A 68,775-nucleotide genomic window follows, 5' to 3' on the forward strand; every position below is an offset into this window, starting at 1 on the left:
AACGTGCAGATGCATGCAGGTCACTAACATCTGCATATTATTTTGGGAGATTACGTCGATATTTTGGCGCTAAAAGAGGTACTGTGTCAGGTTAACGTGCAGATGGAATCACGTTTTCTTGCCCGTTTAGCCCCTCCACTGGCTGTGGTGGCGGTCATACATTTGTAACGGGAACCAGTTTGTTTATGGCCGCAAAGTGTACTCAAACTGCCCCAAAGTATGCAAAATTTATCTTTAAACTCTACGAAGTAATACTAAGGAACAGACCAAGCCCACTAACTATCTAAAGGTACAATAACTGGTCCTGTTTTATTCAACCCAGGTTCTGAGATTCCTAGATTATGATCAACACCTTGAAATAAGAAGAAAGTTTAAATTTTAACAATTAATTTATTTGTAATAAATTGTCAAATTGATAAGTCAGGTTTAAAGTTTAGAATTTATTGTAAGTCCAAAAATATGAATTTCACAAATATAATTTTAGAACAAATTTTGTAGATAGAACAAACTGAATTTTACAAAGGTAATTCCTAAATTGACTCACATACAAACTCACTCACATCTAATCTTTGACAACTCCGCCCACTTTCGTACTGACCAGCCAATTAAATTAAGGATAGAAAATTGCAAGAACAGGGGGAATTCGTATGACATTAATTTACAACACTGAAATTAGGTAGAGCTAAGCATAACAAATTCAAAGAACACGATCCTAAGATCTAACCATAAAGTTGATAACAAGTATGAGTAAATGACATTGATATATCGTGAGACAGGAAAGAGATGTCAAGAATTAGATATTGGTAACATGTGCAAATTGCATTCACTAAACATCAAATGAAAACAATTAACTTTCAACTACAGATGTCAAACAAGACCGAAAAGTAATAATCAATTATATAAAAATATATTCATAATTAATAATTTGTCATTTAGAAACCCTTATAACCCATAATCATAACATCCGCCCACAGAAAATAAAATTGTAAAACAATTTTTACACGGGGTTAATAAATGCAAATTAATGTTTTTTTAAAAAATGAGGATTACACAGAGAAAGAGAAAAAAATAAACAAGTGTCACATACAATCTACAACATGAGTAAAAACTCAAAACAATGTTCTCGTACTTGCGCTTTCCATTAAGCTGTACATTAGAAACATATTAAATTGTAATTGTAAAAATAGGTATAACCCGTAATGACACAAATGATTGAAAAGTAATACATGTATCCTTCTATCATGTAAGTACCATGGTTTACAAAACAATTAGCATACACGGAGACATTGATATACAGCAGCTAAAATAATTACTTAGATAAAGGATGGCTTCGAAACAGCCATAATCAAACAGTAATTAATAGCAAAGCTGGTAAACACTGCTCCATCACATAGTGGTCACTCGACTTAATTAGATTATCTCCTCAGCACCACGAGACGAGCTCCTGCAGTTAAATAACTAGAGCAAATTACTTTCTCGGACAAAATGCTGTGCTCAATTTTCATGTGAATCATAATTCACTGCAAATAGTTATGATCTCACCCAATCATAAAATAAAATGAAAAATCTATACAAGGCGCCGCAATGAAAAAAAAAATTAAAAATAAAATCAACTAACAAGAATTAAAAAAAAAAAAAGTTCGCGGGGTCCCTTTCCGTTCCAGTTGCACACAGCTTGTCGATGGTTTGGGCCATTGCAATTGTAACACACGTATCGGGTATTCCTAGTTGGGTGGGCTGCTCTGTGTCCCTGGCCTCTAGGCGGTCCATTCGTTCCACGAGCTGCAACAAAAGCTTCTCCATGTTGGTAGAGGTTGCGGAGGGTTCCTTGGGTGTAACGGCAGCGACCGAAACAGGAGCCGTAGACTGGCGATATCCATAAGCCTCTCCGAGTTTGGCCTGCTGGAATGCGGCTTGAAGGTTCTTTGGATTGGCTGCCCTGACAAAGAATGCCAGTTGTTGTGGGAGTCCATTGATGAATTTTGCAGTAAGGTCCCTCTCTGGTTTCTCCAATCTGGATCCTTTTTCCAGGACTTGGCTGTGGAAGCCTTCTATGGGGGCCCCAGGCTGGAGGGTCAAAGCGTCAAATATGGCGGATTCCGCAATGATTGCTGGATCGTATAGAGATCTGCTGAGGTATTGCGCATTGAAAGCCTCCTTTACCACAGTCCAGGAAAGTTTATCGCTCGCCTCTAATGTAGTAAACCACACAAGTGCTGGTCCCTTCAGGTGTAAATGGAATGCAGCTATCACTCTACTATTGTCCTTCAAATTCTGCAAAGTGCAGAACGATTCAAATTCCTCCAGAAACTTCTGGGCATTTTCGCTTGTGTACCCATGAAATTTAGTAAGTTCAATTTTAGCAGAAATTGCTACGGGTGATGTCACTGGTTGACTAACTGGTGGCATTTCGAGAATGGTTTGATTTGGGGAATTAAATCCAAAACATTCTGTTATAATCCATGACGTAATAATAAAAAAGTCCAAAGAAAAAAGATTTAGATTCTCCACCATGTAATAAATTGTCAAATTGATAAGTCAGGTTTAAAGTTTTAGAATTTATTATAAGTCCAAAAATATGAATTTCACAAATATAATTTTAGAACAAATTTTGCAGATAGAACAAACTGAATTTTACAAAGGTAATTCCGAAATTGACTCACATACAAACTCACTCACATCTAATCTTTGACAACTCCGCCCACTTTCGTACTGACCAGCCAATTAAATTAAGGATAGAAAATTGCAAGAACAGGGGGAATTCGTATGACATTAATTTACAACACTGAAATTAGGTAGAGCTAAGCATAACAAATTCAAAGAACACGATCCTAAGATCTAACCATAAAGTTGATAACAAGTATGAGTAAATGACATTGATATATCGTGAGACAGGAAAGAGATGTCAAGAATTAGATATTGGTAACATGTGCAAATTGCATTCACTAAACATCAAATGAAAACAATTAACTTTCAACTACAGATGTCAAACAAGACCGAAAAGTAATAATCAATTATATAAAAATATATTCATAATTAATAATTTGTCATTTAGAAACCCTTATAACCCATAATCATAACATATTATGATGAAATTCTTAATATTTTGTAGTTGACAACAAATAACAAATAAGTTTCCAAAATAATCTCAAAATATAAAGAAAAAAAATGAGGTAGAAAAATAAATTAATAATTGAATAAATAATAACAAAATAAACATAATATGATAACAAAATTATAATGGGAGAAAATGAGTGTGATGTCCTAAGAACCTACCAAAATAGATAGGAGTGAGCTTCCATACACCTAAGAGATTTTATGATTCCATACAACACCGTAAAAATTATAGTGAGACTCTATGCAAGTAGACTGAAAATTTCCTAAAGCCCTGTTTATTACACAAGGGACAAGGCAATTTATTTATTATAAATAACACTATAAAGGCCTAGGGATATCTAATTAATCCTTGAACCAATGTGACTCTAGCTAAGGACTTGGTTACATTTTACAGAATTTAGATCGTGTCCTAAACAAAAAAAAATGAGACTGCACGAGCAGTCCGGGATTTAACCCTAAGAGTGAAGAAGAGAAAGCTTGAACCTTTGAGTTCTTTAGCCTAGAGTGAGTTGAAAATGCCGCTGTTACCGTTTATATATAAATCTGACCAATAAAAATCATTCTAACTAAGTAGCTTTGAAATAGTAATGTGAATATCTAAAATGACTTCTGATATGTTCAAAGTTCTGTCAACCAATGAAAAGTCAGGATACAAAATAAGTTCGGAATGACAGCCAATATGGAGGTAAATTTAACTTGAGCACATGTGAAAACAAATAAAGTTACAAAGTTACAAATACGGGACTTTGAACATCAGGGATGACTATCGGAAAAAGTAATTAAACTTTAAGGTAATTTAAGGCACTAAATATGCTAATAAAGACAAATTAGATATTCAATAAAAACCAAAACCGTCACATTCTCCCCCCCCCTTAAAACAAAAATTACAATTTTTGTTACATAATAATAAGAGAAAAATAATAATTTATTAAAATTATAAATTTCAAAGTTCAATTCCCAAAGCCTCCCACGGGGCATTTCTCATCCCTGGGGTTATGATCTTCCGTCAGGGAGAACACTGGAGTGGATGTGGTCCTTCGCCTCTCCTCCTTTGCCCTCGCCTGTTCCCTCCTGTGTATCCGTGGCCGTTGCCTTTTGAACTCTCCTGGACTCACGAACTTCCTTCCTGACACTAGTTTCTTTAGAGGTATGATGGTGTTTTCTTCTGAGATGACGCCGGACTTCGGACATTTTAATGTCATTAAGTCCACAGAGGGGACAGTGATGTAATGTTACGAATCTGCGATGGTATCGGTGAAAATGACTCCAATAGCTCCCGAGTCGGTTAAACCAATGATCTCCAGAGGAACATCCTACAATAGGACAAACCATGACGTCAACCATTTTGGTTTCTGCTTTAACCTGGATGACCTTCTAGGTTGCAATGACAAATCATTGGTCGTATCATCCAAAGCAGTAGCTCCATTATCATCATCCGCATCATCACCTTCATCCTCATCACCTTGTTCATTTTCATTCTCAGTTTCTCCTGAAATTTCAGGTGATTCTTCATCAGCATTCTCTGATTCCTCGGAAGCGCTTCCATGTACCATTGGCTCATGATGTTCAGTATCTGCAATATTATGTTGAATATTGCTATCTGAATCAGATACCAAAATCTCATGCTCTGTACCATCACTGTACATCATCGTCTTTGTCTAACTGCTCTGAATGTTGAGTAATCTTACGCTTTATTGGAGTCTTTCTCTTTCTGGGTAATGGAGTGGGCCTATTAGAAATAAAACCAATTGGATATAGCAAATTTCTGTGTAGGGTTCGCTTCTTTCCTTCTCCATTTTCTTTCTTTACAGTGTAAACTGGAATCCTGGGATTGGGCTGTGATAGAATGATATAAGGTGTATCTTCCCATTTATCTGCTAACTTATGCTTACCTTCGAAGTGTACCATCCTTACCAATACTTTATCTCCCACTTCCAGCACTGTACCTCTTGCACTTCTATTGTAATGATCTTTCTGCTTTGCTCTAGACTTCTCTGCTTCTCTAAAAGCTAAATCGTATGCTTGCATCAGTCTTTTTCTAAACTCCTGGACATACTAAATTTGTGGCTTTCTTGTATCTTCCTTGACGAGACCAAAAGCTATGTCGATGGGTAAATTTGGCTGCCTACCAAACATAAGAAAGTATGGCGACTGACCAGTTGACTCATGTCTTGTACAATTATAAGAATGAACTAAAGCTGATACATAGGATTTCCAATTTGTTTTCTATTTTGGGTTCAAAGTTCCTAGCATGTTGATAAGCGTTCTATTAAATCTTTCTGTCATTCCGTTCCCCATTGGGTGATACGGAGTTGTTCTTGATTTCTGAGTTCCAATTAACCTGCAAAGTTCCTTAATTGCTTTCAAAATTAGCTCCCTGGTCCGAATGAATACGTTTAGGAATACCATAATGAGTAATGGACTGATTTAATAAAATTTCTGCTGTCGTTCTGGTTTCTGGTAGGATAAGCCTGAGCATAGCGCGTGAAGTGGTCTGTAACTACCAATATATTTTGTTGTCCTCCCCTGGATTGCTCAAGTGACAAAAAGTCAATACATATCAGCTCTAAGGGTTGTGTGGTAGTAATACTTACCAATGGTGCTCTGTCAGGTTGTGACTTCCTCTTGATACATCGATCGCAATTACTTACCCAGTTCTCTATGTCTGTAGATATACCAGGCCAATAAAATCGTTCTTTTATTAGAGATGTTGTTCGTTCTCTACCCGGATGACCCATTTCATCATGAAGTAACTTCAGTACTGTTGGTATTTGTACTGCTGGTAGAATAAGCTGTTTAAAATTCTGATCTTGCATGTTGACTTTTCTGTACAAAATTCCATCTTCTACACATAGCTTGTCAAACATTCTAAATAATGGACTGATGGGAAATTGTCCTCTCTTGGGCTTTTCTCCTGATTTAACTCTAATTCTTTCATCTTGATGTTGAAGTTTCTTCCAGTCAATATCCTGTGATACATTCATCCGCAAATCAGTCTGAACAAAATCTACTGCTTCTGGTATACCTAAACTTTCTATGTAGGCAATGTCCATCTTCTTACAAACAGACCTTACAGCTTCTTTGGACATTGGAATCCTGGATAAAGCATCGGCATCCTGATTATTGATTCCTGGTCTGTACTTAATGTCAAACTCGTATGTTCCCAGAGCAGCTAACCACCTGTGTCCTGTTGCATCTAAAGTTGCAGTTGACAGCACATAGGTTAGGGGATTATTGTCTGTAAGAACCGTGAAAGTATTCCCGTACAGGTAGTCATGAAATTTGTCTACTACCGCCCATTTCAGAGCCAAAAACTCTGGCTTATGAGCAGGATAATTTTGCTCTGATCTCGATAATCCTCGACTGGCAAATGCTATAACTTTCTTTAATCCATCATGCTCCTGGTAAAGTACTGCTCGAAGACCTTGGCCACTGGCATCTGTATGTAATTCGAAAGGCTTACTAAAATCTTGATAACTCAAAACTGGCGCAGTTGATAATTTCTGTTTCAATAAATCAAAAGCTCTTTGCTGTCTCTCGCCCCACTCCCATTCTTTTACAATTTTCTTTTTCTTCTTTTTGGATGTACTGGGAAATAACTCTGTCAATAGTTTAGAAATCTGGCTAAAATTCTGAATAAATCTTCTAAAATATCCTGCAAATCCTATAAACTTCCTAATCTCTTCTTGATTGGTAGGTGTAGGCCAGTCAACTACCTTTGATATCTTGTCTGGATCCTTCTCTACTCCTTCCACTGGAAACAACAAGTCCCACATACTTCACTTTCCTTTTGAATAAGGAGCATTACTTGGGTGACAATTTGAGATTGGCTGCACGGATACGGTCGAAAACTAATTTTAGTCGTTCCAAATGTTGTTGAAATGTAGAGGAAAATACAATGATATCGTCAATAAAAATACAGCAAATTTTCAAATGTAAATCTCCTAAAGTTTCTTGCATCAAACGTTGATAAGTTGCTGGTGCTCCTGTCAACCCAAAAGGCATTCGGTTAAATTCATACAGGCCTAAAGGTCCTACAGTGAAGGCCGTTCTTTCCTAATGTGGTTCAAAGATTTCCACCTGATGGTATCCGGATTTTAAATCTAGGACCGCAAAATATTTTTCCCTGCTAAACAATCCAGCATTTCCTCAATCCGAGGTAGGGCGTATGCGTCCTTTTTGGTCTTTTTATTTAACTGTCTAAAATCAATACATAGCTGTAAGGAGTTGTCTTTCTTCTTTACTAGTACTACATTTGATGACCACGGGGAATGGGATTTTCTTATGATTCCAGATCTCAACAGCAGCTTCAGATGTTCTCGTACTTCATTTATCATTGCTGGAGGAATTCGTCTGTATCTTTGCTTGAAGTTCTTATCATCTTCTAATTCAATCTTGTGATACACATTCCTTGCTACTTTTAATTCTACTCCATGGCGGGGCCCTTGCTGACTTGGACTTGTCAGTTTTCTAATATTGAAAATTCATGTTATCTTAAGTTGTATTTTCAATTTGTAGTTATATATTAAAACAAACACATTAAATTTGGTATTTCAATTAAATTAAATATTGATTTTGACTTTCCAGCGATGTGGATATAGATATCCCCATTCCTACCATATTGGATGTCTAAAGAGAAGACTGTGTTAATGTAAGGAAGGATATGGAAATAACGAACAGTATTCAATCTCAACGTCCATTAAACAAATATACAAAATAAGAGCAGAGCAAACATGGACCTCCGAAACATCAGAGGTGGGATCAGGTGCCATGGAGGAGTGAGCATCCCCTGCCGACCGGTCACACCCGCCGTGTGCTCTTTGTCATAATCAGGAAATAACGGAAAAAATCCGTAGTCAATTCAGTGTATAAATAATGGACTAACAATTGATATGAAAAACGTCAGTCAGCATTTCATTCAATGATAAATTGTATTTGCTGACAAGGTCATTGTATCGACCATATAATTTACGAGATGATGACTTTAAATGAGACTGTTGATATTCTTGTTTCATCAACTTGCTTGTCAATAATTTACCTCGTTTAAGAAATTGTTCATATGCAGAGCATGCTCTTGCGTATCGAATCAACTGAGATATAAATACTCCGTATGCAGGTGATAATATCCTTTTTTCAGAATACTTTCATTACCAGGTCTGGTACAATCACTAGATTTAGCTTCGTAGCTTGATTTACCTACATAGCTTTATTTACCTATCTGAGATAGCTTTATTTAGCTACCAAATTTATCTATTTCTATTAAAAAGCATTTTTCTCAGGTTGTGCAGACAATATCATTTTGATGCAGTGATCATTTTCAACTTTGAACTCATCTAAAAACAACTTATGAAACAAGATGTGTTTTTAAAACACTGATGCCCCCGTATGGCAACATAGCAAAGATTAAGCTTTTATTAACTGCAAATTTAATTAATTTGTACCAAAAGTAGGGTATTCTCACTGGAAAACAATTGTGAAATTGAAAGTAAGCTAATGTTAAAGGTTTTTAATAAGTACAAAAATCTCCCAAGGTCAAGGTCAATGTAATTACATGTAGTATCAAATGAAAGGTCATGCCACATAAAATACTTATGTAGAGCATGAAAGCCCTAGCCCTAACCGTTCAGAAGTTATGGTTTACGTTTAATTTCTTAAAAAGTAGGTCAAACTCCAAGGTCAAGGTCAAAGCATCAAAGTTATTGTTATCAAATGAAAGGTCTTGTCATAAGGATCAAATATGTAAAGTATAATGGAACTAGCCCTAAGTCTTTAAAAGTAATGGTCAAGTTTGCTTTTTTAAAGTAGGTCAATCTCAGAGGTCAAGGTCAAAGGGTCAAGGATCTTCATATCCAATGAAGGGTCTTCTCACAAGGATTAAATATATGAAGTATAAAAGCCATATCCCATACCGTTCATCTCTTACTGTTCAAAAGTTATGGCCAAGGTTAAAGTGTTTTCACAAGTATGGAAATCGTCAAGGTCAAAGGGTCAAGGTTGTTGGTATCCAGTGAAAGGGCTTTTAACAAACATTACATATGTGAAGTATAAATGTCCTGGTATATACTGTTCAAAAGATATGGCCAAAGTAAAAAGTTAAAATTTTCATGTAAAAGTGGTCAAATTCCAAGGTCAAAGGGTCAAAGTTGTTGGTATCCAATGAAAGGGTTTGTCACAAGAATCAAATATGTAAAGTATGAAAGCACTAGCCCCAACTCTTTAAAAGTTATGGTCAAGGTTTGCTTTTTTAAAGTAGGTCAAGCTCCAAGGTCAAAGGGTCAAGGGTCCTCATATCCAATGAAGGGTCTTCTCACAAGGATTACATATATGAAGTATGAAAGCCCCATCCCTTACCGTTCAAAAGTTATGGCCAAGGTTAAAGTGTTTTCACAAGTATGGAAATATACAAGGTCAAAGGGTCAATGTTTTTGGTATCCAGTGAAAGGTCTTTTAACAAACATTACATATGTGAAGTATAAATGTCCTGGTGTCTACTGTTCAAAAGATATGGCCAAAGTAAAATTTTAAAATTTTCATGTAAAAGTGGGTCAAACTCCAAGGTCAAGGTCAAATTTGGTGGTACCCAAAGAAAGGTCTTGTCACAAGGAATACACATATGAAATATGAAAGTCATAGCTCCACTAAATCAAAAGTTATGGGCAAGGTTAAAGTTTTTGCGGACAAACAGACAGAGAGACAGACAGACACGACAAAAACTATATACCCCCAAAACTTCGTTTACGGGGGCATAAAAACTTCGTTTACGGGGGCTTAAAAATCTCTCTTGAAAAAATGTCTTTCTGCGCAATTGCAATCAGAGTTCTGAAAGTTTTGGGGCTATGTATGACAGTTAGAACAGTTATCCTGGAATGAAATGACAAAGAAGTCCAGTTTCGGTTAACACGATAATAGGTCGGTAATTATTCAGCACAATGTGAAGTAATCATACTCAGTCATGCCTCATCACATCTCACCGCATGGTCAGATAACCAAACAATGGAATTACATGTTCTGCTCTAAATTGTCCAAATGCAGCAATGTATAATCTATCTCTGCTTTGAAATGTTTTAAAAGCCTCCCTAATGTAAATATCAATAGTCATTTAATCGCGACTTTTTGTCTCTTTTTGATAAAAGAAAACTTTTGAAAACTTTCACTTTCACTCTGCTACTGCATGATCAGAAGTTATGACGTCACAGGTTTGGTATTTAACCAGTGTGATAATGCTACGTTTTCGACCCCTTTTACTATGTTTTGGCTAAACATAACTCTGGGTCTCCCAAGTCTGTATATCAGATAGAAATTATAATACCAAATAAGTTTCTTTATAAAACTTTATTAAAATAAATTAATTTGTCAAGGATGAGTTATTGAGCGGTAATAAATTATGAAAGCAATAAATCAATATGAATGGGATTTTTATATCCCATATAAATTTTTTCCTAAATGTGGGAATACCCAAAAATATTTCTTTTCAATAATAAACTATTTAAATTAAATTTAAATAACCACAGGCATCAGTTCCCAATATTAATAAATTAATCTAATTAATTAATTACCCATCTACTCTGGGTTTCCATTTCCCAATAGCTTTTTCTGTCCTCGTCAATATGAGGCAATGAGCAGAGTGCTGCAGATGACAGCTGACAGCTGTTTATATCGTATTACTTTGCTAGTTAAATGACGTACGATCCGCTCCCCCTTCCCGCAATTAGACCTGCACCGGAAGTTTATAGTGCTAAGCGATCTCGATGCATTTAAAAACAATGTCAGATTCGCGGGAATTGGAGTTATGTCAGTTGGAGGATCATACTAGGGTTTACAATGTCGGAATAACATGAAAAGTAGGTTATTTACATAAGTTACGATTTAGGGAACTGCCTGTATGTGTGTCAATCTTTCGTATAAGATTATTTGTTATCTTACTTTCCACACTAATGGAGGAAACTCGGATTGACATGTCGATAGAAAAAATGACATTAAACTATAAAATATTAAATCATGAATCGTAACACTGCCCCCTTTCCTAATAGGCATTCGTCCTCGAATGGGAACTATGTCAAGCCATTGAAAGGAAAAGAAATCAGTGATGTCAAAGGAAAGTGTATTTTCATTAACTTGTCATGTTAATGATAAAAATTCATTACAAATTTTATAATGAAACATTTTAAACATATTATATAACAATTATAACAATTGACATCATATTCAAACAACAACAAATATAAATAAAAATTAACAATATATCACATCTTAGAATATATCAGTGTTTGTCTATCACATCTCGGAATATATCACAGTGTTTATCTGTCTCATTTTTGTTCCTCCTAGAGTGGCTCTGTCTGTCCCTTTTTCTCGACTGCTAACACTAATCCAGATAGACCATAGAATTTTCCTTCAACGTAAAGTTGACGCAACAACGTAAAGTCGGATGGTAGAATAGTAGGAAAAGCTTCTGGGGATCTTAAATAGTCAAGCACGAAATCAAAGAATCTGGGATTCCTGTCAATAAAATAAGTTTCTTTGCATGGCTTGATTGGTGAATTTGGATTGGTCATTGCTGCAAGTAATGATGATGGGTCGCTCAATAGTGTTCTTCTACTTGTTTCAAACTTTCTCCCCCCTACATTCAGTATTACATGGCCGTCTTGTTGCTCTTTGAGTATGTTCAGTTTAACTTCCATCTGGTCAGTCGGGTTATATCTCTGTGTTTCATTAGATTCCTGAACTTCGTAGCTTTCTTCTTCTGGGGCATTTATCGAAAGGACATCTTTGATGGAATTTTCAGATATCTTTGTAGATGCGGACGAGTCCGAATTTGAAGTTAAAGATGAGGATGAGGATGTCGATGATACAACTGACTTGGATTTGTAAGTTTTCTTTGCCTTTGGGTTAGAAGTAGCAGATGTGGTTGTCTTAGACTGAAGTTGGGGTTGTTCCACAGGTTTAGGACTTGGTACTGGACCAGGAGCGGGAATTCTCTGGTCATTGTCGCCTTAGTTGTCTACTTTTTGTTTCTTTGGGGGTGCTATTGTGTCCATAAAGATTGCTCTTTTTGCTCCTGGTGTCGGATTGAAGTTGGGAACAACTACTTTCATGTAAGCCTTTACGAGAGTTGATCACTTCCGCTGGAATTCAGCAAATTCTTTGCGCTCTTCTTCCCCATACTTCATGTTAGATTTTTTTTAGAATTTGTAGGTTGTACCCCTTGCACCCGTGTTTTTGGTCCTTGCGCCCCAACATATCGTGGCATTTGTCGCATTGGTAACCGAACCCGGAATGGGTGGCGGTCAAATGGCGTTCCGCATGGACCTGATTTGTAAATTCCCTTCCATTGCAAAGGATGCATTTGAAGCGCTGTATCTGTGGAAATAGGTATTTTTTTTAGTCCCATTGGAACCATGTCATAGTAATAATATGTGCAATAATAATATAGTAACAGTAAAATTATGTCAATCAAAATTTGAATAATATGTCAATCAAGTTTTGAACTATATGTCAATCTATATAATGTATATATACTGTATTAGACATGCATATATACATAACAGAATAGAATTTGTATGCTTGAAACCATTTGGGAATATTTATCCCATTGTAGATTTTCAATCTATTATGGTGAATTACCTCCGCTTCATGTCTAGGGTGCTTTTGAAATTTGTAGAGAATGTCATTTATTTTCTCTTTGATTCTGAATGGTCCTGCCCAATGTCTGGATAGCTTTCGTTCTAAACCCAGATTTTGGTTAGAATAGTATACCTATACTGCATCACCTATTTTATAGGGATTACGTTGGATTTTTGTATTATACTCTCTTATCATATCTTGGGAATTTAATTTGATATTCTCTCTTGCAAAATTGTAAATTTTGTTCATTTTCTCTGACAAATTTTGTATATAATCTGAAATGTTGCTTCTTTCAGAGTCAGGTCTCCCAAGTACTAGATCAATACGGAGTGCAACTTGTCGACCAAAGACCATCTCATTTGGGCTCACCCCTGTGGATTCATGTCCTGAGGACCTATAAGCCAACATAAGTAAAGGTACTAACTCATCCCAATTTTTCTGATTTTTATCAACAAAAGCTGACAACATGTTTTCAATTGTACGGTTAGCCCTTTCAATCATCCTGTCAGATTGGGGTCTGTAAGGTGAAGTTCGGGTCTTCTCTATTCCCAGTAATTTACACAATTCTTGGAATATAGTAGACTCAAACATTTGACCTTGATCGGAGTGTAATTGCATTGGTACTCCAAAGATAGGTATTATATGTTGCAATAGTTTTTGGGATATTGTAGTAGCTTTTTTATTTTTCATAGGGATGGCGTCAACCCATTTTGTAAAGTAGTCTCCTACAACTAGTAGGTATGAGTTTTTCTTATGGGTAATGGGAAGTGGTCCCAATATGTTTAATGCCCAACGTTCCATTGGTACCCCAACGTTATAAATTTGTAAGGGGGCTTTTGGTAAATTAATGGGAGATTTTCTCGAAGCACAAATGTCACAAGTTTGACAGAAATGTCGAATGTCATGAGACATTTTATACCAAAAATATTTGTCTCGAGCTTTTGATAATGTCTTTTTGTAACCCAGATGTCCCCCAGTGATGCCACTTTGGACTTCTTCCAAAACATCTTTAGCAAATAAACTGGAAAGAATTACTTTCAATTTTGGGGTAACATTTCCCCATTTATGATAAAGAATGTTACTAGTATCTTGCCATTTGAGGGAATCGAATCTAACCCAGTAATATTTGCATATTTCACTCAAATTTGATATAGTTTCCCAGGTAGGTTTATTTTGGGATTTTACCCATTCTATAACCTTTTTAATATCTTAGTTATTTTCTTGTATTTGTTCTAAACTCCTATTTTGAAGTGATAATTGTTTTTCAGGATCTTGAGAAGTAGATGGCAAAGAAGTTTCATGATTTCCAGAGCGAGTGACAACTTGACATGATTCAGGTATGCTTCTAACATGTTCATTACTAACTTTGTCAATAATTTCTGACCCATATTTTGTGTCAGCTCTCATGCAATGTTTACAATTTTAATCGACACAAGGTCTTCGGGATAGGGCATCCGCATTGCTGTGTGATCGACCTGCTCGGTGTTCAATCTTAAAGTCATAGGAAGACAGTGATTCGAACCATCGGGCTAGCTTACCTTCTTGGTTTTTAAAGTTAAAGCCATGTGAGTGAGCCATGGTCAGTTCTCACTTTGAAAGGTTTTCCATATAAGTAGTGATGGAAATGTTTTATTGATTTGACAATAGCTAATAGTTCTCTTCTCGTGACACAGTAGCGTCGTTCAGTGGCACTAAAAGTTTTACTAAAGTAGCTTATGACCTTGACAACCCCATTTTGGTCTTGGGAAAGGACTGCCCTTAAACCTGTATTGGAGGCATATGTGTCAAGGATGAACAGGACTTCATCCTTTGGGAATGCTAAGATATCTGAGCTTATAAGAGCTTTCTTTAATGTGTCGAACTCTTTTTGACAATTGGGTTCCCATAAGAATTTTTGTTGGGATTCTGTCAGCTTATACAAAGGTTTGACAATATCTGCAAATTTATGTACAGATTTCCTATAATAGGAAATCAGTCTCTCAGATGCATCAATTAAAACTGTGCACATGCAGTAAAGACTTGGCTGGCTGTAGTAGACAACGTGTTCCTGAAAGGTTTCTCACATATTTGTTTTATGAAAAACAATTAAATATAGCTTGAAGTTTATTTCTTTTTATATCAAATGACAAGATATAATAAGTTCGAAATCATTTCAGTCAAACTTTTTCATAATATACCAATATTTTTAGCTATGAGCTATTAACCCCTAACTATAGGGGCCAGCCCCTTTTCATTAATTTAATATGAAAGCTCTTGTAGTTACACACAACTTTGTTATATACTTCTTACCAAATTATTCCCTTTTCAAAAGATATTACACAAAAAGTAGCAAAAATTCAAGGAAAAAAAATTTCTAAAATTTGCGGTTTTAAAGCTTCCAAACTTTAAGAAATCATCTTATAATTTTATCGTTGTGCACATCTACAATGTATTGAGATTTTTAGTGGAAACGAGACATCAAAATTTATCAATAAAAGGGCAATAACTCATAATTAAAGGCATGCATCAAAAAAATGAAAACATGTGAAAATAGGTTTAACTACAAGGTATCTAACCTGAAAGTTTCATAAAAATCAGTCCAAAGGTCTTTGAGAAATAGCTTGTCAAAAATCAAGCAGGAAAAAAAAATAATAAGAAACAATAGAATAACAGTAGGAAGCGGAAGACCCTAATTAAAGCGGACTTAATCTGCAATTTGGTATAACTATACCTGGTCAACACGGCTATCTCTTAGTTTCAAAAACTGCGCTTCCATGTGAATGTAGATATCCTTGAGTGATGGCCAGACTCTTTTATGATGCTTTGGTGGAAGAAAAGCATTTGGAAAGATTAATTTGTTTTAAAAATACCTCTAAAAGCAATTTGATTTTTAGGGTACTTGTCACTCCATGTTCAGAAACAACTTTCTTTATGTAATCTGATAGTCTTTTGTCCACAGGATGCCTGATAAATAAATGTATATTATTTTAAAAAGTATATAAGCAATTCTGTTCACAATTAACTTTAAGAGGTAAAAAATCTCTGATAAGACTATAGCTTAATGGTTTGTATTTATAACATAAGGAGGCGAAAAATAGCACTCAGATTTAAACTTTGATAAGCAATACATAGGTTAATGATCCTTGATTATTCTCTTTTTGTAGCAATATCTATTGCAATCAGAAAATATGCCATGAAATTTTAATAACTTAAAAGTAGTTTATGTGTAAGGTAAGTTTCTGATAGTGTAGCAGAATTGAAAAGTAATACATGTACTATTTAAATTTTACTTATTTACCTCTCCTTTCAGATGGTTTCTATGATCTTTAATATCAGAAAACTGTACATAAAAACGATGTTCAATTTTCTCTGCTTGTGAATTCTTAAAGTCTTCTTTAAGAATCTTCACCAGTTTCTTCTGATGATAACGTGTATTTTCTTCACCAGACAGCTTAAAAACAAAATTTGGTCTTGTTTAAATTTAATTTGTGTCAACAAAAAACTAAAACAGTTTAAGTTTAAAATTATGTTGTATTATGCAATATCAAAACATATGTAATATACATATTAAACAAAATATTTGGCAAAAGGGCAAACCCAGCTATGCAAGAGACATGAAGGCCTCAGAATCATGTGGCATACTAAAAGGTCCACTTGAGCAGAACAGTAAGGTGTGCTATTCTGCCAAGTGGTAGTAAGCTGCATATTCTGATGCAATCTCAGACTCCGTTTGATGTTTGAGGTGTCAAACAGTTCTGCGGTACCCGGAAGTAGAGCTTAGAGAAGTCTGGTCATCTCAGTGGAGAGCCAGCTGGCATACTCCGTGAACCCTTTAATTATGATGAGTTGAGGCGTCAAACTGATATGTGATCGCGACTGGGAAAAAGGGGCCAGATGCGGCAAACGTCATAATGAGAAATCGGCGATCAAACTTACGTCATAGATACAAGCATGGACATCTATTAATATAATACAGTTTTGTGAAGTGGTTAGAGCCATGACATGGCTGCTCCCGCTCTGACAATTTGACTGTTTTCTGAGTTTTCAAAGCCCCGATTGTAGTGAAAATTGCAGTAGGCTCTATTCTTGTCACTAGGAATATACTCTTTGGACCAAGCGTTCGGAGAATTTGTGTGTTTGTGCGTTCAACTTCATCTATTTCCAGGACATGGTAACTAATCAACCATGAAATTCCTTAGCATTGTACTTCGCCATTCATTCAGGCAGATAGTGAACACTTACTCTAATCATAACGGTATTGACTTGGGTAGACAAAGACTAAGGCGCGGATCTAAGGCTGGTAGATGTTTCAGGAGGAAAATAAGTGTCATAACTGGGGTATGTGACAATTTCTATCACCAACGACAATCATTTGCTAACTTGAATAATTTAACAGCATGCCATGACAATTCTATTTCGGCATGCCGTCCTGTTAAGTCTGAATCATGTAGATCAGTGAACTATTCGAATCTTATTTCAATTCAGCTGGAAAAGCCAACTAAATCTGTGAAAAATTTCAATCTTTATACTTTGAACTCTCGGTCAGTGAAAGACAAATCATTGGTGCTGTGCGATCACATTGTATCTAATGGTATTGACGCCCTAGCCCTAACTGAAACATGGCTTGGAAGTGACATAGATAGCATTGTGATAGGAGGGCTCGTACCAACCGGTTATGATATACTTCACGTCCCCAGAAAGAATCGTAGCGGTGGTGGTGTTGCTCTCATTTACAATAAGAATCTTTGTACTACTAATACTGTTCGTTATTTCCATATCCTTCTCAATTACAGTTAGACAATTCGATCAATTGTTTTGAGCACTGTGCTGTCTCTATTAGTTACAGCCAGTTAACCATGTTGAATATGTAGAATATGTGGATAATGGTGAAAAGCTACAAATACATTGTACATAATTAAAATATTGTACAAACATGACTTGAAATATAGACTGGACATAGTATGACTGCTTTACGTAATAAAACTGACTTACACCACAATTTTGTTCCTTAACAAACATTATAAAGTGAGAATAAGATGAAACTGAACATATAGGAAATTCAAATTATGACTGTAATGGACATCCATAGAAAAATTTTACCGGGAAACTGAAGTATTACAGTAAAAGTTAATTTATAGCGAAATATTACAAACTGCAAGGTGTACGTTTATGAAACACTAATTCTAAGCCTAAAATTACATATGCAAATAAATTTACTTACACTGTGAGCATGTAAAGCAGGCAAAACAAGTAGAAAAAGAGCGAAGAAGTGTAGCTTTAACTTGGGCGGAAATAATGAAGTCAACATATCATAAACATACGGAACCAAAAATGAACCTTGAAATTCCGGAATACTAACCGGCACACTCCTCGCCTGATATTGCATGTTACAACCCAATATCACTAATTAACAAATACAAGAAATACCTTTTCAAAAACTTGTAACTAAACAAATTCAGTTTCTATAAACTACAGTGTGTAATCATAATATACATGAAAAAGTATTATCAGCATTAGCAACTTAACATGGCACCAACACAACAAGTTCATTCACTGGACGTACATAAGTTCTTGGCACTTTGTCTATGATAGCACGAACCAAAACTTTTCGCACGAATCCGTCGTCACTTTGTACGGCCTTAATGACGAGTCCAATCGGCCAACGTATACGGCAGAGTTCTTTGTCGCGAATAAGTACAACATCACCTACAGCTACATTTCGCATGGGGAGATTCCATTTCTGACGGCGTTGCAGTTCGTTAAGGTATTCAACTTTCCAACGCTTCCAGAAAACTGACGCCAAATGTTGAACTCTTTTCCACTGTTTACGTAGTAGATCTTTCTGGTCAACATCAGTGTTGACATGGGTTGTATCAATAACATCAGACTTTTGGGTGAGTAGAGTTGAAGGTGTTAAAATACATGGATTTTCTGGATCTTTTGATACGGGTATTAACGGGCGCGAGTTGATGATAGAGCATGCCTCCGCTAAAAAGGTTGAAAGCACGTCATGTGTCAAACAGCGAGATCCATATTCCAGCAACATGGAATCAAGAATCCGTCTTGTAGTCCCGATCATCCTCTCCCACACTCCGCCCATGTGTGAGGAGTGTGGGGGGTTGAAGATCCATGTGGTCCCTTGTTTGGTAAGATAGTCATGTATAGGCCCATCTTCTACGTTAATTGTGTTGATCTTCAATTCATTGACTGCACCCACAAAATTGGTCCCCCTGTCAGAACGGATGATTCTTACACAGCCTCGAATAGCCACAAATCGTCTGAATGCATTAATAAATGCAGATGTTGTCATATCCTCCAGAACTTCAATATGGACCGCTCTAGTTGCTAGGCATGTGAAGAGGGCTGCCCACCTCTTACTATTGGCTGATCCACCTCTAGTTTTCCTCGTTATGATCTCCCAGGGACCAAAGACATCTACTCCAATAAATGAGAACGGTGGGTATCCAGGGAGTATGCGTTCTGAAGGTAAGTCCGACATTTTTTGGTGTTCAAGAGGTTTACGTAGCCTTCTGCATGTAACACAATTATGTATGAGAGAAGTTAAGAGTCTTTTTCCACCAACTATCCAGTAACCTGATGATCTAATTCGTCCCTCAGAAATATGGCGACCTTGATGCTTTGTATCCTCATGACATTTCCGAGTTATCAAGGTAGAAACGTGATGCTTGGCTGGTAAGATGACAGGGTTTTTGAATGTTTCCTCAAGGTGTGAATGTTTCAAGCGTCCCCCTACACGTAATAGTCCATCTGCATCAAGATAAGGGTTGAGTGTGAAAATAGGGCTGCTTTTCTTCACTGGTTTGGACGATCTCAGACAATTTATCTCTTCCTGATAAACACTCCTCTGTATGTCTTTGACTACAATTTTCTCAGTGTCAAGAAACAAATCTGCATCACTCGTCTTAGTGAAACTGGCCAACTTTCGACTCCGACGTCGTTCAATGAACCGGCGTAAGCAAACCAAAGCCAAAATTAGTCTTTCCCAACTGGAGAATCTTGCGAATCTGCCATTGTCAAGTCCGAAGGAGACTGTTTCATTGATCTTTAACTTGTTGCTTCGAACTTCTTTGTCGACATCAGGGTTGATGAGAGGATAATTAGTGTCCTCTTCTGCTGAGGAACATACTGTCCGAGGTCCTAATAGCCACTTACTGTCCTGCATGTCACTTGGATGGATTCCCCTTGTGCTGACATCAGCGGGGTTCACTTCGCTGCGTACGTAGAACCACTGCGTTGGTTTGCTGAAACTTCTAATATGTGCAACTCGATTAGCAACATATGTGAAGAAACGCTTGGTTTCGTTGTTGATATAGCCCTACACTACACGACTGTCACTAAAGTAGTTAATAGTGTCTAATTTTACTCCTAAGTGTTCCACTACAATTTGTGCAACTTCCACAGCGAGGACAGCAGCACAAAGCTCCAGCCTTGGTATGGTATGGCCACTCTGTGGAGAAACTTTTTTTGCCTTGCCGAGCAGGAATCCTATGGAAGAGGAACCATCGAGATAAGTTGCTTTGAGATAACACACTGCTGCAACAGCGAGTTCTGAGGCATCACAGTAAATCAAAAGTTCTCTAGAAACAGCTTCATTGAGGTTAGGTACTATGACACGCGGTATTTGCAGATTCTCCAAGACAGGAAGTGCTGATTTCCATGTCTCCCATTCTTCAACCAACTGAGCAGGTAGTTCGTCATCCCAGTCTAAAGTAGATGCAACGATTTTTCTCAAGATGATCTTCCCACTAATCGTTACAGGCGAGATGAATCCTAATGGGTCGTATAGACTGTTGACTGAAGAGAGAATTCCTCTACGAGTTGATGGTTTGCTCTCATCTGATATGCTGAACCTGAAGGAATCTGTCTTCAAGTCCCATAATAGGCCTAAGCTGCGTTGGGTAGGTGAGTCCTTTTCAAAATCTAACTCCACTAAGTTCTTTGCCAGGTCTTGAGAATCAAAAGCATCCATTACTGTCTGGTTATTTGATGCAAACTTATGGAGTCTAAGATTCCCATGCACTTTCATTGCATCCTGTGTTTTTCGGATCAAATCAATAGCTTCTTGTTCCGTAGGACATGACTTCAAACCGTCGTCGACATAAAAATCATTGACGATAAACTCTTTGACCTCTGGTCCATGGGTAGTTACAGAGAGCTCTCCTATGCGTTGAAGTCCGTACATTGCTATAGAGGGTGAAGGACGATTTCCGAAGACGTGTACTCTCATCCTGTAAGTTACAAGTGGATTTTCTAATTTGTTGTCCTTGTGCCATAGAAATCGGAGATAATCACGATGTTCTTCTTCTACCAGGAAAGAGTGGAACATTTGTTGGACATCAGCAACAACAGCTACTTCGTGTTTCCTAAAGCGAATTAGGATTCCCAACAGATTGTTGATGAGATCAGGGCCCTGCAGAAGCTGGTCGTTCAGGCAGACTCCTTCATACTTAGCTGATGCATCAAAGACTCCTCTAATTTGATCAGGTTTGCGAGGATGATACACTCCAAACAGAGGGAGGTACCAGCGTTCCTTACTATGTGGTAAGTACGGAGCTAATTCAGCATGCTCATTGTCCAATATCTTCTGCATAAATGCTAGGAAATGGCCTTTCTTCACTTCATTATGATGTAAGGAAGCATCCAAAGATTTAGCACGACGAAGAGCCATTTGATAATTATCCGGAATTGGTTCACGTGGTGAACGGAATGGCAAGGGTGCTGTCCATTTCCCCTCTGAGTTCAGATGAAATTCTTTATCCATGATGTTCAAGAATTTCTGGTCCTCTATGGAAAGTCCTGGTTTGTTGTCATCTGGCGTTTTCTTGAATATATCTATTTTTCCAATAACAGTCTTGTTCGTAGTGATAACAGTGTTCTGTATGTTGAACGTTTGTTTGCAAGGTTCCAACATTGTAGGTCGACCACTTTTATCGATGAAAGTTCTGTTGACACGTAATGGTGGAATGTGTGTTCCAGACAAACAAACATCTCCAATAATTGTCCATCCTAAAGGAGATCGTTGAGCAAAGGGAAAACGTGGTGGTCCTAATCTCTGATCAGTAACGTGATGTGCCTCTGGAAGATCCCGTCCTATAAGCAGTAGGACTTCCATAGATGGATCTAACGGATGTAGGTCCCGAGCAATATCCTGCAGGTGTGGATAATGACGAGCGATATCCGGTGTAGGAATTTCCGTCTGACTGTTTGGTATGTTGTCACACTCCAAGACAGGTGGTAATTTCAGTTGAACATTTTGACTGTCATTGATTCCTTCCACAATCAATCCTTTGGCCATCCTTCCATAACTAACATTCTTGCCTGAACAGGACTGCATTGTGTATTCAATTGGTGTGGATTTTATTCCTGTGGAATCAAAGAGAAGACTTCTTCCAAGTGTCTTATTACTTTGGTCGTCCAGCATGGCATAAGCTGTGATGAAGTTCTCTGGCTGTTCCTCTGGGTAAATACGAACAGGTACAATACGGGCACAAGATCTCCCAGAAAAGCTTGGTTTTCCACATATCTCAGTGCAGTTTGAGTTTACCTCAAGTCGACCCGAGCCAGACGTCTCCTCGCCATGCTTTTGTACAGGAGTGGTAGTTACGGATGATTGTTGTCCGAGTCTCTGTGAGTCATCCAATGGGTGAAGTGCTGTACAATGAAAATTACTTTTACAAATGTCACAACAAATCTTTTACTGACACCTGTTGGCGAAGTGATCAGAGGTTTCACAGCATCTTAGACAAATGTTATGATTGCGTAAAAGTGTCTTTCTGTTTTCCAGGCTTTTGGATTGAAAGGCTCTACACTCATTTATAGAGTGTTTGGATGCTTTGTGGATCAAGCAGCTTCTTGAATTTTCTGCAGTAATGTTCATCTTACGAGCAGTCACAGACACAGGTTTGTTCTTTTTCACAACTCTCTGTAAAAAGCTGGTCTCTTTTGGTGTTTCATAAATTAGTCCAGGGTCATTCCTAATGACACTCATCTCTCCTATGAACTTAACAAATTCAGTAAAAGGCGGAAAGAGCACTGCATGTTGCTTTTTGTAGTTAATGGCACGTGTGACCCATTTCCCCTGAATCTGCTTTGGTAGTTTCTGAATGATGGGCTTAACCCCAAGAGAGGAATCCAGATACGAGAATATAGTTCTGTACTCACTAAGATTTTTTACAGCTTCAATTTCTGTTAGCAAGTCATGCAGCCCATACAGCTTTTTACGGTCAGTAAAGTCAGGTAAGTCCATGAGCCGAGCTTTCAACGAAGCCTCCACTAATTCAGCTGAACCAAATCGCTCATCCATGCGGGTCCAAATTGTGTGTAAACACTGTAGTGGATTGCTTGCACATGAAGTTCTTGCACTCATCACTAGTTTGTAAGCATCGGAGTCCTTGCGAATACAGTTTGTTAAAAGAGAGATCTCCTCTAGAGGTGAACACTTGATGTCAGCAACCATGCTTTTGAATTGAGTCTTCCACACGATGTACCTGTCTGGTCTATCCTCGAACTGCTGCTGTTGAAAACTTTCTAAAAGAATATTTTTCTTGATGAGAAAGTTAGACGTATCGTGGATATTGTTCACTGGATGTGTGAATGGAATGTTGTGTCCACCGGTCTCGTCAGAGTGATAGGATGATGTGCGGTAGAATCAATCGGGCCTCGATTAACACTTTGATTGATGAATCCTGGGGTAGAACTTTCTACTTCTCCTGGCATAACACGAGATAATGGTATGAATGGTGTAGCCTGTGGCGAGAGTGTTTGTGTGGGTCTCACAGGAGAATTTAGACCATCTAAATAATTCAGTGTCTTGTCGAAAGGACTCATTTCTTCTTTCGGTGGATTAACCGACTCTGCCGTATTCACTATGTCATCATCAAATTGTCTCTCAAGATAAGATGCTTCGGCATCAGCTGCTGCTGCTATTTTCTCTTGTTCTAAAACTTCCAGTTGTAAAGTTTTTGCAAACTGTTCTTTCTTAATTTCTGTCTCTCTTTTCACAAATTGTAGTTTTACTTTTTCAGATTCTGCCTTGGCTCTTTTGCTAGCAGCAAGGCTTGCACTTGATGTAGATGAACGACTTGTCTTTGTTCTAGAAGACCTGTGGGATTGACTTTCAGCAGACTCTTTTTTCAAGTCGATTTTTTCCATCAAAGTGTTGAATTCTTTTTTGAGATCTGTCATGACAGGCCAGTATTTCTCCAGTTCTTGTGTTGCTTCGGGATCTCGAGAACGTGATAGAAAGTCAAGGTAGTTGTTTGCACAAGTGTCGTAACGCTGAAAGGTGCTTCGCAAAGTTCCCTCTGTAGTTTCCAATAAACTGATAGACTTTGGTAATGGTTCTGAGTTAACAATGCAATCAATGAGGATTTTACTTGCTGATTCGAGTTTTCTGTAGAGAATGTCTTTTTGGTTCTTATAGTATTCTTCTCCTTTTTCAGTTAGTTTTGTCTCACGGGGCTCCTTACCCTCACTACCGTCTGTCGGCAACAGTGCGTTGTGAGTTGTGGACATGCTGTACACGTAATCTTTTCACTGTGCTGTCTCTTTATTAGTTACAGCCAGTTAACCATGTTGAATATGTAGAATATGTGGATAATGGTGAAAAGCTACAAATACATTGTACATAATTAAAATATTGTACAAACATGACTTGAAATATAGACTGGACATAGTATGACTGCTTTACATAATAAAACTGACTTACACCACAATTTTGTTCCTTAACAAACATTATAAAGTGAGAATAAGATGAAACTGAACATATAGGAAATTCAAATTATGACTGTAATGGACATCCATAGAAAAATTTTACCGGGAAACTGAAGTATTACAGTAAAAGTTAATTTATAGCGAAATATTACAAACTGCAAGGTGTACGTTTATGAAACACTAATTCTAAGCCTAAAATTACATATGCAAATAAATTTACTTACACTGTGAGCATGTAAAGCAGGCAAAACAAGTAGAAAAAGAGCGAAGAAGTGTAGCTGAAACTTGGGCGGAAATAATGAAGTCAACATATCATAAACATACGGAACCAAAAATGAACCTTGAAATTCCGGAATACTAACCGGCACAAGCACAATTCGATCAATTGTTTTGAGCACATGGAATGCACGGGTTTTACACAGAACTTGAAAATTCGCATATGTATTGTCTATCGTCCACCGTCTCAAAAGCTCTCTGAATTCTTTGACGAATGGTCGCAATATTTGAGTCGTCATGTTGTATCATCCGACGAACTCAATATTACCGGCGAAATGAATTTCCATCATGACAAGACAACGGATCTAAACTCTAGAATGTTCATGAACTCGCTACGAGAGTACGGGTTAACACAACATGTAATGGATCCTACTCATATGCGCGGACACGTACTTGATGTTTTCATTACCAGAGACGAAAGCACAATTCTAGATTCCACCCCAATCGTTGATAATCAGCTCATATGTTACTCAAAGGGAATTACTTTTTGTGATCACAAAGGGATTCATGCCACCCTTCTAGCACAAAAACAACAGCAGTCGTTCTCATTTCGCAAAATACGTGAAATTGATCACGATAAATTTTGCCTTGATATTGAATCTCGTCTATCGGAAATACGGAGCGATGTTCCAATTGAAAACATGGTAAACCTGTACAACGAGCGTATTCGCGAGGTGTTAGATGATCATGCACCGTTGCACGAGAAAACTGCAATAATTCGGCAGAATGCGCACTGGTTTTCAGCAGATCTACATACGCTCAAACGAAATAAGCGAAAAGCAGAACGCACTTGGCGACGGACAAAGTTGACTGTTCACCATCTTATATACCAAGAATCATCTAGATCATACAGCAACTCCTTAACGCAGTGCAAGAAAGAATTCTATTCAAATAAAATTACCGAGTGTTGTAGAGACTCCAAAAAGCTTTACTGTTTGACGAACCAGCTTATGGGAATCAAGTCAGACCCGGTTTTACCATCATCTGCAAGCAGAAAGGACTTATCGGAAAATTTTGCCGAATATTTTCAAGGGAAAATACGCAATATCCGAGTATCACTGTGTAAGTCAAACGCCTCGAATATTGATGTAACAGATCCCTTTCACGCTGATACTTCATTTGATGGTCAGCAGTTTTCTAATTTCACGACCGCAACTGCAGAAGAAATTCAGAAACTCCTAATGAAAGCATCAGTAAAATCGTGTGAACTTGACCCCTTAACTACACATCTACTGAAGCAGTGTATTGGGAGTTTCTTGCTGACTATCACGTCAATCATAAACAAGTCGCTAACGGACTCTAACGTCCCTGCTGTCTTTAAACAGGCAATTGTTCGACCGTTGCTTAAAAAACCAGGATTAGATAAAGATAATTTAAAAAATTACCGTACTGTGTCAAATCTCTCCTTTATTTCAAAAATACTTGAAAAGGTTGTAGCAAAACAAATCGACGCTCATCTGGAGATACATCAACTGCATGATGATTTTCAGTCTGCGTACAGAACGGGACATTCCACGGAAACCTATGCGCACTTGACAATATTTGTTGTGCTGTTCTTGTTATGCTCGACCTATCTGCGGCTTTCGACGTTATAGACCACGACATCCTATTTCAGCGTATGGACAATATGTTTGTTATTACTGGATCCGCGTTGAAATGGATCAAATCTTACCTCAGTGACAGACAACAACATGTCGCTGTTGGTTCATCGTTGTCTGATGCTAGATCTCTAAAATTCGGTGTACCCCAAGGCTCGGTTCTGGGTCCGAGACTCTATTGTCTATTCTCTAAACCCCTCAGCGAATTCTGCAGACGTCATAACATGACGTACCATATATACGCCGACGACACCCAGATATATATCATCGTTGAACCTAGCGATAATTGGACCGATATGTCCCAAAGACTCTCATGTTGTTTATCGGACATACGTAGATGGATGAGTGCCAACCTCCTCAAATTAAACGAAGACAAAACCGAACTTATCGTTTTTGCACCAAAACATAGACTTAAAATATGAAGAATTTTGAGTTAGAATTCGGTGATTGTGCTGTTAGCGATGCATCTTTTGGTAAAAAATTTAGGCGTATTCTTCGACAAAACCCTATCCATGGAAAAGCAATGCATCTCAATTTCACGCTCGGCGTATATGAACATTCGCAGAATTGGTCGCATCCGTTCCTATATTAGTAACGAAGCGTGTAAATCTCTAGTTAATTCCTTAGTAACATCTAAACTAGATAACGGCAATGCATTGCTATACGGCGTTCCTTCTCACCACATCGCCAAAGAGCGTACAAAACACTGCGTCAAGACTGATCACAGGCTCCAAAAGATCCGATCGAATAACTCCAACTCTTATTCAACTCCACTGGCTCCCAGTTGAATATAGGATCCAATATAAAATCCTTGTGTACACTTTCAAATCCCTTCGCAGCCTATCTCCATTCTACATGAGAGATATTATAAATGTTTACAACCCACCACGATCACTGCGTTCAGAATCCGCACATCTTCTCCAGGTACCTCGGACACGCACTAAAACATACGGAGATCGTCGTCTAGACAAGGCCGCATCTGGTCTCTGGAACTCATTGCCTTTTAAGCTTAGAGAATGTGATTCTCTGCCTTGTTTTAAAAAGGATCTTAAAACACACCTTTTTTAAGCTAGCCTTTAATTTGTGATTCTTTTTTAAAGTATAAATATGGTTTTATAATTAGACAGGGACATCATGACTACTTTTATTCACATGTATGTATATATGTATTTTAAGTTACTATCTTTTTCATATATTTTAATTGTAAAACGCTTTAGAGGACTCAAATCGATAGAGCGCTATATAAATTTTATATTACAATTACAATTATTCACAAAAAATCGTAAGTTTACGACTACGACTTGAACTTACGATAATCCTAAGATAAAAGTTACGAGCTATTCATGAAAGTGGTCGTAAGATCGACACACTGTCGTAAGTGAAAAACGGTCGTAAGATTTTCTTTTCCCTAGTTACCGACAACTGCTCATGCGCAGGTGACGTAATAAAAGCGGGAAACCCGGTAGATCACGCAATCTTGAGGTACAGTGATGTCGCCACTATTTATACCATTATAGATTTCTCAGTTTCCGAGTAATTCACTACAACAAGACTGAAAAAATAAACACATATGTACATAAGTTGTAGGTAGTATTGTTCAAATACCGGTATATATAAAAAGTAAAACTTATTCCCTTCTAAATTAAAAAAAGCATGCCCCAAGTATGGTGTTAGAGAGGATATTAAAGTAAAGTTATCCTTTGTTTGTTTGTGTGTCAGGAGGGGTGAGTTAAGAGGTACCGGTGAGTGCGTGCGTGCATAACGGAGGTTTGTACTGGGGAATAATTTCACGGGTTGTAATTTTCACGTTTTTCTCTTCTTTTGAAAAATCACGGTTTCTTGAATTCTCGGAATTGGTATATATTAAAAGTTTCCTACCTAAAAACATTAGCGCCATACAGAGAAATACAGAAATATTCGCACTTAGCTATAGGCTAATGAAAACAATTTCACAAATCAAAAAAAAATTTAAATTTGTGAAATCATGTTTTGTATAGGAAAAAGTATATGTTCAGCATTAATGAAAGACCATTTTTTGCTAGAAAATGTTTTAAAATTTTATTCAAAGACCTATTTTTAATATCTATCAGTAAGAGAATTACAAATTCGATCAGAAAATATCAAATACTTGCATTCACACATCGACCATACAAGCAGAAATTTTTAGCGAGAATGCAATTTTGCTATATAGCGAGATTGTTGAGATCACTCACATATAAAAAAAATTGCATACAATTCATTCCATATAAAATTATGAGAATAGTTTTTAATACATATTTACGTATTCAATAAATTTTCATCTCGCTACAGATTCCATTTACATATTATATATTCTATCTAATGCATGGTGATTATTTGTCTATTTCATAGTGGAAAAATCGGCAATTCTTGAAAACAGAAGATAGTTCTTTCGAAGACTTATATTAGTAGCGCCCTATTCACTATGTCCTAGACAATAAGTTAAAATGTCAATCTTTTTTTCACCACTTTTGCAGGGAATTCAGCCAAGGTCTTAGGTTTTTCAGTATTTCTTAAAAGGCTAACTCCCCTTTTTTTCAACGGTTAAAATAACATACGCATTGTAAATTGGGGCTTAACTTTTTTCGTTGGTTTAACCCCCCCCCCCCCCCCCCCCCGCTTTTCAATACGCCAGTTCGGGATTGTAACTCTCGTGCGAAAAGCAAAAAAGTATCCATTTCAACATGGGGGTGGGACAGTTTGTTTATGTATACAAACGTGCATAAATAAATGAAGGATATCTATGGATTTTAAAATTATTTAATGTATAGAAAGATAAAGATGTTAATTAGTGATGCATTTTATGATTTTATCAAGCTCAACTGCGTATATTTATCAATCTACTTTCAATTATAGGGTACTAAAAAACGAAATAAACATCGTGGTTTTCTTGATTGTACAAACATTCTCTAAAACGTTAGTGGGTTTTTTGAAGTTATAATAAGGTAAAAAAAAAAATGTGTCATTTAGAATGCCGACATACAATGACCAGCCACCCCACTTTCAAACTTTCAATTTGATACCGATGCCTATAGGGTTAAAAATATTTTACAATTATCAATAAGTATTTCATATTAGATTGAGGAAATTTACAGACTTTCCATGGGATATATATAATAAACATGAAGCTGGTGATCCGAAGTACCCAGAGATGCGACGTACAACTTGATAGGTGTTGATAAAACGTGGAAAGGAAAATGGAACGGAAAGCGGAACGGAAAGCGGAAAACTTTTGTAAAACAAATAACATACACTGTATATTCGATATAAATCAGATAAGAGAGTTGTTGTAAAAGTCATTTCTAATAAAAAAAACTTTATTGTAAACTATTATAAATTTATGAGTCATACACACCCTCCGTTCAGAAGTGGTGTTCAAGCGATGCCCCCCCCCCTTTCAACAGGCCCCGTCGCAGATTAGGTTAAGGAAGGTAGGTTAAGTGGTAGCATTAGGGGAAAAAATGGTTTTGAAAGAAATTCGAACACCCCCCCCCCCCCCCCCCACGAAATAGGATTTTCGTGTTGAGCAAAGGACACATCCCCGTTTCTTTTGCTTGTCATTTTTTTTTGTATGTTTGAAATATTTTTACTGACCTCTTTCAATTTGTTTCCAATGCCAATGTCTGTAAAGACAAAAAAATGTCCTGGATAGGGGCCCAGAACCACATTAAAAATTGATTAATTAAATCTTATGTATATTTTGAACACAAAAAGGGTGCAGACCTATTACAACTTAAAGTAGACCTTTCCGATGAGTGGGAAAACAAACTCATTTTTACGAGATCATTCATATACACCCCCACCCCCCAACACACACACACATATGTACCGCCAACAAAAAAAAATAACTTCATTGAATGCAAAGATTCTTGATTATATCTTCCAACTTTGTCTATCCAGAATTTAAATATATAGAAAGCGACTCTTGTTTGGATAAAATTTTAACAACCAGTGTGTATTTATATAAGAGATGTTTATTCGAGCTTGCCGCAAAGGTTTACCCTAAGTGTAATCTATATATATATATTTTTTTTACATTTTATTTCTCTTTCATCGGTTCATCTAGATATCAAATATTTGCCCCCCCCCCTCCCCGTAACCTTTTAACTACGGAAATTTTCGTTCAAGTTGACATTCTCACATTTTTTTGTGATTGTAATTAAAGTAGTGAGTTAGTGTATAAAAATAGTACTGAAAGATGTTGGAGTTGAAACTTGCCCCCCCCCCCCTCCCGAATCAAACAATCGTTTTCTAAAATGTGTTTTATCCCCCCTCCCGAATCAAACAATTGTCTTTTTTGTGTTTTTGCTTGTAAAAGAAGATTGGCGCATTTGGCGGGTGATCTGCAAGAATCTCTGTGTCTTCTCTCCATTTCTTAAACAAGAGGCCCACGGGCCTTATAGGTCACCTGAGCATTATGCAACAACTTTCCAGTTACAGTGTATTGAATTTGATTCATGTTTTAAGCCAGATGCTATATGGCATTCACAATTTTGAAAGAGGCACCATTGATCATCATAACAATACACTTAACAGTTGCTTAGGTTGGTAACTGAATACCCATACGCAGGGTAGGGGAACAAAAATGCACTCCAAGTAATCAGTAATATTCAGCAATAATCAGTAGTGCCCCTTACATGATGATATAAACCCCTGACCCTAGGTCCAAACATTGCACAAATTTTTAAAAGGCACCCTTAAAATTGTCTATAAAAAAATAAATAAATGTTTTATAAATACAAAGGAGCAGATTTCAAACAATAAATTCATTTTCAGTAAATAAGCAGAGCCCCCCCCCACCCCTGAACCTGGTGCCTTAGTATACACAATTCTGCAAGATTAGGGCCCTTGCTCATCATAACTATATAGGTAATTCATCTACTTCATACCCAGAGACAGAGAAGAAAATTTAATGAATGTTCACTATATAATCAATAGAACCCTGGCCTAACACCAGAACCCTTGACCCTGGGACCATAAAATTCACAATTTTGGTAGAGGCGCTCTTGCTCATCATAACTATGCACGTAGTTAGTTTATTTCATACCTAGGAGCAGAGAAGAAGATTTTGAAAGAATTCATGTATTTCACTATATAATCAATAGAGCCCCCCCCCAACACCAGAACCCTTGACCCTGGGGCCATAAAATTCACAATTTTGGTAGAGGCACTCTTGCTCATCATAACTATGCACGTAGTTAGTTTATTTAATACCTAGGAGCAGAGAAGAAGATTTTCAAAGAATTCATGTATTTCACTATATAATCAATAGAGCCCCCCCTCCCCAACACCAGAACCCTTGACCCTGGGCCATAAAATTCACAATTTTAGTAGAGGCACTCTTGCTCATCATAACTATGCACGTAGTTAGTTTGTTTATTACCTAGGAGCAGAGAAGAAGATTTTGAAAGAATTCATGTATTTCACTATATAATCAATAGAGCCCCCCCCCCAACAACAGGACCCCTGACCCTGGGGACCATAAAATTCACAATTTTGGTAGAAGCACTCTTGCTCATCATAACTATGCACGTGGTTAGTTTATTTAATACCTAGGAGCAGAGAAGAAGATTTTCAAAGAATTCATGTATTTCACTATATAATCAATAGAGCCCCCCCCCCCCCACAACACCAGAACCCTTGACCCTGGGGCCATAAAATTCACAATTTTGGTAGAGGCACTCTTGCTCATCATAACTATGCACGTAGTTAGTTTGTTTAATACCTAGGAGCAGAGAAGAAGATTTTCAAAGAATTCATGTATTTCACTATATAATCAATAGAGCCCCCCCCCCCCCAACACCAGAACCCTTGACCCTGGGGCCATAAAATTCACAATTTTGGTAGAGGCGCTCTTGCTCATCATAACTATGCACGTAGTTAGTTTATTTAATACCTAGGAGCAGAGAAGAAGATTTTCAAAGAATTCATGTATTTCACTTTATAATCAATAGAGCCCCCCCTCCCCAACACCAGAACCCTTGACCCTGGGACCATAAAATTCACAATTTTGGTAGAGGCGCTCTTGCTCATCATAACTATGCACGTAGTTAGTTTATTTAATACCTAGGAGCAGAGAAGAAGATTTTCAAAGAATTCATGTATTTCACTATATAATCAATAGAGCCCCCCCCCAACACCTGAACCCTTGACCCTGGGGCCATAAAATTCACAATTTTGGTAGAGGCACTCTTGCTCATCATAACTATGCACTTAGTTTATTTAATACCTAGGAGCAGAGAAGAAGATTTTCAAAGAATTCATGTATGTTCACTATATAATCAATAGAGCCCCCCCCCCCCCCTACACCAGAACCCTTGACCCTGGGGCCATAAATTTCACAATTTTGGTAGAGGCACTCTTGCTCATCATAACTATGTACTTAGTTGGTTGATCTAATACCCAGGAGCATAGAAGAAGATTTTCAAAGAAATAATGCATTTTCACTGTATACTTATTTAGCCCCGCCCTAGCAGTAGAACCCCTGACCCCAGGGCCATGAAATTCACAATTTTGGTAGAGGACTCAATGCTGATTACAATCATGCAAATAGTTTGACTGCTTGATGTCCAGGAGTAAAGAAGAAGATTTTTAAAGATTGCATTATTTTTAGTGGTTTTGGCCCCACCCCTCAGGCCCCAGGGGGGCAGGGATCATGAAATTCACAATTTTTGTTCCCCTTCACCCATAGATATTTTGTGCCAAATTTGGCTGAAATTGGTTCAGTGGTTGCAGAGAAGAAGCTGAAAATGTTCAAATGTTAACACACGACGCACGACGAACGACGCACGACGACGGACGAAAACGGATAGCAATAGGTCACCTGAGTTTTCTCAGGTGACCTAAAAAAGTGAATTCGTTTCTTGGAATTGAAATACACACAAATAACATTTCAAAATCATGGAGAGAAGACCCAGACATAGAAAAATGTGTTTCAAAATGTACAGTTTTGTACCAAATGTCTGATATGGCCAATTTTCAAATTTTTTATTTTAGCAAATCAAAGCTCAATTTCGGGAAAATATTTTCCGTTTCTGTTGCACAGGAACCCGATAAATTAAACAAGAGGCCCATGGGCCACATCGCTCACCTGAGAAGCTTTGACCATTCTGTTCTTTACCAGATTTCACCCTTGCTATACATAATGCATCCCCACCTTTCCCCACTGATCATAATTTAGACATTTTGAAATCTACACTACCCCATGATCCTTCCATGGGCACATATGTTTTAGCTTTTTTGGACCAGTGGTTTCTGAAAAGAAGATTTTCAAAGAATTTTCCTATATATTTCTATGTAAAACTTTGATTCCCCATTGTGGCCCTGCCCTTCCCCCGGGGGTCATGATTTGAACAATTTAGAATCTACATTATATCAGGATGCTTCCACATAAGTTTCAGCTATTCTGGCCCAGTGGTTCTTGAGAAAAAGATTTTCAAAGATTTTTCCTATATAATTCTATGTAAAACTTTGATTCCCCATTGTGGCCCCGCCCTTTCCCCGGGGGTCATGATTTGAACAATTTAGAATCTACATTATACCAGGATGCTTCCACATAAGTTTCAGCTATTCTGGCCCAGTGGTTCTTGAAAAGAAGATTTTCAAAGATTTTTCCTATATATTTCTATGTAAAACTTTGATTCCCCATTATGGCCCCACCCATCCCCGGGGGTCATGATTTGAACAATTTAGAATCTACATTATATCAGGATGCTTCCACAAAAGTTTCAGCTTTTCTGGCCCAGTGGTTGTTGAGAAAAAGATTTTCAAAGATTTTTCCTATATATTTCTATATAAAACTTTAATTCCCCATTGTGGCCCCGCCCTTCCCCCGGGGGTCATGATTTGAACAATTTAGAATCTACATTTTATCAGGATGCTTCCTTTTAAGTTTCAGCTTTTCTGGCCCAGTGGTTTTTTGAGAAGAAGATTTTCAAAGATTTTTCCTATATATTTCTATGTAAAACTTTGATTCCCAATTGTGGTCCCGCCCTTCCCCGGGGGTCATGATTTGAACAATTTAGAATCTACGCTATACCAGGTTGCTTCCATATAAGTTTAAGCTTTTCTGGCCCAGTTGTTCTTGAGAAGAAGATTTTCAAAGATTTTTCCTATATATTTCTATATAAAACTTTGAGTCCCCATTGTGGCCCCACCCTTCCCCTGGGGGTCATGATTTGAACAATTTAGAATCTACATTACCTCAGGATGCTTCCACATAAGTTTCAGCTTTTCTGGCCCAGTGGTTCTTGAGAAGAAGATTTTCAAAGATTTTTCCTATAAATTTCTATATAAAACTTTGATTCCCCATTGTGGCCCCGCCCTTCCCCCGGGGGTCATGATTTGAACAATTTAGAATCTACACTATACTAGGATGCTTCCATGTAAGTTTCAGCTTTTCTGGCCCAGTGGTTCTTGAGAAGAAGATTTTCAAAGAGTTTTCCTATATATTTCTATGTAAAACTTTGATTCCCCATTGTGGCCCCGCCCTTCCCCCGGGGGTTATGATTTGAACAATTTAGAATATACACTACCCCAGGATGCTTTTACATAAGTTTCAGCTTTTCTGGCCCAGTGGTTCTTGAGAAGAAGATTTTTTAATGACCCCACCCTATTTTTGTCTTTTCTTGATTATCTCCCCTTGCGAGGGGATATGTCCCTCCATTTTAACAATTTAAATTTCCCTTTACACCAGGATGCTTTGTACCAAGTTTGGTCAAAATTGGCCAAGTGGTTCTTGAGAAGAAGTCGAAAATGTGAAAAGTTTACGGACGGACAGACAGACAGACGGACGGACGACGGACAAAATGTGATAAGAAAAGCTTACTTGAGCCTTCGGCTCAGGTGAGCTAAAAAATGTTAAAATTTTATGTGCAATGTCAATTAAATTTTCACTTTTCAATTACGCCCAGGTTCCTGCCGAATGCCAATCAAAATCACCCTCGTTCTTTGCAAATTCCGTTCTAGTCGATGCTATATTAGTGATTTTCGTAAATAAGAGACTGAGCATGACAAACTCAACTTGTATTTAATAGTGGGGATTGAATATGTACAAAATATATCGTTTATGATAAAATTTGTATATTTTAAGTGATTTAATTCAAAATAGAATAATCCGTCTTCCGTTCTGTTCCGCGTTTTAGCAATATTCCAACTTGATTGTTTCCATCGTGAAGGGACGGAAAATTTTGATAGGTGTAGAGAGCGCAGCTGTGAAGATGGATTCAAAGTCAGTTAACCATCACAGATAACTGAAGGCCACAAAAAAATTAAAAGTTGTATATAACTAAAATAAATATAATTCTATGGTATATTACTCAAACTTGAAGAGAAGCGAAAGAAAACACATTCGATTCGAGGCTAAAGAATAAATGCAAAGTTTTTAAAAATTTAATTTGAAACAGAAGTGAAGAAATTTTATAATCAATATTGACTGTAAACTTGTACATCCGGGTCTCGGAAATGTTAATTCTATAGTACGATTTCCCCCTTATATCCCTGACATTTAAAAACAAGTACAATGCTTTCCTATGGTATCTATAGTATTTGCAGGCGTTGTATATCTTTTTATTACATATTCTTGAATAATAAAGTAACGAAGTTCAGAAATTCTTTTCAAGTTAATATAATTAATAGATGAATATGATACCTCATTTTACATTGGAATTCGTGAAAATTGTTCCAGCATTTTTTTTTATTCACCTGCAAGATTACGTTGCAATAATGTTGATTATTCAGGCATGTAGTGCCCTTTTCTGAAAATTGTTCTTTTTTTCACTTAAGGCCAGCGATTATCCCCTAATTTGATAAAATGTACTTTTTGCAAACTACTCTAATAAAAGTATCAAAAAATATTTTTGCTGAAAAGAGAATATACTATTATAGTAATTCTTTACCCCACCCCCTTTAAAAATTAAAATTATTTACCATTACCATTTTGTTGAAGGCATTTATTTTACTGTTTTTTTTCTTTCCTTTTTTTTACTTTTTATACTTATATTTTTTGCATTCATATTAGAGTTTCATGGTATGTAGACATCCCTTTTTTACTTGCTCAGTAAACGGCATCATTTTCCTGTTGGTCAATGATTCAAACAGATGTGCGCTGACCCAAAATATTACTCTCCCTGGCTCCCTTTTGTTTATATTTTATGATAAAGTAAACGCAATGGCTAATTTCATTTTTAGAGTTGATATTTTATGTAGTATTTATAGACTTACGACAACCCAAGACTAGACGTAAACTTACGACTGTTTTTTGACGTACCGTCAATCGTGCGATATTTTGTGAATAACCAAAATCTTACGACTACGTTTAGTCGTAAGATTTTTTGTGAATAGATGTCCTAGCGCGCTAAAAACGTTAGACACGTGTTTGCTAAGTTTTGTTTGTTTTTTCATTTAGGCCTATTAATTTCATAGTTTCTTTTAAAATTTCATTGAAGTATTAATTATGTAGTCTGTCTCAAAAACTTCGAATATTTTTTTTTCTTTTGTTAGTTTTAAATTAAGCGCCAAAATAATGAAACGGAAGTTTTCGATTTACTTCCCTTCTTTTTGTTTTAATTGGTGATCTAATATGGCGGTCAATCTAAAGCGAAAAGATGAGGCATCATGAGTCAGGAGACAAGAAGTACGTGTTCTATACCACAGGAAATTTAAGATAACAAAGATCTTAGTTTCATAGAAGAATTAAACGTTGTAAATGAATTGTATTTTAATGAAAGTAACAATGTGGTCGAAAACGAAAGTAGTTCTGATGAAAACTTTGAGTCTGATTCCGATGATGAAGACGTGGATCCGGTAAATATTGAACCAATGGATGAGGACACAAGGGAGTATGTTGCCCAGGCCCGTTTTAGGAGTGATACATGTGGATGTAAGGAGTTCTACGTTGAACTATGCAGTACAGTTATTGACATGGAATCCGGCAATCGAATAAACCAGAAGTGAAACAAGATGTGTTTGTGAAACACTGATGCCCCCGTAAGGCAACATAGCAAAGATTAAGCTTTTATTAAATGCAAATTAATTAATTGGTACCAAAAGTAGGGTATTCTCACTGGAAAACAATTGTGAAATTTGAAAGTAAGCTAATGTTAAAGGTTTTTAATAAGTACAAAAATCTCCAAGGTCAAGGTCAAAAGGTCAATGTAATTAGCATCAAATGAAAGGTCTTGCCACATAAAATACTTATGCAGAGCATGAAAGGCTTAGCCCTAACCGTTCAGAAGTTATGGTTAACGCTTAATTTCTTAAAAAGTAGGTCAATCTCCAAAGTCAAGGTCAAAGCATCAAAGTTATTGTTATCAAATGAAAGGTCTTGTCATAAGGATCAAATATGTAATGTATAAAAGGAACTAGCCCTAAGTCTTTAAAAGTTATGGTCAAGTTTGCTTTTTTAAAGTAGGTCAATCTCAGAGGTCAAGGTCAAAGGGCCAAGGATGTTCATATCCAATAAAGGGTCTTCTCACAAGGATTACATATATGAAGTATTAAAGCCCTATCCCTTACCGTTCAAAAGTTATGGCCAAGGTTAAAGTTTTTTCACAAGTATGGAAATCTACAAGGTCAAGGTCAAAGGGTCAAGGTTGTTGGTATCCAGTGAAAGGTCTTTCAACAAACATTATATATCTGAAGTATAAAAGTCCTGGTGTCTACTGTTCAAAAGATATGGCCAAAGTAAAATTTTAAAAATTTCTTAAAAATGAAGTCAAACTCCAAGGTCAAGGTCAAAGGGTCAAAGTTATTGTTATCAAATGAAAAGTCTTGTCATAAGAATCAAATATGTAAAGTATGAAAGCACTACCCCTAACTCTTTAAAAATTATGGTCAAGGTTTGCTTTTTTAAAGTAGGTCAAGCTCAAAGGTCAACGCCAAAGGGTCAAGGATCATCATATTCAATGAAAGATCTTTTCACAAGGATTACATATATGAAGTATAAAAGCCCTATCCCTTACTGTTCAAAAGTTATGGCCAAGGTTAAAGTTTTTTCACAAGTATGGAAATCTACAAGGTCAAGGTCAAACGGTCAAGGTTGTTGGTATCAAGTAAAAGGTCTTTCAACAAACATTACATATCTGAAGTATAAATGTCCTGGTGTCTATTGTTCAAAAGATATGGCCAAAGTAAAATTTTAAAATTTTCATGTAAAATTGGGTCAAACTCCAAGGTCAAGGTCAAAAGGTCAAATTTGGTGGTACCTAAAGAAAGGTCTTGTCACAAGGAATACACATATGAAATATGAAAGTCATAGCTCCACTAAATCAAAAGTTATGGACAAGGTTAAAGTTTTTGCGGACAAACAGACAAACAGAGAGACAGACAGACAGACACGACAAAAACTATATACCCTCGAAACTTCGTTTACGGGGGCATAAAAAGAGTTACATAGATTACACGATCAGTACGTACTGGTTCCTGCCGACAAAGGTAGTTTTTGGAGACCAGGTATTCCAACAATCTATTGGAATTCCCATGGGTACCATTGCGCTCCGTTATTATCAGACTTATTTTTATATTCATATGAAGCAGACCTATGCAAAATCTTTTGCGTGAAAAGAAGAAAACACTTGCTGTGGCCTTCAACTCAACATTTAGATATATCGAGGACGTATTGTCAATTAATGATGATAATTTCCATTCCTACGTCGACACGATATATCCTGGTGAGCTTGAGATAAAAGATACCACAGAGTCCGACACTTCTGCTTCATACTTGGATATTTTACTTGAAAAAGACACTAATGGTAATTTAACAACCAAGCTATATGATAAACGTGATGACTTTAACTTTTCTATCGTCAACTTCCCTTACTTATGCAGCAATATACCTTCATCACCTGCATACGGAGTATTTATATCTCAGTTAATTCGATACGCAAGAGCATTCTCTACGTATGAACAATTTCTTAAACGAGGTAAACTATTGACAAGCAAGTTGATTAAACAAGAATATCAACAGTCTCGTTTAAAGTCATCATTTCGTAAATTCTACGGTCGATACAATGACCTTGTCAGCAAGTACAATTTATCATTGAATGAAATGCTGACTGACGTTTTTCATACCAACTGTTAGTCCATTATTTATACACTAAATTGATCACCGATTTTTTCCGTTATTTTCTGATTATGACAACGAGCACACAGTGGGTGTGACCGGTCGGCAGGGGATGCTCACTCCTCCATGGCATCTGATCCCACCTCTGATGTTTGCTCTGCTCTTATTTTGTATATTTGTTTAATGGACGTTGAGATTGAATACTGTTCGTTATTTCCATATCCTTCTTGATCCGGCTGAGACTCCCGATTCAGTAAGTATGCATGAGTTGTTTTAGACCTGTGCGTGCGTCTCTTTAGTCAATCTGACCGTACCATCATCCAGAAACTGATACTTACTTAGGAGAAAATAACTCTTTTACATCTTATCCATTCAGGAATCATGGATTGTGAAGCAGTAGACCTCTGTGAAGTTTGTTGTGTTTGCTAAGCCATAGGCTATGCGTATTCTTGATATAATTTCTTCGTCTTGAAGTCAAAGACCGAAGTCACATGATTTTTTAACTTTGTTTTCGATAGCTTAAAGCTTACTTTTATCACAGAAATTAAAAAAATTGCCAAATAGAATACAAGACTATGCAAATAAAGTTAAAAGGTACACTTCTGCCAGATCCATTATCGTCCTGTCAGCTACTTATTTATATTCTTCGGACAGGTGAGATACTAGTACATGTTAAATCAAGAATATACATATTTTTTAAAAGCATATACTTGACAGCAATCTATAAAAATGTAATGTATGTTAGAGAAATTACACTAACCCCATGAGTGTAATTAGCAAACACTGGTCAAGAAATATTTGATAACTGAAAATTGCACGTCAACTTAGAGAGAAATTAATGAGTTTAGTATGAGGGGTAGCTGTAAGAGCATCGGTGCTATTTATATTTATAACATTAGTTTTGAACACCTTTGTTATCTTATTATTTCTTAATTAATATTAATAAGACATAATTACGTAATTAAGACATAATAACGTAAAAATAGTCAGATATACGTGTTCAACTTGCAACACTTGCTGACATTCTGCGAAAGTCTTCAAAGAAATAATGAGCGGTCGAAAAGTTGAAATGCACGAAAAAAACCCTTTGGTGCGAATGAAAATACACAGATTTTCCTGATGCTTGGCGTTATATTTCTTCTATGGGTTGCCACATAATACTTAACTCATTATCCTTATTAAAGTTGCTACATTTTGGGCGTCTGATTTTCAACGATATAATTTTTTTTGTAATAACTTTCCTGTGAGAATTTTAATTTTTTTACATGTCGGGCATGCGCAGTCCCATTTATTGAACACTTAATGGATGTAACAAATTACACATATAACAAGCATTCTGAGAGTATTGCATAAGCAATACATGTCCCCTACCGGGTTCCCTTTTTAGCTCACCTGAGCTGAAAGCTCAAGTGAGCTTTTCTGATCACCTGGCGTCCGTCGTCCTTCCGTCCGTCCGTCTGTAAACTTTTCACATTTTCAACTTCTTCTAAAGAACCACTGGGGCAATTTTAACCAAACTTGGTACACAGCATTCTTGGGTAAAAGGGAATATAAATTGTTAAAATCAAGGGCCAAGTCCCTTTCCAAGGGGAGATAATCAGGAAAATACAAAAACATGGTGGGGTCATTTAAAAATCTTCTTCTCAAGAACCACTGGGCCAGAAATGCTGAAACTTATGTGGGAGCATCCTTGGGTAGTGTAGATATTAAATTGTTAAAACCATAACCCCCGGGGGTAGGGCGGGGTCACAAAGGGAATCCAAGTTTTACATAGAAATATATAGAACAAATCTTTAAAAATCTTCTTCTCAAGAACCACTGGGCAAAGAAAGCTGAAACTTATGTGGAAGCATCCTTGGGTAGTGTAGATCTTAAATTGTCAAAATTATAACCCCCGGGGGTATGATGGGGCCACAATAGGGAATCCAAGTTTTACATAGAAAAATATAGAACAAATCTTTAAAAATCTTCTTCTCAAGAACTACTGGGCCTCAAAAGCTGAAACTTATACGGAAGCATCCTTGGATAGTGTAGATATTATATTGTTAAAATCATGACCCTCGGGGGCAGGGCATGGCTGCAATAGGGAATCCAAGTTTTACATAGAAATATATAGAACAAATCTTTAAAAATCTTCTTCTCAAGAACTACTGGGCCAGGAAAGCTGAAACTTATGTGGGAGCATCCTTGGGTAGTGTAGATATTAAATTGTTAAAACCATTACCCCCGGGGGTAGGGCGGGGCCAGAATATGGAACCCAAGTTTTACATAGAAATATAAAGAACAAATCTTTAAAAATCTAGAAATATAAAGAACAAATCTTTAGAAATCTTCTTCTCAAGAACCACTCGGACAGGAAAGCTGAAACTTATACGGAAGCATCCTTGGGTAGTGTAGATATTAAATTGGTAAAATCATGACCCCCGGGGGTAGAGCGGGGCCACAATAGGAAATCCAAGTTTTACATAGAAATGTAATGGTTAAGAGGCGTTTGAATAAACGCATAGAAGACCTTAAATAATCAATAATGAAATGACCTGACTACCCTTGGAATAGAATAGTCCAAGGGTATATAAATCGATGCTTACGGGAAATCAGGCATTCTGAAGTTGGCTGAAGAAGCCAACAGATGAATCAGAAGCCGAGAGAATAAAAATAAAGTAGTAAGGCATTCAGAGAGTTACGGCTGAAATTGGAAGAAGGTGGAAGCCATTAGAAGAAGAAAAATGGTAATAGTAGAATAAGCACCGGTGGCAGGTAATCTAGGGAATTGATGGTAAGTTCTGAGTGTAGTAAATCTGCAGAAGATTGAAACACTCAGTTCTTACCTATCAAAAGGAACCTAGTGTAGAAACACGGTGCAGTAGTAATACCCAGTCCACGTCTCTAGATAACAAAAATTTTAATACAGTGTGATTTTCCCTCAGATAGAGCGGCAGTACAATTATTAGTTTAATCATTAACTCAGACAGAGTAAGAGAACAAGAGGCCCCTGGGCCTTATAGGTCACCTGAGCATTATGCAACAACTTTCCAGCGATTTAATTTGATTAATGTTTTAAGCAAAATGCTATGGCATTCACAATTTTGAAAGAGGCACCATTTGATCATCATAACAATACACTTAGCAGTTGCTTAGTTTGTTTACTTAATACCCATAGGCAGGGTGTGGGAACAAAAAATGCATTTCAAGTAATCAGTAATATTCAGCAATAATCAGTAATGCCCCAATCACACATGAACCCCTGACCCTTAGGCCTAGATCCACACATTCCACAATTTTTGAAAAGGCACCCTTGCTTTTCAAAAATATTTGATTAATACCAAGGAGCAGATCTCGAACAATTCATCCAGTTTCAGTATATAAGTACACCCCCCCCTATGGTACCCCTGACCCTGGGGCCTTGAAATTCACAATTCTGGAAGATTAGGGTCCTTGCTCATCATAACTACATAGGTAGTTCATCTGCTTAATACCCAAGAGCAGAGAAGAAAATTTTCAAAGATTTAATGTATTTTCACTATATAATCAATAGAGCCCCACCCTATCACTAGCACCCCTGACCCTGGGGTCATAAATTTCACAATTTTGGTAGAGGCACTCTTGCTCATCATACTTATGCAGTTAGTTAGTTTATTTAATACTCAGGAGCAGAGAAGAAGATTTTCAAAGAATTCATAAATTTTCACTATAAAATCTATAGAGCCCCACCCTAGCACTAGAACCCCTGACCCTGGGGCTATAAAATTCACAATTTTGGTAGACGCACTCTTGCTCATCAAAACTATGCACTTAGTTAGTTTATTTAATACCCAGGAGCAGAGAAGAAGATTTTCAAAGAAATAATGCATTTTCACCATATACTTATTTAGCCCCACCCTAGCACTAGAACCCCAGACCCCGGGGTCATAAATTTCACAATTTTGGTAGAGGCACTCTTGCTCATCATAACTATGCACTTAGTTAGTTTATTTAATAATCAGGAGCAGAGAAGAAGATTTTCAAAGAATTCATGAATTTTCACTATATAATCTATAGAGCCCCGCCCTAGCACTAGAACCCCTGACCCCGGGGCCATAAAATTCACAATTTTGGTAGAGGCACTCTTGCTCATCATAACTATGCACTTAATTGGTTTATTTAATGCTCAGGAGCAGAGAAGAAGATTTTATAAGAATTCATGAATTTTCACTATATAATCTATAGAGCCCCGCCCTAACACTAGAACCCCTGACCCTAGGGCCATAAAATTCACAATTTTGGTAGAGGCACTCTTGTTCATCATAACTATGCTCTTAGTTTATTTAATACCCAGGAGCAGAGAAGAAGATTTTCAAAGAAATAATGCATTTTCACTATATACTTATTTAGCCCCACCCTAGCACTAGAACCCCTGACCCTGGGGCCATAAATTTCACAATTTTGGTAGAGGACTCAATGCTGATTACAATCATGCAAACAGTTTAACTGCTTGATGTCCAGGAGTAAAGAAGAAGATTTTTAAAGATTGCATTAATTTTAGTGGTTTTTGCCCCACCCCCCAGGCCCCAGGGGGGCAGGGACCATGAAATTCACAATTTTTGTTCCCCTTCACCCATAGATGCTTTGTACCAAATTTGGTTGAAATTGGTTCAGTGGTTGCAGAGAAGAAGCTGAAAATGTTCAAATGTTAACGGACGACGCACGACGACGGACGAAAACGGATAGCAATAGGTCACCTGAGTTTACTCAGGTGACCTAAAAAGCTTTATACTGTACATATATCCCTTGTAGAACCCAATCATACACGTTACATTTTGGTGGCAGCCGGTCAAGGGATAAAGGACACGGCTTTTTCTGATTAATTTTTGATTGCTGTCTGATTTACTTTGTTAACATTTGTGATAATATTGACACCAAGTACACTGAAGAAGTGATACCGGGTGCTTTAGTAACAGTATACTGACATTTGTTGCTCTGAACTGGGTACAGTGTTAAGAAGTGTTGTGAACGAAGTACTGATACCGGGTGCTATTGACACCGGGTGCAAGGAACTCGGTTCAGTTATACCAAGTACTGTAAAGCCGAGTAGTGATACCAGGTGTTGAGAACCAAGTGCAGTGGTACCAGGTGCAGTATCACCGGGTTCTCACTTTACCAGGTATATTATTCTTGAGTGTATAGTACTGTTGTAAGATTTATTGTTACTGAGTATTGTGTGTCAAGTATTACAGCCTTAGGTTGCAGAAAGTTGTAGGGTGCTAAACAGTGAATATTTAGAATTAGAATACTGAGTAGTTCTTGTGAACAGGGAATGAGTATGGATAATATAGAAGCAGAACTCTACGCTGATCTAAGTGCAATAGATGCTAAGAGAGAAAAATTGAGAGAAACATTAGATAGGATGAAATCGACGCCCCAGACTACAAGATCAAACGTAGTTCCAGACTCGGGTGTAGATGTTAGAGACAAACTATTAGAAAGTAGTTTGTATGAATTGACATCTAAATCAGCCAGTTACCGTGGTGCAGAGGGTACAATTAATATGAGAGACACCTTTCGTCACGTAGATTACCCACAAGCAAGTTACACGCTTTATGAGGATGAACATAGGGACTTGAGAGGATCCAGTAAATATGACTCGCTGGGGAAGAGTTCACTTAGACAACCTGTGTTTTCCGAGGCACGATCCACACCTGGGTTCTCTTTGTGTACTCCAAGTGCTTCAACAGCGACAACTAGTGTGACCTGGACGACAGGGATAGGAACTGGACATGGTTCCCATATTGGATACTATCAAAATCCAAATATGAGTACACAGGGCACACAAAGTAATGATGCAGGAGGTTCATATGGCAAAACCATAATGAAACCAGCGACATACGACGGGACCGGGTCTTGGATAGACTATAAAGCCCACTTTGAGGCATGTAGCGATATAAACATGTGGAATGTGCGCCAGAAAAGTTTATATCTTGCAGCGTCATTGAGAGGACAAGCGCAGACTGTCCTTGGCAACATGAAGGGAGGTACAGCTTGTACATATATAGATTTATGTGATGCATTAGAAGACCGCTTTGCACCAGCCAATCAGACAGAGTTGTATCGAGCAATGTTGAGAGATAAACGACAAAAGGTGTCCGAGACATTACCGGAGCTAGGTGAGAGTATTAGACGCTTGGCTCACCTAGCTTACCCGACAGCACCTAGGGAAGTCACAGAAATGATTGCCAAGGATCAGTTTGTTGATGCTTTGACAGATTTTGATATGCGCTTACGCATTCAACAATCGAGGCCTAAATCGCTAAATGATGCTATACGTTTGGCGGTTGAGATTGAGGCTTTCTGTAGAGCCGAACGCCAACGTCGGCATGATGTCGGATTCGCACGAGTAGCTACTGGAGATCAGGAAAATATCAGAGAATCTCAAAAGGAATCAAGTATGAGGGATGAAATCAAGCAGCTACGTAATGAACTGCAGGAATCATTAAGAAATATAGAAAGGAAAATTGCAGACATGGCTATGACAAAAGAGACTCCAAAAGCACCACGTTCTAATCATTCATTAAAACCAAGTGCTTTCCCTTATAAATGTTACAACTGCGGGAAGCGTGGTCATAGAGTTAAAGACTGCTTCGTAAAGCTTCAGCAAACTAAAGAGAGAATACAGAAATCCGAGTCAGACGGTGAACCAAAGACTGGCACAGAGACTCAAACCGGGAATAAAACCAACCAAGTAGTATCTAGTACAACTGGGGTCAAGCAAGGACAATTAAAACAAGAAGCTGGCTTGTTCATCAAAGCTTTGGTGAATCATGTGCCATGCAATTTGCTGGTTGATACCGGGGCAACCTTGACAATTTTAGCGGATAGACTATACAATGAAATAGAAAGTGAAGAGGATGGTAGACTAGAGCCTGTTACTCAAAGTATTCTAGGTGCGGATGGAACACCCCTGAAGGTTGAAGGAAGAGGGAATTTTTCACTTCGACTTGGTGATGGTGAATTTTAATGCCATGCTGTTATTGCAAATATCAAAACTGATGGCATCCTGGGTTTAGATTTTCTCAAGTCTAACAAATGTTTATTAGACGTATCTGAAATGAAAATGCATATTTATGGAGTGGAACATGAATTGCATTTACAAGGACATATTGGATGTTTCTGTGTGAAACAAGAAGCAATATCTAGGCTTAGACGAAGGGAAGTCACATGTTCAAGTCTGTTACATGCATCAAATCCCAGGATGGTAACAAAGAGACCAAAGATGAAGAAGTCAAGTCAAGGAAAAACCAAAGCTACAGTGACCAAACCTCATATCGGTCCCACTGACAGTTTGGCTTGTGGTTTGTCTAATTGTTACAAAGGAAAGTTTAAATGTGAGCAGTGTGCTCATATCTTTGCCAAGAAGACTGTGCTTAGAAGACACTTGAACAGAACACATAATTGGAAAGAGCCAAAAGAAACCGTAGAGTCGGGACTAGTGGGAAAGTCTCCAAATAGGTGCCCTGGTAGTACAGGTCAGGTTAAGGTAGAGGATCCAGGTGAGCTTATTTTCGAGGAGACAGATTTAGAGGTTAGAAGGACGCGTAGAAAGAAGATGGCTCCCTGTCTACCAGGATTGAAAAGATGACCTGTGGAAACAAGTATCAGAGGAATAGTGAAACAGTAGTGAGACTAGAAGACATTTGGTTTGAATGAACAATATTAATGATAAGGGATTTTATGTTATTACTCTTTGTACTTGTTGTATGTGTTTAAAAAATATTTTATAGGTTCTTTATAAAAATAGTGTTCCCTGAATACCAGATAGTTTCAGCCTTAAAAAATTATAAGAACAATAGTAAAAAAAATCCTTTTGTTTTGAATCTAATCACATGCGGGACGCATGATATCAGAGGCGTGGGTAATGTAATGGTTAAGAGGCGTTTGAATAAAAGCATAGAAGACCTTAAATAATCAATAATGGAATGACCTGACTACCCTTGGAATAGAACAGTCCAAGGGTATATAAAGGGATGCTTTAGAGAATCCGGCATTCAGTAGTTGGCTGAAGAAGCCGACAGATGAATCAGAAGCTGAGAGAAAGGTAGTAAGGCATTCAGAGAGTTACGCCTGAAATTGAAAGAAGGTGGAAGCCATTAGAAGAAGAAAAAGGGTAATAGTAGAATAAGCACCAGTGGCAGGTAATCTAGGGAATTGATGGTAAGTTCTGAGTGTAGTAAATCTGCAGAAGATTGAAACACTCAGTTCTTTCCTATCAAAAGGAACCTAGTGTAGAAACACGGTGCAGTAGTAATACCCAGTCCACGTCTCTAGATAACAAAAATTTTGATATAGTGTGATTTTCCCTCAGATAGAGCGGCAGTACAATTATTAGTCTAATCATTAACTCAGACAGAGTAAGAGAAAAAGCTTTATACTGTACATATATCCCTTGTAGAACCCAATCATACACGTTACAGAAATATATAGAACAAATCTTTAAAAATCTTCTTCTCAAGAATCACTGGGCCAGGAAAGCTGAAACTTATATGGAAGCATCCTTGGGTAGTGTAGATATTAAATAATTAAAATCAAGACCCCCAGGGGTAGGACGGGGCCACAATAAGGAATCCAAGGTTTACATATAAATATATATAGAACAAATCTTTAAAAAAGATCTGCATCACCCAAGTTACTCAGGTGAGCGATGTGGCCCATGGGCCTCTTGTTTCTTCAGGATGTCATTTTATAATGTGCAAAAATCATGTCCAAGGTTAAACTGAAGGATTTTCAAGTTGTGAATGCCTTAAATCTAATAAAATAATGAACATTAAGACGACAATTCAATTCATTTATCCATCGTCTTTTCCTCGCTCATATTTTGTCGACAATCGGAAGTTAGCGCAGTTCGAACCCGATCTTAATCAAGCGATTATGAAAAATATTCAAAATGCCATAATTTTGTCAGAAATCAATGAAGCGGAACGAAATTCAAACTTGATCTGTAACTCATTAAGATACACTCACTTACCAAAATTCAGCTCAATATCTGCAAGCGTTTAGAAAAAAAGTGCGGAAAACCAAGTGGGAATGAAAAATATTCAAAATGCCATAACTTTGCCAAAAATCGATGAAGCGAAACGAAATTCAAACTTGATCTGTAACTCATTAAGATCAATTACGTACCAAAATTCAGCTCAATATCTGCAAGCGTTTAGAAAAAAAGTGCGGAAAACCAAGTGGGACAGACTGACAGGGACAGACAGACGGACGGACGGACGCAGAGGAAACCTATAGTCCCCTCCGGTTTCACCGGTAGGGGACTAACAATGTCTGTCCATGGTACTTTGTTGTAAGCATGTTTTACTTTACCAATATAGCATTCTAAGAATCTTCTATCCTTCTTTGAGGGCTCACATTTATCAAAAGTTCTTTCATTATAGTCATGATTGATCTGATCACGAATCTGTTCCTCCAAGTTGATCATGGGTTTCGCTTCTACACGATTAACAGATACAAATCGATTACTCGTATTGGAATGAATTTCCAGTGGTCCATGTATCACCCAGCCTAGCAAAGTTTTCACAGCGAATGGTCTATTATCAGTACTATGTATCTAAATATATAATCTATATAATATACATATGTAAAAAAAAAATATTATATATACAGATGTACAGGTGCAAATGTTACAAGATAAGCTACGCCATTCTAAAAACCTACACCGTTAACTGTCATTAAATTTTACCCAGTAGTATAAGAGGAGTTGCGGATAAGAGATAGAGCGTAAAAGACAGACGGAAGGACGGACGGAAATACCGATTACTATTTACCCTCACACTCTTCAAGCGGGGGGTATAATAAACTTATCACAATGTGACGGTAGAATATATGGTGATTGAAGCAATCAGTCTTGTGGTCATTGCTTAACAAAGAACAATTTTATCATATCAGCCGTGCATGTAAAGAAACATTTTCTAAAGAATACAAGGGGCCGTAGACTAGTAATTCATTATCACTCTGTATTCATCTTGACGAAGACCACATTACCACTTTTATACTCCATGGTGTTTTCCACAGAATGATGCGGCTCTTTTGATCAAGTTACTGTTATAATGATAAATTTATTAAAGACCTCTCATAACTAGCTAAATACATGTAGAGCAAAATAACACTTAAGAGAACAATTGTCCATTTATCCATAAAACAAGGCATAACCACAAAGGACTTTTTTAACGGGCAAGAAAAATAACGTCATGATTCTGCGCACTACATCATCAGTTACGGAGAGTGGTGATATGGATTCAGAAAACCACAGTGTGCTAATCCGGAAAGTCGGATCACGACGCCACGTGATTGCGTTAATTCTATAATAAATTTAAGTGATTCACAGGAGGTATATACTACATGTAATGTCAATTACCATATACAAGAACAATATTTTGATACAGTGTTCGATGATGGTATGTATGGACTCAACTGTAACATCTAAAATGTGAAAATTTAGGAGGATGACAAACAACGGACAAATTTTGATCAGAAAACCTCACTTGAGCCCGCGACTTATAATACATAATGGACAGATATTGCCGGGTTTGCTGATACTAGTAGTTCTTGCTCCCTCCTCAATATAACCTCGATCTACAAAAGGCAATAAACCTTTTCAAACTCATAGGCACTATGGAGCCCTCCTCCCCCTTTCCATTTTTTTTTAAATTTTAAATCTGGGTTCGAGTCATCCTTTTCCTATTTTTCTATTCTAATATGCATGCTGCATATACAGCTCTTTGGATTTACATTTGCATAATGATATGTGCATATTAATGAGATGTGATGACGTCATAAGAATATTTGCATAATGAGATGACGTCATTCTTCTCTAATGCATATGAATGAGAGGTGACGTCATGATGAAGGGGAATCACCATTGGAAAATACGGTGGAAAAACCCATTCGGAAAATCCACATATTCTGTATTCAAATAAAAACAAATTGTTGATAAGTTGTTTCAAGAGGATTGAGGTTTTTAGATGAGAGAACATATCATACTTTTGGAAAAAGAAACACAATTATAGTGGTAAGAAATTAAGATTTTTTTATTTGATTTAAACAATATTCAGAACACTGGGTTATAGGCAAACTGTCTACAAATATCCTCTCTATGCAAGATCGAGGTGACAAATACAATGATCTGATTTCATAATCAATAAAAAATCACGGGTAGACACACACCCACTCTCACACACCCTTTCATTTTCCCTCCCTCACACACACCCTCACACAAGCACGACTGACTCGCACGGATCCAGATAAAAATGGCATAACAAATGTTTGTATAAATAACATCTGACTAAAAAGGAAATGTATCAATGTTTCTTTTTTATTCATAAGAGGTACGTACCTATTGATGAGAAAAAAAATCCAGCATAAATATTTATGTTGCAGAAAAATCCCTAGTGAAAACAACTTCACTGTAAACATATATTTACACGGCTTAAAGATATGTAAAATCACACCCGCACATAGTCCTCAGTAAGATAATTGCGGGAAAAAATTTCATCAGCTATATCCACGAAATGAGAAAATTAATAACACAACGAAGAGATATTTCTAATCACAGGCACATACAATGTCCCGGCGGTGTAATTGCTCCCTGGATATATATGTTTCACACAAAAACACATCAAATACTCGATTAATTATAGTAATACAGGACCGGGAGAAAAAGTGTCAAAATGATTATTTTGTTATTCATGTATCTTCACTCGTCGGAGTAGAGGGAATGCAAGGTGAAAAGAACTCCCTCGATCTCCTCGTTCACTTTGGTGAGTCTTTTTTTCAGTTTTTTAATGTCTTTTTTTATTTGAATTTTTTTTTTTTCAATCAGGTCCTCTTCGTAGTTGAGTAATATCTGTCTGAAAAAGATAAATATGCTGATAAAATTTCAACTCTTAATATCGTATGTGAAAGAATATATCATACACCTGTGGTCGGGCATTGAGACGCCGAACTTCTCGTCATCCGAGATGTCGTCGAAAATGACTATTACATCCCCGGCGTCATTTGAGGCCTCGGAGACTGACTGCAACTTGATGTTATCCAACCATCCGATGGACTGTGCATCCTCCCTAGGAATTGAAATAAAAACAGGACATACAGACATCCAGTTATTTTCAATAAAAATATCCTTTGGGAGATCATTGCATTCGAAAAATATTTTTCGTAAAAATATTTCAACAATAAGAAAATGTAAACAAAGCAGTGGTCATTTGCAGAATTTTGAAACGTAAAAATTAATCAACAGCATTTTGACCCAGATTTGCAAAATTAAATCGACGCAAAAATTTCCAGATTTACGGTATGTCTTTATACTGTACTAGTACAGGGGTTCTTAATAGAGATTGTGTGAACTTTTTTTACTTATTAAACTAATATTTTAACCAGTTTTAAATTGATGTCATTACATTTTTCGGGCCCAATAAAGCTAAAACTATACCTTCTTCTTTCAGTTTGTAATAATGCATTATTGCATTTTCATCATTCATTTCAGAGTAGGTGTTTGGCATGAAATCTATTGTATTAATGCTTTATACGAGACGGGAAAATAGATAGGCCAGGGCATAGTGCGCAATACTGCACTTATACTTTCACTGAGAATGACAGCAAGAAAATTTTCTCAGTAAAAGCAGTAGACAAAAGAGAAACAGAGAGAAAGAGTGCAAACCGTGAGAAAGAAGGATTCATTAGAGGAATACAATACAGAGGGTTACAAGATAAAGAAAGTTGTTACTTATGCTCTCCTCCACAAAGGTGCCATGATGAGGGAGTTTTCACTATCATTTTGAATACCAATATAACATGTATATAACCTTTATAGTTTTTAACATAATTATGTTTTACTTGATGACTTGCAATACAAATGTGATCAATAAAATCCTACTTCAACTCTTTACCTTATTCCTGAATGGTATATTGGGTGAATTTCATAAAAAGTACACGATTTGAATCGGTATTGCCGCTTTCATATGTTCATTTGAAAATTGATACATTCACCCCGTCACATTTGAAAAAAAAAATTAAAATAGTAGCCTATATTCCTTTATATGTAATGTATCTTAATTTTAATTTTGTGGGCCTGACAGTTATATATGATGCCCCTTGACTGGTCAGTTTGTCAGAGCATGTAGAAATGAAATCATCATTACAATGGTAAACAGTTTAGAGAGCCTTCTTGATAAGATCTGTAATTTTAAGTACTGAATAGTTCTAGTGTTTATAAGGGCATCTGAAAATGCAGCAGCGGAGTCCTCCTTCCTTTTTTGACAGCTATCCCTCCAAAAGCTTCCAATTCTTTCAGTTTTAGATCGTTAAGTTCTGATGCTTTGGTGGTACTTGGTTTTGCTGTAGAGCCTTTAGAGGTGGTTTACTTTTCTGTTTTTTTTTTCTTTGTCTTTTTCTGCTCCCATCGTCATTTTCTTTCTCAACCTTTTCCTCTTTTTCCACTCTCATTTCATCCTACAGTTTTCTCATATTTTAGAATAAAGTTTAAGTTTCTTTTTGTTGACATTTTGGAAATACTTCTTCTTTAATTTGTTAAATATATCCACGGAGTGGGTGCTTGTGGGCAATGGAATTGGGATTTTTCTAATAACCATCTTTTTATCAGGATCAGGATAATAAGTATGGTAGAATGCCCATGCATGTATACCTATTAAATTAAAACTTATTTTTAACAACATGATTACACATATATTGTAACACTAACACGAAAATTCTCTATCAAATATAAGAGAGTCATAATCATCATCATCTGTTGAAGATATGTATGGCTGCTTTCTTTGTAATTCTATTTCTGACTTGGAAAGTACATGTTTTTTCCCAAGTTTTGGTTTGAAAATTGCACGATTTCTTTTAAATCTCTTTTTGGATATTTTAGTAGCACATTTCAGCATGTAAAACTCATTTTTGATTAAAATTAACAAACCAATAACAAACCAATATAAATGCAAATACTAAAACCAAGATTTAAAGAAACAAGGAGTTTGACACCTTTCATCTCCGTCGTATAGAACACATCTTCGTTATTCCTCTGTGAACCTACAATAATAAACCTTGGTTGTATATTAAGGTAAAACAACACAGGTTTCAAGTTCAGCAGGTTATATATTATAATATTTCCACATCATTTCACACATAGGAAATAGGATATTTCCGATAATAAAGATAATTGGCCCTGTAAAATAATGTACAAAACCTCAGTAATGTATAAAATAATCAAGTGTTCATATTATAATACAAAACACTAACATAAAATAGTCTCTCACTGAAGATACGTATCTGAACGCATTTACTCAATATAGTTATAGTTCAAACACTTATAAATTTAATTTATAAAGTGATCTCCACTGAACCTATTTAATTATTAAAGTTTAGCGATAAAATCAAACAATTATTTACATTTACAAATAGTATTTAACAAACGACTTACCAAAATTATGGAATTTAGGCTCTCCAAATTATAGAAAATTTATCTGAGTGCTGTGCTGTGCTAAAATAATTAAACATGCAAGTTTTTACTACTGAAAAATACAGAAATCTCATCCTGAAACAATTCTCAAACTTCAAGGATAAAAACCAAACGAAAAGTCAAACATACCATGAATGAAAATCCTGAGTCCAATAAATATAGACACAACCTGCTGGAACCACAGCACTGTACAAGAGTGACCAACACCCCAAATAGATTCAAAAACCAGTCTTTGGTCATTAGTCATGTGACATGTCCAAACCAATCGCTCAATAGAGTTTTGGCGGGAAAATAATTAATTCAACAAAATGTAAAATAAATCAACACAGACACTTTTAATAACTTTGTAATTTTATATATTTGTAAAACTTTTAATAACCTACCTGTATTTCATAATTATAAGTGCATAAAAATAAAAACACAATTTAAAGTTATATATACAAAATTCTGCTATGCTACATCCTCCCCCTGGCTATGAAATGATTTTACAATGGAATCAACCACTTTCTGTATCAAAGCCGGAGAAGTAGCTTTCAAAACATCCGAGCAGATTAAATTCGTAATTAACTGTGATTTTTCCTTACCTGCATCAGTAACCTCTCTCTGACTCATGACATATGACTCTTGCCATTTTGGTTTCTTCCTAACCCTAGCTGACCTACGTAAACCAGTTTCCTCATTACCTCCCTGGGCCACAACCTCAGGTTGTAGATTTGGTTCTTCCTGTTGCTCATGTGGAGTTTCCTCTGGTTCTCCTTCTTCTTGAGCTTCCACTGGTTCTTCTTCTTCTTGAGCTTTCTCTGGTTCCTCTTGAGTTCCCTCTGGTTGCTGAGTCCACTTCATGTGTGACTTCAACCATGTAAACCTCATCTTCAGTCTCACTGTCACTACTGTGGTAGCTTCTCTCCTCTCTCTTTGAATTGTCCACCTTCTTAATCTGTGAACTCTTCTTTTCTGTTTTCTTTCTTATACTTTTGTCAGGCCTGACATCTGTAAATTCTTCTCTTCTTGTACCTGTTGGAATTATTAAATTCCTGTGAACTATTTTCTCTATTCCATCTTCATCTGAAATTAGAAAAACTGGAATATCCGGGTTAGGTTGTGATTTAACAAAATAAACTTTCTTCTCAAACTTATCTGCTATTTTATGTTTTCCTTCATAAGCTAAAATCCGTAATAAAACTTGATCTCCAATACTTAGCTTCTTTGCCTTTGCTTTCTTGTCAAAATGATTTTTCTGCTTTATTCTTGACTTTTCTGCTGCTTTCCTCACTATGTCAAAGGTCTTCTCCATTTTGTTCTTCAAATCTGTAATATATTCATTATAATTTGGTTTCTCTTCACTGCTATCCTCTAATCTGAACGCTAAGTCTACAGGTAGTTTTGGCTTCCTCCCGAACATCAATTCAAATGGGGAATACCCAGTACTCTCATGTTTTGTACAGTTGTACGCATGCACTAATGATGGTAAATACTTTTCCAATCTTGCTTTTCTCTATTTTCTAATGTTCCTAGCATACTAAGGAGTGTCTTGTTGAATCTTTCGGTCATTCCATTTGACATCGGGTGGTATGGGGTGGTTCTCGATTTTTCTATCTTTGTAATTTCGCATAATTCCTTAATCAAATGACTTTCAAATTGAGCTCCTTGATCACTATGCAATCTAGCTGGAATTCCATAATGTAATATAAAGTTGTTGTAGAATGCTTCTGCTGTTGTTTTTGCAGTTTGGTTTCTTGTTGGAATAGCCATGGCATATCTGGTGTAGTGATCAGTAATGACTAAGATGTTACAAATCCCTCCTTTGCATGGTTCCAATGTCAAATAGTCTAAGCAAACTAATTCTAATGGATAAGATGATGTTATGCTGACCAATGGAGCTTTCTGACATGTTGACTTTCTCCTTAGACATCTGTCGCAGTTCTTTATCCAGTTTTCTGTATCAAAACTCATCCCTACCCAATAAAATCTGTCTCGCAATAGAGCTGTTGTCCTATCTTTTGCGGGATGACCCATGTTGTTGTGAAGTCCTATAAGAGCTGATTGAATAAGTTTTATAGGCTGTACTAGTTGGTTAACGGTGTTTTCTTGAAACTTTACAGTCCTGTATAGTACCCCTCTGATTAGTCTAAAGTCAACATGTCATCAAATGCAGCCTTTGAAATCCCAAGCAGATCAAGATAATCAATGTCTGAAAGCTGACTGTGTTTTTCGAAGTCAAGTCTTATCTTCTCACTTCTCAATACTTCTGATCGTAGAAATCTTATCATCTGAGTGATTGAGTATCTGTTCAAGGTTGTAGTTGCTGAAATAAGACTCACATCCTCAATGTTCTTCTGTAAATGATTTGGGCAGCATCTAGATCCAGCTGGTATTATGACTTCATGTGACAAGAAAAGCCTGTGTCTCATCTCAACTGGTACAACAACAGGTTTAGGACCAGGTCTTTTACAAAGGCAGCATGCTGAGTGGCCTCGAAGAGTGGAAGAAAAGAGGAGCATCACTGAGGGAGGGCTGGAGATATCAGGCTGTGCAGAGGATGTTGCTGTCTGGTTTATCACCGGTACCTTATCCTTTCTTTGGAGACTGCACTTGAACCTAAAACGACATCTGCTGCAAATGGAATCCTTTCCACCTGGCGTCTTACCTGTAAATAAAATGAAAGTTTTTTTTAGACAGTGTGCTCCTGTAATTTTATGTTTCTTTGTTTGTTTATTGTCACTTTCAGTTTTTTAACTGATGTTGAGAAACCACTTGCCAATTGATCTTGAGTTCATCAAATTCAGACTTGTACCTGTGCCTTACCCACCCACCCCCACCCCCTACCGTACAAACATAAGGATCAACAGTGCCTCAATCATCTGAGACTGTTAACAATCGCTAAACCACTGCGCCAAACGGGCAACTTAATTTATGATTCTATGTTGTTTCTTTCATAAATTAAATATTTTCAAATTAAACTTACCCGTGCATTTGATAACTAAGGACTTGATCTTCCTTGGAATAGAATATCTGTCCTTCAGACGTGTTCTCCTAGGACAGGTTAAACATGTATACATCTTTGGCCCTGTAGTATTTGCACGAGGCATATCTGAAATTTCAAAAATGAATAACATAACAGAATTTTTAACTTAAATAATTGCATTACACATATATTCTATACTTCTCCTTACTTTTTAAAATTTATTAGTAAAAATAAAAATAGGCATATTTTGTAACTTTTAACTTTTGTAACTTTTACATATTTTAATATGTATTGAAACTTAATTTAAAACTTGATGATTTGATATTTTGAAAATATCAATTTTGTATATTATTTCCTATAAGGAAATTGAACATGTCAACAAAATACAATTTATAAGTATTAATAACCCTGACAATTCCTTTGGATAGATCATATTTCTCATTTTTATTTAAAAAAAAAATACTGGAAGATCTAATTGTAATAATTTATGTACAGATGAAATATATATTTAATGCTTTTGTATGCCCTAATAAATACAAGAATTAATTAAATAAATAGATGCTTCATTAGTTTTCCATTTCAACATACACACACCTTCTCAATTTCAAATACAAAACAAACAAAAGCAATTATATTGTAACTTTAGCCCATAATTGAGTTGTTTCCCTTCCTTTTACATTAAAAATAAAAATGTGTACAAAATGTGAACACCATTCTTAGTAATTTCTTTAAGAAATTGCTAAGAATGGTGTTCATATGTTTTGAAAAAAAAATGAGAGTGAAGCAGTATCATTGTGATAAAAAAAAAAAAACATTCGAACGCTATTTCTTAAGAAATTCGAGTCGCTTCCCCGTGTAAATGATTTGATAAATTAATTGTCCTTATATATTATATTCAAACTCGTTTATTTTTGAAGATATATTTCAAGAAGCAAGATCACAAAATAAATAATGAAAACTTTATTTATGTAATTTACAAACTGAATATGATTTTTATAAATTGAATCTTTGGCATTATGCATGCTATGTTCATCAATCTCCTTTGAGTAAATTTGGATTTTAATTTGGAAACAAACACAGTGTTTTCTTTCATATTTTATTGATATATATATATATCAATTTATGTGATAATTTTAGTCAGTATTGATTATAAAATTTTAAAGACATATATGTATATATGTATCAACGCATATTGAAAACTATCAATGAAAAAAAATTTTATGAGAAAATGGCTAATGACTTCCATTGTATTAGTCTCTATTTTTAGGAAAAAATCTACATTATTTTTCTTTTTTAATGAAATTTGTTGTAAATACATTATATTGTATAAATTTGCATATGTATATGCTCAAGTGAATTTCATTTGTAAAGTTGAAGATCAAAAACTGTTTAGACATGCAATTAAATCACATTGCTATCAATAATAAAAATCACTTGAAAAAAATTTACATTCCTATTTTTCATCATTTTGTATTTTCAATAAAGTACCACTGTTGATGAAGTCATTTCAGTACGGATCTACCTTGTAACCAGAGGTTTGAGTAAGTTACAAAGACTTGCAAAAACAGAAACAATGTCATCTACAAGAGGAACCAGAGTAATTGGTAGTGTGTTCTTCAAAATGGCAAACCACTTGATCCTGTTGATGGCTCTTTCAACATGGATACGTACATTAGCAATACTTTTTGTTTTTTCTACATTTTCTCTTGTCATTTGTTGAATGCCGGATCCTGGAGGTGGAATAACCAAATTTGCATACCGGAGCAAAAGTTCCTCTCGAATTGGAAAGCCTCTGTCAGCTAAGATAATGTCGCCAGGATCTATTAAGTCAAGAAATGATGATTCACGGACAATCTGTATGTCCGACATCCTTCCACCATAACACTTACTTAAGAAAGAAATAGCTCCATTAGGAGCTATTCCAATAAGTACTTTAACTGTATTATGTTGTTTATAATCGGACCACGTGAGAGCTTGTAGTTCCAAATGTCGGCTTCTCAATGAAAACTTCAGTGCAGTCTATTGTGCATCTAAGTTTGGCGTACTGTTTTATTAATGATGGTGGTAGTAATTTTCTGACAATTTCTTTGTCTGGCCAGAAGATCAGAGGCCTTAACTCTTTGGACAGAAATTTTATCCAAGTGTTAAAAATCTTTGAACATGTACCCTGAGAGACTCCAAATAAATCGGCTAAAAATTCAAAGTTAATATCTAGTCTAAGTTTCATTAATGTTAAAACAAGCTCATCAAGTGCACCAAGTTTTTTCTCTGGACCACTCTTTTTTGGGGATTTCTTGAAATGACGAGGCACTTTGGTACTGATCACTTTTTTAGAGCCCTCCCAATATCTCAGGCGATGGGATTTTGGTTTTAAATATTTGTATAAGTTCAGAAGAGTTGATTTATTCGGAAGGCCAGTGTTGGCTCTTACTTTTTTATCTGTTTTTATAAACCTTTTGTGCACATTCTTCTTTCCATGGAGTTTACTTTCATTTGTCGTGACCATTTGCAATCTTTCCAACTGATAACTAAGATTATTTATCATTTTAGATTTCTCTAAACACCCTAAACACTCACAGTTTGCATTACAAACACATTTTGCACAATAATCATGCTCAAATTGTAAAGGAACTGTACACGTAACTGAATTATCTTCCGTTAGATGGACAACATTTTCATTTTCATCAGTTTTAACCTTGGTTTCTGAAGATTTCTTAGATTTTTGTATTAATGGCTGTCTTTCCTTTGGGGGAGGCCTGAGTTTTAAAGGCATAGTTAGTTCATACCCAAGGTTTAATGTTGGGACAGGATTGCCTCCTTCAAAATGTTTCGAACATATTCTACTGTCATCATCATGCTTCCAATTTTTCCCAGGTTTCTACTGTCGATTAACTAATTTAATCCATTTTGCCCTTAATTCGGGGTCTTTTCTTTCTGTTGGAAAGGGTATCAGATCAAATGGGGGAGGGCACACACACCATCCTGTACCACTGTTGCATTGGTGCACTTCACAAAATGTCTTTTTCCATTTTTTGAGTTGGTAAGTGCTGCTTGTGCAGTCTTTGATGGCACAAATCCTCATTCTTTCAACTAAAATTCAAAACTTTAAAGATTATAACTCGGTAATGACCGATCTTAACATATGAGGACATACATAGATGTTTCCTGATAATATTATATATAGCCTTCAGTCGATAGGGAACGCTATCATGACAAAAATAGATTACTTTACTGTACAGTACTTAATTGTGGTTAGAAATCTGCTAAGTGTACTTTTAGTTTAACATGTTCAATGTAGAGAACTTAATTCAATTTACTTTTGATGGCAAGTGACCACACTCACCATCTGAATGTGAATAAAAATAGCAATAGTATTATCACTGCTCTCTCTCTCTCTCTTAACTGATTGACTTCGACTCCTAACGTTATACCACAGGTACTTATGGACAGGACCCCCCATATTCAACCCCGGGGATTATTTGACATTTTTTTCAACTTATTCATCATGTGTACAGTACGAAAAAATCGTCAAAACCCCAAAAACAATCGCTCCACAAAAAATACCCCACATTACATTAATTATAAGGGAGTACATGCACCCATTAGACTGTTATAGATCTAAGTACTGTCCTTCGTGTTATAAACACTAAACAGGAAAATTATATCAAATCTTGACATTGTATGCCTAAAGACAAATGCACATTAACTTTTTCATGATGTTCACTCATGTGATGATCATGTATAATACGAAAAATAACCGTTATACTTACGACATTACCAGTCAGCACAACAGCATTTAGTCTTCCTCGTGTTGTTTTTATCCCGAATGACCTATGACCCGGAAGTGTTTATCGGAACTCTCGGCATGTGCAAAATGGCATGTCGATAAGACTTATTTAAGCTAAAAGAGGATGGATAAATAATAATTATATATTTTTGACTTGTCAAATGTTGAATGGAAAAGAATATAGGGCCGATATATTTTTGTTCCTCTATATTAATTCCTTTCGGAGAAAAAAACTTATTCAGAAATACGCGTTAGATATCAATGTTTCATTTTAGACTTAAATTTTTTTCCGAGAGGAATGCGCCCCACTCCAAAGAATCTGGGGGAATAAGGCGAGTCAAATGCCCACACGGATTTTGTCGCTCTGTAAGCATATCGGAAATTTCATAGTCGTACGATTTACCTAAACATTTAAACTTTGTACAGCACTGTCCAAATGACGGTTTAACCAGTACATGAGATGCTTTTCATACTGCGTGTTAATTGTTCTATCAAATATGTTTTCAAGAGTTGGGAGATGGTTTTACCTTTCTTTTAACTGTTTTTGCATACATAACAGCCACATCATGCTGGTCTACCCATGATTGTTTACATTTCAATCGTGAAATGTATTCTTGAACCGAATGCATTCAAAATGTTATGCATGTATAATTATCTTGTAAACTTGTGTTAGTAAAGGAAATATATTCAATGAACGTAAATAAATTCATTATCTTATTTATTTTGTTTTTTAGTGAAAAAATATATCTATCTATAAATTTCAACCTGAACTTAAAAAAATCGTGATTCAAACACTCGCGACATATAACTGGGTATTCCAGCACTGCCGCTATGACCACTGAGCCACGAAGTCTCACAAACATCGCCCTTTAAATAACAAACAGTTCTATTGTATATCAAACACACAATTGGACTTAGAGTTTTTTAGAATATGTTCCGAAATTTAAGTAGGAAAACTAACTTTTTTATATAGAGTGGGTCTTCGAACCATTTTTTTGAAAATGGTAAAAGATACATCTTTCCATACCCTTTCAATATTTGTTTACAAAAAAATGGTAGGAAGACCCACTCTATATAAAAAACACAGCTTTAACACTCAATTTCTATCATTTTTAGGGTTACTAAAGCGTGTTAGCATTTTGATGGGTTAATTACAACCAATTTCTAAGTCATTTGATTCAGGTTTAATCTTTATGGTATGTACATGGTTATAAATAACCCCTAAATTTAACAAAAAGTGGAATTTGTAAGAATTTTTTATTTGATATTTTACCTGCCCTTGCGTAGGCATATGGCTCGCCTTATCCCCCCAGATTCTTTTAATATAAAGTTGTAAAATCGGTGGAAAATTCCGGAAAACTCGAAACAGTTGTTGGTTTTTGCCATTACGATGAGAAAGACAACATCCGGTTTGACCAAAGCAACCTACCCCTGCATTGATTAAGTATAGTAGATAGAAAAACCACAGATAATTTTCATTGAAACGACAATTTATTTTTAAAGAGATTCACAGGTCATACTCAGTACTTTCTGACTTTTGCTCTTTAATCTTTTCTTCAATTTGTCAACATAAGATTGATGAAAAACTTTTTTTTTTACATATTTCAGAAGAGTCTAAATTTAACAAGAGGCCCACGGGCCTTATAGGTCACCTGAGCATTATGAAACAACTTTCCAGTTACAGTGTATTGAATTTGATTCATGTGAAACGGAAATTGGTTTTGTGATTTAGTTTTGTTTTAACGTTTGACCTACGTTCTTATATAAATTCTTACACACTAAAAAATATTAATTCTCAGATCATACAAGTAGTATGAAACTGCCTGTGTACGAGGACTGACTGCACTGAGGTAGCACATGCCGTGTTAAAGGATCTCAGGGGACCTCTCTGGTGACGGAGTGGATAAACATTAGTTTGTTTCTTCTCTTGCGTTCGGTCGTAAGACCTGAATAAGGCAGACGGATGCAGGGGATGAACAGCTAAGTGTTTCACAGTACACCAAAGCACGTAAGACCTGAATAAGGCAGTCACTTGGTTGTAGAGAGAGGTGGCATACCACAATCAGAGGTGGGGGAAGTGCCAAGATGCAGCAGTGCTAGTGGAGTGGCAGGACTAGTGAAATTTACTTGCGGGAGACACCCGTTGACCACAGTTAGTGGTTGTCCAATCAAGAAGAAACCCATTGTATTTGTATATATTTGATTATAATCGTATTGGTCAACAAAAATCTGAGTTAACAGGTTAACGAACCTAGTGTAACGCCTTGGTGATACAAGACGTATCACCAAACACCCAAGCTCGGCCGCGTTGCACGTTACATTATTTGGTGGCAAGCGTCGGGATTTTGTTGACCATGGATTCACATAAGAAAGTGTCAGAATCTATCGAGCGGATGGAGAAGATCTTGGAAAGGATGAGAACGCCAACCAGCAACGATGGTCAGACAAATGCGGCAAGCCAAGAGTCTGGATATGCGACACACAGTACTGATAATCAACCGGCCGGTATGTCAGGAGATGTGTCATTTAACGAGTACGGCGCACGGCCTAAAGTTAGATGTCCAGACGAAGGCAAACCAAGCTTTACACCACATGCTGGGGTTGACGACATTGTGAGGGGCCATCTGTTTGACACGCCAAAACCACGGAGGCAGTCAATAGGGACAGACAATGCGATGACAGGCCATATAATCAAGCCAGTCACGTATGACGGAACTAGTTCCTGGCTTGACTACAAGTCACATTTTGAGGCTTGTGCTGTTGTAAACGACTGGACAGAAGACAAGAAAGGTCTTTATTTAGCTGTATCACTGCGTGGCAAAGCACAGTCAGTGTTAGGTGACTTGCCAAGCGATACTGGTCAGCACTACAAGACACTGGTCAGATCCCTTGAGGAGAGGTTCTCCCCTCCTAACCAAACAGATCTGTATCGTGTTCAGCTTAAGGAACGATGGCAAAGAGCATCTGAGTCCATATCAGAGTTAGGTCAGGCCATCAAACGACTAACCAATCTGGCCTACGCATCAGCACCTGGTGATGTACAAGAAACTCTCGGCAAAGATGCATTCATCGATGCCTAGGGAGATGTCACAAATTGTCAGGCATTGCAAAGTTTTGTACATATGTATATAATTTGTTAATAGTTAATCATATGCGGGACGCATATAATCTTGAGGGGAGGGTAATGAATCGGAAATTGGTTTTGTGATTTAGTTTCGTTTTAACGTTTTACCTACGTTCTTATATAAAATCTTAAACACTAAAAAATATTAATTCTCAGATCATACAAGTAGTATGAAACTGCCTGTGTACGAGGACTGACTGCACTGAGGTAGCACATGCCGTGTTACAGGATCTCAGGGGACCTCTCTGGTGACGGAGTGGATAAACATTAGTTTGTTTCTTCTCTTGCGTTCGGTCGTAAGACCTGAATAAGGCAGACGGATGCAGGGGATGAACAGCTAAGTGTTTCACAGTACACCAAAGCACGTAAGACCTGAATAAGGCAGTCACTTGGTTGTAGAGAGAGGTGGCATACCACAATCAGAGGTGGGGGAAGTGCCAAGATGCAGCAGTGCTAGTGGAGTGGCAGGACTAGTGAAATTTACTTGCGGGAGACACCCGTTGACCACAGTTAGTGGTTGTCCAATCAAGAAGAAACCCATTGTATTATTGTAATATATTTGATTATAATCATATTGGTCAACAAAAATCTGAGTTAACAGGTTAACGAACCTAGTGTAACGCCTCGGTGATACAAGACGTATCACCACACACAACAAGCTCGGCCGCGTTGCACGTTACACATGTTTTAAGCCAGATGCTATATGGCATTCACAATTTTGAAAGGGCACCATTGATCATCATAACAATAAACTTAGCAGTTGCTTAGCTTGGTTACTGAATACCCATACGCAGGGTAGGGGAACAAAATGCACTCCAACTAATCAATAATATTCATCAATAATCAGTAGTGCCCCTAACACTCTGACATAAACCCCTGACCCTAGGTTGCACAAATTTTTAAAAGGCACCCTTAGAATTGCCTATCAAAAAGTAAATAAATGTTTTATAAATACAAAGGACCAGATTTCAAACAATTAATTCATTTTCAGTATATAGTTGCGCGCCCCCCCCCACCCCTGACCCTGGGGCCTTGAAATTCACAATTCTGCAAGATTAGGGACCTTGCTTATCATAACTACATAGGTAGTTTATCTGCTTCATACCCAGAGACAGAGAAGAAAATTTCCAAAGATTTAATGTATTTTCACTATATATTTCACCCAGACACTGGGGCAATGAAATTCATAATTTTAGAAGAGGCATTCTTGCTCATCATAATTAGGCACTTAGTTTATTTAATACCTGGGAGCAGAGAAGAAGATTTTCAAAGAATTCATGTATTTTCACTTTATAATCAATAAAGCCCCCCCCCCAACAGAACCATTGACGCTGGGGTCATAAAATTCACAACTTTTGTAGAGGCACTCTTGCTCATCGTAACTATGCACTTAGTTAGTTTATATAATACCTAGGAGCAGAGAAGAAGATTTTCAAAGAATTCATGTATTTTCACCATATGATCAATAGAGCCCCCAAACACCAGAACCCTTGACCCTGGGGCCATAAAATTCACAATTTTGGTTGAGGCACACTTGCTCATCATAACTATGCACTTAGTTAGTTTATATAATACCTAGGAGCAGAGAAGAAGATTTTCCAGGAATTCACATATTTTCACTATATAATCAATAGAGCCCCCCCCCCCCCAACACACACCAGAACCCTTGACCCTGGGGCCATAAAATTCACAATCTTAGTTGAGGAACACTTGCTTATCATAACTATGTACTTTATTAAGAAGATTTTCAAAGAATTCATGTATTTTCACTTTATAAACAATAAAGTCACCCCCATACTATATAATCAATATAGCCCCCCCCCCCCCCCAACACCAGAACCCTTGACCCTGGGGCCATAAAATTCACAATTTTGGTAGAGGCACTCTTTCTCATCATAACTATTTACTTACTTGGTTTATTTAATACCCAGGGGCAGAGAAGAAGATTTTCAAAGAAATCATGTATTTTTACTATACAGTCAATAGAGCCCCACCCTAACACCAGAACCCTTGACCCGGGGCCATAAAATTAACAATTTTGGTAGAGGCACTCTTGCTCATCATAACTATGTACTTAGTTGGTTTATTTAATACCCAGGAGCAGAAAAAAAGATTTTCAAAGAAATAATGCATTTTCACTATATAATTATTTAGCCCCGCCCAGCACTAGAACCCCTGACCCCAGGGCCATGAATTTCACAATTTTGGTAGAGGACTCAATGCTGATTACAATCATGCAAACAAATTGACTGCTTGATGTCCAGGAGTAAAGAAGGAGATTTTTAAAGATTGCATTAATTTTTGTGGTTTTGGCCCCACCCCTCAGGCCCCGGGGGGCAGGGATCATGAAATTCACAATTTTTGTTCCTTCACCCATAGATGCTTTGTGCCAAATTTGGTTGAAATTGGTTCAGTGGTTGCAGAGCAGAAGCTGAAAATGTTCAAATGTTAACACACGGACGACGACGGACGAAAATGGATAGCAATAGGTCACCTGAGTTGACCTAAAAATGCATCAATGGCCAACTTGTCAACCAAACATTAAATAATGTGGCGAAAAACCAGTTGTCTCTTGTTTGGTTGCATTATATGCATGAACCAACGGTAATATATAAGATTTCCAATCATCGTCAAAGGGTCAGGGTTTATGGTGTTAGGGTGGGGCTCTATTGATTATATAGTGAAAACGGATTAATTCTTTGGAAATCTTCTCTGCTCCTGGGTATTAAATAAACTAATTAAGTACATAGTTCTGATGAGCAAGAGTGTCTCTACATAAATTGTGAATTTTATTGCCCCAGGGTCAAGGGTTCTGGTGTTAGGGCGGGGCTTTATTGATTACATAGTGACAATGCATTTAAATCTTTGGGAAATCTTCTTCTCAGCTTCTGAGTATTGAATAAACTAATTAAGGAGATAGTTATGATGAGCAAGAATGTTTCTACATAAATTGTGAATTTTATGGTCCCAGGGTCAGGGTTCTGGTGTTAGGGCGGAGTTCTATTGATAATATAGTGAAAATGCATTAAATCTTTGGAAATCTTCTCTGCTCCTAGGTATTAAATAAACTAAGTAAGTATTCAGTTTTGATGAGCAAGAGTCCCTTTACCAAGATTGTGAAATTCATGGCCCCAGGGTCAAGGGTTCTGGTGTTAGGGCGGGGTTCTATTGATTATATAGTGAAAATGCATTTATTCTTTGAAAATCTTCTTCTCTGCTTCTGAGTATTAAATAAACTAATTAAGGATATAGTTATGATGAGCAAGAATGTTTCTACATTAATTGTGAATTTAATGGCCTCAGGGTCAGGGGTTCTGGTCTTAGGGCGGGGCTCTATTGATGATATAGGGAAAATGCATTAAATCTTTGAAAATCTTCTTCTCTGCCCCTAGGTATTAAATAAACTAACTAAGTACATAGTTATGATGAGCAAGAGTTTTCTCTACATCTAGGTAATCAGCAGATGAAGTATTTACATGGTTATGATGGTCTCTTCTTCCAGAATTGTGAATTTCAAGGCCCCTGGGTCAGGGATACAAAAATGTGGGGTGGGGGAGGGAGGTGGTTCTACTATATACTGAAAATGAATTGTTTAAAATCTGTTCCTTATTATTAATCAACCATTTTTGATAAGCAAGTGTGCCTTTTCAAAAATTGTGCAATGTGTAGACCTAGTGTCAGGGGTTCACGTGTGGTAGGAGCACTCCTGATTATTGCTGAATATTACTGATAAGTTGACATACATTTTTGTTCCCCAACTGCTTATAGGTATGAAGAAAACAAACAAAGCAATTGCTAAGTGTATAGTTATGATTAGAAATATTGCCTCTTTCAAAATTGTGAATGCCATAACATCTGGCTTAAAACATGAACCAAATTCAATAATTTGAAAGTTGTTGCATGATGCTCAGGCTGACCTTGAAGGCCAGTGGGCCTCTTGTCCTTATTTTACATAGATATGAGTTTGTATATAGTATTTTATTTAGAATTCTGTATTGAAACCATTGCAGTTTACTATTTGTTGTAATTTTAAATGGAAGTTTAAAAATCATCTTCCATTCACTTTAGCGACCGACGCTATTGGTTCTTCCCGCCAAACAATATAAACAAAATGACCAGGATACAAGTCAAAGTTTACATAAGACTGGTAATGTTGAGGAAACATATAGTCAAATTATATATTGACTAACGGAACGGAAGAAAATGACTTCAATTCTGGTCAACGTGACAAAATTATCCCCCACCCCGATCAACTGATTGAAAATTGGGGGAAAAAAAGGTAATTGCATTACTTCCCTATTTACCTACAATATATTTTTCACAGAGCTTTCTCAAAACATTTGGCCATTTATTTTAAGAAAAAAAAATCTTGTTGAGTATCTGTATTTACATTTTAAATGTAGGACACCCCAAGAATATTTTAGCACCCATTTTATATAATAAAACATATAATTAAGCATCATTAACGATTTGTACTTTAAATCTTTTAACTTTTAAAATATCAAAAACTATAGAAACCTTTCATTCTTTGGTTCTATCAATTATATTTATAACATATGTGATCTTTCAGTTGGATCCTCACCCATTTAAAGATGATGGTAATTTGACTGAATCTCAGAAAAAATATAGCAACATTCACTCCACAACCAGACAGACAATCGAGAGGGCTTTCGGATTGTTGAAATCCAAATGGAGAAGATTGAGATATTTGGATATGACAAAAGTTGAGGACATACCAATGATTATAACAGCTGTCTGCACTCTGCATAATGTTTGCATAGAGGTTAAACTAAATTAACAGATCTACACACACGCAACACTTTGATCTTAACCAAAAGGCCAAGAAGACAAAGATAAGTAATCCTTGGGATTTATTACATGTAGCTCATAAAATGCAATCTAGCTTCAAAAGCATGTCCTAGTTGACTGGAGGAGCTTTGAGGCCATTGAGCTTATCACTGCATGAAAGTTGGGTTTAATTTTACCTTAAATGTGATTTAAAT

At 36.7% G+C, this 68,775-nt stretch overlaps 5 protein-coding genes and 1 long non-coding RNA gene across 7 annotated transcripts; 2 read left to right on the top strand and 4 right to left on the bottom strand.

Moving 5' to 3' along the window:
• Positions 1–11,442: 11,442 nt before the first annotated feature.
• On the top strand, positions 11,443–14,067 carry LOC134265282 (uncharacterized). Of its 2 annotated transcripts, XR_009991718.1 has the most exons (4): positions 11,443–11,984; positions 13,038–13,157; positions 13,434–13,479; positions 14,010–14,067. It is a non-coding gene; the product is annotated as an uncharacterized LOC134265282 (long non-coding RNA). The 2 variants fall into 2 exon arrangements; XR_009991719.1 differs by lacking the exon at positions 13,434–13,479 and having other exon boundaries at positions 14,010–14,051.
• Positions 14,068–18,241: 4,174 nt separating this feature from the next.
• LOC134265285 (uncharacterized) lies at positions 18,242–19,903 on the bottom strand. The gene has a single exon (XM_062747521.1). It carries the CDS (start codon positions 19,901–19,903, stop codon positions 18,242–18,244), a length of 1,662 nt encoding a protein of 553 aa, XP_062603505.1.
• Positions 19,904–22,428: 2,525 nt separating this feature from the next.
• LOC134265290 (uncharacterized) lies at positions 22,429–24,814 on the bottom strand. The gene is made up of 2 exons (XM_062747526.1): positions 24,678–24,814; positions 22,429–24,350 (listed from the first exon to the last, which is right to left on the bottom strand). Exon 2 carries the CDS (start codon positions 24,253–24,255, stop codon positions 23,320–23,322), a length of 936 nt encoding a protein of 311 aa, XP_062603510.1. The 5' UTR covers positions 24,256–24,350; positions 24,678–24,814; the 3' UTR covers positions 22,429–23,319.
• A 190-nt stretch (positions 24,815–25,004) lies between these two features.
• Positions 25,005–26,324, top strand: LOC134265286 (uncharacterized). The gene has a single exon (XM_062747523.1). It carries the CDS (start codon positions 25,005–25,007, stop codon positions 26,322–26,324), a length of 1,320 nt encoding a protein of 439 aa, XP_062603507.1.
• Positions 26,325–56,019: 29,695 nt separating this feature from the next.
• LOC134265287 (uncharacterized) lies at positions 56,020–57,076 on the bottom strand. The gene is made up of 2 exons (XM_062747524.1): positions 56,862–57,076; positions 56,020–56,543 (listed from the first exon to the last, which is right to left on the bottom strand). Exons 1-2 carry the CDS (start codon positions 57,010–57,012, stop codon positions 56,020–56,022), a joined length of 675 nt encoding a protein of 224 aa, XP_062603508.1. The 5' UTR covers positions 57,013–57,076.
• Positions 57,077–58,812: 1,736 nt separating this feature from the next.
• LOC134265288 (uncharacterized) lies at positions 58,813–59,634 on the bottom strand. The gene has a single exon (XM_062747525.1). The coding sequence runs from the start codon at positions 59,632–59,634 to the stop codon at positions 58,813–58,815; it is 822 nt and encodes a 273-aa protein (XP_062603509.1).
• Positions 59,635–68,775: the final 9,141 nt, after the last annotated feature.

The sequence above is a fragment of the Saccostrea cucullata genome, unplaced genomic scaffold, assembly GCF_032062105.1.
Source record: "Saccostrea cucullata isolate Sc308-1 unplaced genomic scaffold, CSIRO_AGI_Scuc_v1 ctg912, whole genome shotgun sequence".
NCBI lineage: Eukaryota > Metazoa > Mollusca > Bivalvia > Ostreida > Ostreidae > Saccostrea > Saccostrea cuccullata.

Coding starts and splice junctions, on each gene's coding strand:
- LOC134265285 (XM_062747521.1), bottom strand. CDS start 19,903: ATGCAGGACAGTAAGTGGCTATTAGGACCTCGGACAGTATGTTCCTCA.
- LOC134265290 (XM_062747526.1), bottom strand. CDS start 24,255: ATGTCCACAACTCACAACGCACTGTTGCCGACAGACGGTAGTGAGGGT.
- LOC134265286 (XM_062747523.1), top strand. CDS start 25,005: ATGAATTTCCATCATGACAAGACAACGGATCTAAACTCTAGAATGTTC.
- LOC134265287 (XM_062747524.1), bottom strand. CDS start 57,012: ATGTTATTCATTTTTGAAATTTCAGATATGCCTCGTGCAAATACTACA. Junction 56,544..56,861: donor CTTAGTTATCAAATGCACGG/GTAAGTTTAATT, acceptor TTTTATTTACAG/GTAAGACGCCAGGTGGAAAG.
- LOC134265288 (XM_062747525.1), bottom strand. CDS start 59,634: ATGCCTTTAAAACTCAGGCCTCCCCCAAAGGAAAGACAGCCATTAATA.